The sequence below is a fragment of the Humulus lupulus genome, chromosome 9 (assembly GCF_963169125.1).
Source record: "Humulus lupulus chromosome 9, drHumLupu1.1, whole genome shotgun sequence".
NCBI classification, from domain to species: domain Eukaryota; kingdom Viridiplantae; phylum Streptophyta; class Magnoliopsida; order Rosales; family Cannabaceae; genus Humulus; species Humulus lupulus.
This window is the reverse complement of record NC_084801.1, coordinates 131,850,180-131,922,268: the sequence shown is the minus strand read 5'-3', so window position 1 is coordinate 131,922,268 and position 72,089 is coordinate 131,850,180. Positions and strand designations below refer to the sequence as shown.

The 72,089-nt window shown below is 38.4% G+C and overlaps 2 protein-coding genes and 1 pseudogene across 2 annotated transcripts; 1 reads left to right on the top strand and 2 right to left on the bottom strand.

Annotated features, from left to right (window-relative positions):
- Nucleotides 1-36,901: 36,901 nt before the first annotated feature.
- LOC133802521 (uroporphyrinogen decarboxylase 1, chloroplastic) lies at nucleotides 36,902-40,551 on the bottom strand. Its single transcript, XM_062240845.1, has 6 exons — nucleotides 40,446-40,551; nucleotides 40,233-40,366; nucleotides 38,829-39,211; nucleotides 38,407-38,691; nucleotides 37,676-37,911; nucleotides 36,902-37,366 (listed from the first exon to the last, which is right to left on the bottom strand). The coding sequence occupies exons 1-6, from the start codon at nucleotides 40,466-40,468 to the stop codon at nucleotides 37,201-37,203; spliced, it is 1,227 nt and encodes a 408-aa protein (XP_062096829.1). The 5' UTR covers nucleotides 40,469-40,551; the 3' UTR covers nucleotides 36,902-37,200.
- Nucleotides 40,552-49,746: 9,195 nt separating this feature from the next.
- LOC133800055 (secreted RxLR effector protein 161-like) lies at nucleotides 49,747-52,592 on the top strand. Its single transcript, XM_062238033.1, has 2 exons — nucleotides 49,747-50,119; nucleotides 52,282-52,592. Exons 1-2 carry the CDS (start codon nucleotides 49,747-49,749, stop codon nucleotides 52,590-52,592), a joined length of 684 nt encoding a protein of 227 aa, XP_062094017.1.
- A 2,486-nt stretch (nucleotides 52,593-55,078) lies between these two features.
- Nucleotides 55,079-56,531, bottom strand: LOC133800053 (peptide-N4-(N-acetyl-beta-glucosaminyl)asparagine amidase A-like; annotated as a pseudogene).
- Nucleotides 56,532-72,089: the final 15,558 nt, after the last annotated feature.

The window sequence follows — 72,089 nt, the reverse complement described above, 5'->3', positions numbered from 1 at the left end:
CGAGAGGCATAGAAATGGCCTTGTGTCGCCTCCGTTTGCGGCCTACCTAAGGAAAGGCTTCCTAATATGTTTATTTTATCTCAAGGTCAACATCTCTTGTGAGAATATAATTAGTGATGTATTTCAAGTTTGACTAACCCTAAGGCACACTCTTGAGTTCAGTCATTAATTGAAAATAATGGATTACACTTTGAAGGTGTATCTAGGCTTTCGAGCACGACTAGTGCATCTTGAACAAACTAGCGATAGTTCATAAGTCAAAAGAGAAAAATGCATTTCTAAGTTTTCACTTATGAAATTGAGATTTGTCTTAAAATTAATTTGGAGTTAGTTCTGACCTAGCCCAAGGCTGGTCCATTAATTTTTAAATTAATTTATCGTGGATTAGTATATATTTTTTATGTATTTTTATATGTTGCATTCATGCATCATGTTTACTTTTCCAAATAATATATGGTATTTATTATATGTTTTAATTCATTATATTTTATTTATTTATTTCTAGCGACAATGGTTAATTCTCTTAATCCTAATCAAGGACCTCAAAATGTGAATCCTTATGACGGCTACCTAAGTACTTTTCATTTAGACTTCAACAATCTTGATGATTGGTACAGAAACATACATATAGTTATGAGTAAACTAAAAGTGGATGATGCAATCATTAATGTGCCTCCAGATGAGCCATCAACTTTATCTGATTATGATGATCATAAAAAATATGCGAATTGGATGAGATCTGATTATTTTGCTCGTCATTGTATATTGAAGACTATGTCTGATGATGTTAAATCGAGATATGTAAATCTTAATTCTACATACGAGATATGGGAAAAGATCAAAAGAGACTCTATTGATCACTTGAGAAGTTTACAAGAAGAAAGGGTAAATATGATTTACTCGTCTCCTTTTAATATATTTGAATAGTTGATTCAAATTTGTATGACACAAACCATATTATTTATCTTGTTTTCAGGAACGCATTATTCAAGAAAAGAAAGAAATGCGGAAAAAAACAATAAAAGTATTGCAGATTGGTAGAACAAGGAATAACTGGCATGGAATTTAGTTTTTATTTTCAACTTTCGATTTAGTCTATTTCTTTAAATTAGTTCTAGAATTCTTTCTAGAAACTATATTTTATATTCTTTTATTTGATGAGTGAACAAGTTTAATATTTCTTTTAAATAATAAATTCAGTTGTTATTTTGAAATATATTTGTTCTACCTATTTCATCAATGAGTATAAATGATAGTTATGAATTATTCATTATTGTGCAAATCATAGATTTAATAAATAAGGCATATTATTCCAACAACAATTAAGTGAAACATATATGCGAATTATTTTTTAGATTGGTTTATAATTAATTAGACACATAAAACAAATAAAGACAGTCTTTTATTAGAACGTCCTTGTTTATATAGTCTATTAATTAAAGTTAACCAAAAGATCTTTTTCTAATAAAGGCTCAAAAATCACATAATTATTTAGCTAATACATAGAGATGTATGCTGAACCTTTTAATGTGCAAAGCTAAAATAGATAATAAATAGTAAGTCAATATTGATTGACATTTTTTTAAGATATGTTTACTTTTGTTGAATGCAAAGAAAATTTTTAGAAATTTTCATGCAACATTCAAAGCAAAGTCACTTAAAGACTTGTTTGATCTTATCAAAAGGAAGTCAAAACTCAAATTTGGAATTTAATTAGTTTGCATGTGAACTTTGAATTCAAACTCAAGTCACATACAACTAGAATGCTAAGCAACATTAGTATTTTGGAAATGGAATATAATCATATTAGATAAGATTAAATAGATAATGAGTGATCATTATCGTCTTTATTATTTCTATAATTTTGACACTTGTTATACTCTGTACATGTTTGGTTGTACATCATCAAAGACTTAAAAGTTGGGATTCACAAGTGGTTATGTGAATAACTTGAAAGTTTTCCATGAAGTCATTTAGTGAAACAATTTAATAATCATAAAAGACTACAAAAGTGTTTGCATCTCTTAAATGCTACTTAATGAAGCATGAATATTATAATCATTATTTTTCTAGTTAACTTGTACTAGAAATAAGGACTATAAGTCAAGTAAGCAAGTTACTAATAATTAACAATGATAAAATCAAAGAATATCACAAATTTTGTAAAGCTTTATTGTAGTGGGAGCATTAGTTAGTAACTACTCTGTTACAAACATAAAGTTTAGTTGGTTGTGTATAACACAATCTAACTATATTTCATTTCACATACTAGTATGTAATGAAAGGTTTTAACAGAAAACAATGGTTAAAACACCATGAATCTAGAAATGGAATTTGGAATTCCTATGACATTTGGATTCTTGAACATCCAACTAAAGTTCATTAAACTTTAGTTTGCAACAGGATATTCAAGATGAAGAGGAGAACAGAGGAAAGTACAGACTTTTCAAAGTAAGGTTAATAGCCAAATGCTATAAACAGAAAGAAGAAATTTATTACTCAAATAAATACCTTCTACTGTAACCAAGCTTAAATCTGTTTAGATACTCTTATCCATTGCTTTATGCAGGGATTATGGGATTTAATAAAATGGATGTCTACGTAGTCTTTTCTGAATGGCTAACATGACAAAACCATTTGAAGATCTCGGCCAAAAAAATTCTATTGTGATTCTTATTCTTCATGTTGATAACATTCTGAACATTATTGGGAATGATATAGATAAATTATCAATAGAAAATAAATGGTTAGTTGAAAATTTCTAAATATTAGATTTGGAAAATCCAAACATGTTCTATACATTCAAATCTATAGAGATTGAAAAAACAATCTTTTGGCACTGTCTCAAGTGACTTATATAGATAAGAAGCTTAAATACTGTAGTTTAAAAAATCCAAGAAATGATTTTTGCCTTCCTCGTCAGGAGGATGTATTATTTAAATAATAATGTCTATTTATTCTTATACAAGAAAAGAATAACATGAGACACTATTCCTACAACTCAGTGATTGACTGTTTAACGTATCGAATGTTATGTCTTCAAATTAACATTTGTTAAACGGTGGGAATAGTCAGCATTTGTCAATCCAATGATGGATTGAGTCATTGAATAATTATAAGGACTTAAATTTTTGAGTATCTTGAATATAATGGAGATTATATGTTTGTGTATTTAGGCAGTGACCTAAAATCCCAAAGGATGAGCTAATTTTTAAACTAGATAGAAATCTTCAAAGATTGATATCAGAATCAGTTTCTATAACTGTGGAGGAAACACATTAATCTGGAAATGTGTTGGACATTTCAGAATTGTATGTTTCACCGTAGAAGTCGAAATGTAACAGCTACTGCGCAGTTAAATAGGCTATTTGATTTAGTTGAGTTCTTTGCCATTCTAGAAAGGGTTTCGGACTTGAATAAACTACTAGTATCTCATTGCGAAAACAATGAAGATATAAATATTCTAGAAAAACTAGAAATCATGAGAGGGAAAGCACATGAAATGAAGTATCATTTAATTCGAGACAATTTTACATAATTGATGTAATGATCTTGAAGATAGCTTCAAAACAATTTCTTACAAAAATATTTACAAAGATTTTGTTAGACAAGTTCGTTTAGGAAAATGTGAGTGACACATTGAGAGAGATGCCTCAATTTGCTTGAAGGCAAGTGGGAGATTGTTGGGAATAGTGCCTTTAAAGCAATTGTAGTTGACAAGTTGAGGCTCTTTCAACCATAGAAGCTAGAGGAATCAAACAAGTGCTAGCTTTATGCCAAGGTTATCAAGGATTTGTGAACCGTCAAAAGAAAGCACCATGTCAAGAAAACAACATTCTTGACAGAACAAGCTAGTGCAGTAATTGATTGCAAGACACCACCTAAGTGTTGGGAATAGTGCCCTTAAAGCAATTGTAGCTGACAAATGTTTCAAATGAAATAAATAATTGAATTGAATTATTATATATATAGACTATGTCCGATATTATGTTGATAATATTAAGTAAATATCAGAAAATTCCAAAGTTCATCTATGTGGTCTTAATCTCATATTGGTATGAGAGGATCAAGATTGAGATAATGAACTTAAAACAATTCGTAGTAAAACAAAGTTATGAATCTTTAGATTAATTACTGCTACTAGTGTTATTAATACAAGTGACCTAGATCCGGGTAACTAGTGTAGTAAGACACTTTAGTGAAGGTACTTTAGTGATTTGTTAATAGTTGTTTAAACATCATTTCGTAGTATTAATCAAGCACATAAAATGATGATCATACACACAATGATCTTAATCCTGAGATTACTATGAACTCTTATACATGTCATATGATCCTTTGATTCATGCATTAAGGTTTGTCAGAATGATCAGATAGATATGGAATATAGTTTAATAGATATGGAATATATACCTTCTTATATATTGAATAATGGTTCCCTATTGGGTTGACTTTTGGAACTAAAAAGGTTATGAGCGCTCACGTCACAAACTTGTTGTGACACAACCTTCACTAGTAAAGTCAATGGTACTCAAGGAACAAGATATTGCTAAAAGGTTAAAACGGTAATTTTATTCCCTTTTAATTATGAACCATTAATAGAGGATTAACGCTGTATGTAATGATTATATCAATGGAGATTTTATTCTTAATAAAGTACTCACTAAACATATGTTTATTGTTGACGCGGTTTTTCGCCAACGAGAAATTAAGAAGTAAAAAGGGCAGAAGTAATAAACCGTAATGAAATAACAAGAACTCACTCAAAAGCACCGAAATGTTACGTGGTTCATTGGTTAAAATCCACCTAGTCCACGAGTCAATGTTATTACTGTTTCTCTCTCTATTTTGGAAGAGTTTCGGTAATCCCGAATAATGGTCCCCCTTCTTGTCCAATATTCCCAGTATTTATAGGGGAATTCCATGGACAGATTTGGGTAACCGTGTAAACAAACCGCGTAATTACATATATGGTATATAATTAATACAGATTATTCCCAGCCCATGGGAAGTGGCTATTTAATAATCCATCTGTTATTTAATTGAAACAACTTTTATAAACAAGCCTTACATTGATAGTGAGTAGCTACCATAGCTTCAATTGAAAGCATGGCCTCGCTTCCAAACTTTAGGGAAAAAGGAGTGTGCCTATGGTGTTTCTGTGAGAAGTTCGATAAGCCCAGAGTACTTGTGGGAGTTGTTCGGGCCATAATCCCTTGGATTCCTCTAACCTCTTCTTTAAGCTCTCCTTAAGGTTCTTATTTACAACCTCAACCTACCCATTGACTTGTGGGTATACTACCAACAAGAAACTCTTCGTTATGCCATATTTTTCTCAAAAGTTTGTGAAGAGATCACTATTGAACTGTGTCCCATTGTCTGACACGATCTTCTTAGAGAGTCCAAATCAACAGATGATATTTTTCACCACGAAATCCAAGACCCTCTTTGAGGTGATAATTGCTAGAGGTTCTGCTTCCACCCACTTCGTGAAGCAATCGATCGCTACCACCGCATATCAAACTCCTCCCTTTCCCATGGGTAGGGAACCTATCACGTCAATTCCCCATGCTGCAAATGGCCACGGGGAGGTAATCATTGTTAGCTCGACTGGAGCATCTTGGGAAACTATGGAAAAAAGATGGCATTTGTGACACTTCTGGACATACAAGGTCGAATCTTTGGTTAATGTGGGCCAAAAATAGCCCTGTCTCAGTACCTTCAGCGCTTGGTTTTTCCCTCCAGCATGATCTCCACAAAAACCTTCGTGTATTTCTTGCAAAATGGTTTTTGCTTCCTCGAGCGGAACACATCGTAGGAGAGGCAATGAATGGCCATGCCGATATAAGGTCCCGTCGACTATTACGTACCTTAGAACTTGATAGAGTATTTTTCTCGCGTCTTTCTATCATCGGGTAACTTTCCAGTTGCGAGATACTCCATTATAGGGGTCATCCAAGTTGGTCTTACATCAATCATTCTGACCTCTGTTGCTTCTCCTGTTACACTTGGGCTATCCAAGAATTCCACTGGCACTACATTTAATGTTTCAGGCTCTTTTGTGGTAGCAAGTCGTGCCAAAGTGTCAGCGTTAGAATTCTGCTCGCAGGGTATCTGTTCAATAAAGTTGTACTCAAATTCAGAAAGTTGCCCTTTTACCTTAGCTAGATAGGCTGCCATCTTGATGCCTTGAGCTTGGTATTCTCCCAATACTTGATTCACCACGAGCTGGGAATCACTATAGCACTGGATGGCTTTCGCCTTCAGCTCTCTTGCAACCCTCAACCCTTCCAGCAAGGCCTCATATTCTACTTCGTTATTGGACGCCTCAAATCCGAATCTCAAAGTTGTATGGAACTAGTGCCCTTCTGGTGAGATTAAGATGATCCCAGCTCCTGATCCATTCTCGTTTGATGATCCGTCAATGAAGATTTTCCATAACTCCTGCACCAGCTCCCTCAAGAGCTCTTCTTGAAAACGGTGCATTTTTCCATAAAATCGGCAAGGGCCTGAGTCTTGATTGAGGTCCGTGGCATGTACAATATCTCGAACCGGCTAGGTTTGATGGATTATTTCAAAATACTTCTGACGTTTCAAGTTTTTGCAGAACCTGCCTTAAAGGTTGGCCAGTTAAGACGTTGATAGAATAGGACTAGAAGTATGGTCGGAGCTTTCTGGAAGCCAATATTAGACAAAATGCCAGCTTCTCTTTCAGTGGGTATCGTGAATCAGCTCCGAGAAGTCTCTTGCTCACATAATATACTAGTTTCTGAGCATGGCCTTCTTCTCGAACTAACATGGCACTGACTGCATTCTCTGTCATGGCCAGATAAAGGAACAAAGACTCTCCAGACATTTGTTTAGATAGTACCGGGGGCTCGGCCAGCTGTGTTTTTAGGTCGTGGTATGCCTGTTTGCACTCCTCGGTCCACTCAAATTTCTTGTTTCCTCTAAGCAAGTTGTAGAATGGCAGACACTTGTCAGTGGATTTTTAAATGAAGCGATTCAAAGCCGCCACCCTTCCAGTTAGGCAATGGGAAATAGTCCTTGGGACAAGCTTTGTTTAGGTCAGAGAAGTCAATACAAGTTCTCCACTTCCCATTCGGCTTCAAGACTAGCACGGGATTGGCAACCCAGATCAAATATTTTGCTTCTCGGATAAACCCGCATTTTAGTAACCAATCTACTTCTTCCTCAAGGGCTTCAGCTCGGACCGTTCACAAACATCTCCGTTTTTGGGATTTCGCAGGCACATTCTTGTCCAAATTTAAGGTGTGCATTATTATATCAGGACTGATTCTCACCATATCTTCTTGTGACCAAGCGAAGACATCCAGGTTTTCCTGTAAAAAAAATGGACCAGCTCCTTTCTTTTGTCATCGAGATTCTTTCCAATCTTTACGACTCTTGAAGCTTCCTTGGGATCAATGTTTGCTTCATCAAGCACTTCTATGGCTTTGAGCTCTGATCTATCTTTTCCTACCCGCGGGTCAATGTCGTCGCATTGGGCAACCTCACTATCCTATTTTTGCTGAGGTTCTTCCATCCCATGCGTAACTTCTACTTCCTTGAACTCCTCGTCTCTGTCACTTATGACCATCGTTTGCTGCTCGGGTTGTGATTTTCCCTTCATAGAAACGGTATAGCATTCCCTGGCAATGAGCTGATCACCTTTAACTGTACATATCCCCATAGCTGAGGGGAATTTCATTGCCAGGTGGTGGATAGAGGTTATGGCTTCAAATGCCATCAGCGCAGATCAGCCCAAAATCTCATTGTATGTAGCCGAACAATCGATTACCACAAACTTGAGTAATTTGGAAACAGTTTGTGTCTCTTCTCCCAATGTCACCACCAGTCCGATCGTCCCGATGGCTGCTGACCCTTCTCCCAAAACCCCATACAAAGTCATCGAGGTCGCCTTCAAATCATTTACATATAACCCCATTTTTTCTATGGTTGTCCTGAAAAGTAGATTTACAGAACTCCCGTTGTCCACTAGTGTTCTTCAGACCCTTCGGTTTGTGAGCTGAATGGTTACCACCAGCACATCATTATGTGGGAATTGGACTTGGCTAGCATCCTCTTCCATGAAAATGATTGGTTGTTTTTCCAATCGCTGAAGTTTTGATAACCGTTGCTCCGGGACGAACTCCATCCCGTTATGAGACTTCGGTTCGTTAATGTACCCCTTTTGGGCCCCGCTTCTCGTGCCAGCCAAATGAGGCCCTCCTGCAATAGTGGTTATGTCTACCATAACTATCAGAGGAGGTTCGACCTGACCTGCCTAAGCCCCGGCTTGGCCTATCAGAGCTTTAGGGACTGACTGAGGATTCTGCCCGGCGGGCTAACAAAGGACTACCCAATTTCAGGCGTACTGGGCCAACGGTCCAGCTCTAATGAGAGTTTCAATCTCATCCTTCAACTGCCGATAGTCTTCAGTGTTATGATTGATGTCATTATGGAATCGGAAGAATTTTTAGGGATCTCTCTTCGCCCTTTGGTTCCTCAATGGTTCTGGCTTCTACCATGGAAGGCGATTAGAATTTGCCAGAAAAATGTGCTCCCGAGTGTCCGTTAGGTCGGTATAGGTAGCATAGACAGGCTTGAATTTCTCCCTAGGATTTTTTTTCTTTGTCCCGCTCTGGTCGCCCTCACCATTCCCCTTTCTTTTGTTATTCCCCCTTGGTTATTCTGGGTAATGATTTGAGCCGTAGCTGCAACATATGTTACCACTCCACCAATTTGGACAGGGGTCTAGTTGGTTCCTGCAACAGAAGCTCTCGCCCCATAGATACAAACTTGGAGTGGCGGTTCTGACTGATCGACAAGGTTTGGATCGATTATTCCTGTGGGACTTATGAGACCCACTTTGCCTCATTCCAACATTAACGTTGGTTGCAAGAGGGGGTAACCGAGCCAAGACCTCCGCAATATGCCTGTTTTCCCTAGCGAGATGGCTCCTCAGCTGCATATTTTCCATCTCGGTGGCTATCAGATAGCCTAGATTAGGATTTGGTGGTAACGACGCCGAACTCCTAGTATCGCCCTGACCTGCTAGTTGTTTTCCCGGACGTTGCTGAACATCCGAACCTCCTTCATTGGAAACAGCAGTATGATGGGCCTCTTGGCCACTAGGCCATTCTGCCTCACTGTCGTGCATTGAGTGAGTGACCACCATGATGAAAATTGACTGGAATTTGAGTAGCACTAATGAGCTCTCAATGAAAGCACCAAGCTATTGATGCGGTTTTTCGCCAACGAGAAATTAAGAGGTAAAAAGGGCAAATTAGTGCTTAGTAATAAACCGTAATGAAATAACAAGAACTCACTCAAAGCACCGAACTTTTACGTGGTTCAGTGGTTAAAATCCACCTAGTCCACGAGTCAATATTATTACTATTTCTCTCTCTATTTTGGCAGAGTTTCGATAATCCAGAATAATGGTCCCCCTTCCTGTCCAATATTCTCAGTATTTATAGGGGAATTCCATGGACAGGTTTGGGTAACCGTGTAATTACATATATGGTATATAATTAATATAGATTATTCCCATTTACATTGGGATATGATCAGATAACACAATAAACATGTTCCTGCTATCTTAGGTAATAAATGACATAAATATGATGCAACCTGGTCATTAATGAACGTATAAAGAATCCCCGAGTCTCTTGGGATCCTTTAGTATGTGTTATATTTGGGTCCTCATGAGTTTTATATCTCAAACGAGCTCAAGCTTGATAGCTATCTGACTCCTAGCTCGTAATGGTCCAGGACGCCCAATATCGGATCTGACCACCATGAACCTCGAGCTGCTCAAGTGGTTAATGATTAGATATTCTACTTGATTATCTTTTTTCACGTATATACCTGCCAGCTATACCCGATCTAAGTGAGTAAACTCGTGCTAAAATTAGGGTACAACATTTAAAATTATCAAGAGTTCAATCTCATATTTTTAGTGGAGTAATCATGAGATTAATAAATATGATTATTTAATCAAAGATATTTGATTAATAATATAATATTTATTAGAGCTTGATATTATAGGTTCATAGGTCTCCAGGGTGACTCTATCAACACCATATCAAGGTAAGAGTTGATACAAGGGTAAAATTGTAATTTAGAAATTTGAGAAGAATTTTATTCTTCGGGTCAAATATACAATTATATGATAATTGAGGTTGAATAATTAATTTGGAATTAATTATTAAATTTTGAAAAATATATTTATTTATTTAAATATAGAATTTTGAAATATATATAAAAAATAAATTAATTAATTATTTTATTTGAGTGGGAGAAAATAAAAATTGTAAGTCAAAATAGTTTTGATTTATTGATTTTTAAAAAGATGATGATAATGATGTTCATTAATTTGAATTTTGAATTTAAAATTTAAAATTTAAATTTTGAATTATGGTTGTGAATTTTCCCTTAAAAAGATAACATATTTTGTGGGATTTATTTATTTTAAGTAAATAAATAAATAAAAGCAAATAGGAAAAATAAAATACTCCTTAAAAAGGAATAGTGCTACATGCATGACACAGTCTAGGGTAGAGGTGTAAATGTAGGCCGGCCCGACCCAGCCTGGCCCACATTTTCGTGCCTCCGTTAAATTCGGGTCGGGCCGGGCCTGGCCCATATTATTTTCGTGCCGAGTCAGGCCGGCCCATTTTTTAAAGAGTAGGCCCAGCACGGCCCATGTCGTGCCGTGTTGGGCCCAAGTCGGGCCGACCCACTTTCTATATTCGGGCCCAAATTTGGGCCCACTTTTTGGCCCACTTTATTTTTGCCAAAAAATGTGAGGATGGAGAATTGAACCCTCCGCCTCCTCTTTAACCATCAATGAACTTACCATCAAACCAAATACATTTCTTTGTTTAAATTATAATTTTAGATATTTTTATATACTTTTTAACAATATTTTACACAAAATTATATCAAAGATAATTATTAGAATTTTAATACCTACTAATAAATGCTAAAAAATTTAACTCACAAATCTTAAAATAAATTAATATAATTATAAAAATATAAACATTGAGAAAATAAGACTTCTATTATCATTTTAATTTATTAATAATTTACAAATAAAAATTTATTATGATTATTAATGTCAAAATATCGGGCTTTTTATCGTGTCGTGCTTTCGGGCTAGTTTGTTCGTGCTTTCGTGTCGTGCCTACGGGCTTGTCGTGTCGTGCCGTGCTCAGGCCCATGTTGTGCCGTGCCATGCCGTGCCAATTTTCAATTCGTGTCGTGCATGGCCCAGGCCCATATTTTTTCGTGTCGTGTCGTGCTCGTGCCGTGCTAGAAAGCCCGGCCCGTATTTACAGCTCTAGTCTAGGGACTGTGCCATGAGTGTATATGATACTGATAATGTATCAGTGTTTTTTTATTTTATTTATTTAATTAATGACTAATTTGAAAATAGATTTTTTCAAATTGGTAAGTTAGATATTACCTAAATCAATTCCTATCATTATTATTATTATTATTATTATTATTATTATTATTATTATTAATGTAATATATAATCTATATATATTATATGATAATAAGAAAAAAAGATAGTGGTGATTATGAAGGTTTTTAGAAAGTTATTAGACAAGAAATTCTCATCTTCTTCTCTTATTATTCCAGCATTTCTCAAGTCATAATCCAAGTACTCATGAGTTGAGATAAACTTGTGATTTCTAAATTACAAATTCTTGTTCTCTATGTGCCCACACACATCTTGAGGTGTAGAGAACACTCCGGAAGATTGTGGTATGAGTACTTAAAGCGTTGGATAGGAAGATTGTTATTTATACAAAAAAACTCAAGGATACTTGATAGGCTTAAAGAGGTAAATATTTATATCCTCAAATATTTGTAAACGTGTGCATATAATATATAAGTATGTGTACATATATATATATGTTGCATGATTAATGATATTGCATATTAATGGTTCTTGTATGTATGTATTCTTGAACATATAAATTGTTTATATGAGAGGTGGAAAAAATTTTGTTGTTTACAAACTGGGCCCACCATGCCATTTCGTTGCGCATTCTTATTGTTTTTCCAACACATAGTACCTCCTGGAGTTCATCTGGCTATGCCCCTTTCACTTCTTCTAGGAATTTTTTCAAAGTGTCTTTGAGGGTCTTGTTGGCAGCCTCTACTTATCCATTCGCTTGCAGGTGTGCCACCGCTGAAAATCTCCTCACAATGCCACGACAAAGACAAAAGTTTGTGAAGTGTTCACTATCGAATTAAGTCTCATTGTCGGACACAATATTGTACGACAACCCGTAGCAGCATATGATATTCTTCTCGACCAACTCCAACGCTTGTTTGGAAGTGATGGTAGCCAATAGGTCCGCTTCGTACCATTTGGAAAAGAAGTCTACGGCATCCACTACATACTTTACTCCGCCCCAACCTGTAGGGAGGTACCATATCAGATCAATCCCCCAAACTGCAAAAGGCCATGGGCTCTGCATCTGCTTCAATTCATTCGGAGGGGCTCTCAGAATTTTAGCAAATATTTGGCATTTGTCGTATTTCCTCACGTACTCCGTAGAGTCCTCGTTCATGGTGGGCCAAAAATAACCTTGTCGAAGTATCTTCTTAGAGAGGCTCTGCCCCCCAACGTGATCACCACAGAATCCTTCGTTGACTTCTTGCAAAAAGGTTTGTGCCTCCTCTTTAGTAACACGGCTCAGTGACAACATTGAATGCCCCCTCGATATAGGCGACCGTCTTGTATGATGTAGCAAGGTGCATGGTAAAGTATCTTCCTTGACAAGTTTTGATCCTATGGGAGGACACATTCGCTTAGATATTTGATGATGAGGGTCATCCATGTGTCTTCTTCATCGATTAACATTAGATGTTAGGATCTCCATTATCGTGGTCACCATAGGCAGCATTTCCAAGGGTGCAGTCGCTAATGGAGTGGTCACTAATGGCAGGGTCGTCGGCCTTGGTGTCTCCCGTAGTTAGGCTGATGATGGGTGCCACAAAGAACTCGATTGGAATGATGTTGAGCATCTCTCGCTCTCTCTAACTTTCCTAATGCATCGGTGTTGGAATTTTTCTCTCTAAGGATTTGCTCGATTTTGTAGCAATCGAACTGGGCAAGCATGTCCTTGGCTTTGGCGAGGTAGGCGGTCATGCATGGACTGATGGACCTGGTACTTGCCAAGGATTTGGTTGGCCACCAGTTGTGAGTCGCTTTTGATCATTAGGCACTTAGCTTTTAACTCCTTAGCCATGCACAATCCCACAAATAACGCCTCGTACTCGACTTCATTGTTCGTTGTGGCAAAACCACACCTTAGGACGCAATGGATACAATGGCCTTCTGGGTTACCAAGATTAGGCTTGCCCCAGAATTATGTTCCTTTGAGGTGCCATCCACATACACTTTCCAATAGTCTTCCTTTTTTCGATGGTCTTCATCCATCGCCTCTGATCGCCGACTGCACTCTATGATGAAGTTAATGAGGGCCCATCCCTTTATCACTGTTCTTGGATGATAAGCGATCTTGAATTGTCCCAACTCAATGGCCCACTTCAAAAGGTAACCTAAGGCATTGGGCCATTGTAAGACTTGTCTGAGGGGTTGGTCCATCAACACCTTGATTGGATGGGCTTGGAAGTACAGTCGTAGTTTCTGAGACGCCAACACCAAACAGTAAGCTAGCTTCTCCATTTGGGGGTACTGTGTCTCGGCGTCTATCAGTTGCTTACTAACATAATAGATGGGATTTTTTACTTTACTCTCTTCTCAAACTAACATTGCGCTCAATGCATAGTCAGAGATGACCAAATACAAGTATAAGTCCTCGCCGTTGACGGTTTGGGCAAGATGGGCAGTTGTGCCAAATGTTGTTTTATCACCTGAAAAGCCTGCTCACATTCCTCCATACATTCGAATCTCTTACTTCCCCAAGGAAGATTGAAAAACGGAATGCACTTATTGGTGGACTTTGAAATGAAGCTACTGAAGGCAGCGACTCTCTCGGTCAGGCTTTGTACATATTTTGTTTGCTTAGGGGACTCAATATCAATGAGGGCCTTAATCTTGTCTAGGTTTGCTTCAATTCCTTTGGAATTGATGATGTATCTCAAGAATTTTCCAGATGCGACTCCGAATGAGCACTATGTGTGTTCAGCTTCATGTTGTACCGGCGCAGAATGGCAAACGCCTCTTCTAGATCAGCAACGTGCCCCCTAGCTTTCTTGGAATTTACTAGCATGTCGCCGATGTACACCTCATGTTCCTTCCGATTTGATCCTTTAAAATCTTGTTAACTAATCGTTGGTATGTGACTTTGGCGTTCTTTAGGTTGAATGGCATGACCTTGTAGCAGTATAGGCCCATATTGGTCATGAACGATGTGTGCTCTTGGTCCGAAGGATGCCTCGCTATCTGATTGTACCCGGAGTAAGCGTCGATGAATGACAGCAGCTCATGCCTGGACGTGGCATCAATGAGCTGGTCAACCCGAGGAAGTGGAAAGCGGCCATTGGGGCATGCTTTGTTGAGGTCGCTAAAATCAATGCACACCCTCCAAGTCCCATTCAGTTTGTGCACAAGCATTAGGTTCACAACCCGCATGGGGTAGAAGGCTTCTTGAATGAACATGTTCTCCCCTGACTTCTTTACTTATGCCTTCAGCGCCTTGTACTTTTCAGCGTCCAAGGATCGTCGCTTCTGGCGAACTAGGGGTTCCCTCGGGTCTATATTCAGGATGTGGCTTATGACTGAAGGGCTAATGCCTACCATATCATTGGGGGAACACACAAATACGTCTTGATTTTTCCACAAGAAATTGATCAAGTCTGCCTTCACGTCGCCATTTAGGATCTTCCCAACCCTCACCTTCTGAGTGGGGTTGCCATCCTTTAACTCCACTTCTTCAAGCTCTTCGACCAGTCCAATCAGTCACTCTTTGTCCCTGAAGCAAGGATCCAACTCCTCACCGCTTTGGGACTCGTTTCATAAGGCAATTGGACTTGGGTTTCCATCGGCAGCGACACTGTCTCTGCCATCGCCAATGGCAACCTTGCCAGAGGTGGCCTCGCCAGTCGGGACATCACCTCCCATGACGTCTCCTATCATAGCCTCACCCATCTGGGCCTTGCCTATCCCGGCCTTGTCCATCGAGGCCTCAGCGTTTGGACTTTTCCATGTCCTCGAGATGATCCTCTCATCGAATAACTCTTTGATACCTTGAGTGTATTGGTCATCAAAGATCACATTTGCCCAAGCAACGTTTCCTTTCTTAGTTTTGTTGATCGACATGTTGTAACATTCGTGCGCCTCTTGTTGGTTTCCTTTTACATAGTCGATACGTTCGCTCGTGGGGAACTTGGTTGTGAGGTGCCAAATAGATGTTATTGCTTGCAAATTGATAAGCACGAGATGTCCTAGCACAACATTGTACGCTAATGGGCAGTCGACGACCACGAACGTCGGCATGCAAGTTGCTCTCCGAGGGGGATCACCTAGAGTCACCGAGAGCTTGATGGATCCAATAGGGCCCAAGCCCTCGTCATTGAACCCATGGATTGTCATTGAGCATGGCGTGAGGCCGGGAATGGACAGATTCATTTTATTCAGGCATGACTTGTACAGAATATTGACAAAACTGCCATTGTCAACTAACACCCTCAACACCTTTAGGTTGGCGGTCTGAGCCGCAATGACCATGGGGTCGTTATGTGGGTAGTGGATGTGTCTTGATTCTTCGCTTGTGAAGGAGATGTCTTGGTCTTCCATGCACGATACCTTGCTTGGTCTCCCTTTGTTTGTCATCACATCATCTGTCTTATGGAGCTACTCGCACGCGTACCTCTCCCGGCCCTTTCTATTGTCCCCGAAGAGATGTGTTCCTCCACAAATCATGAAGATGGTAGCTATCACCTTCGGTACCTCGGCTATGTAGGCTGGCGACCGTGGTTGGTTCGATGGTGACCACTGTCTTTGCCTCCCATCGTTTTGACCATAGTTCTGGTTTTGGCCTTGACGGAGATCAACGAAACAAGCCATGTGTCCCTTTGTTACTGGGAACTTTATCTCATCCTTAAGTTAGCGGCATTCATTAGTGTCGTGACCATGGTCCTTGTGGTACAAATAGTACTTGGTCTGATCGTGCCTACTCGGAACCTTCTTTATTGGAATTCGTTTTCTGTATGGGGCCTGGTTCTCGGTCGCTACAAAGATGTCTTCATGCATTTGGGATAGAGTGGTGTAGTTGGTGAAGAGTGGCTTGTACGCGGACTATCTTCCTTCCTTCTTAAGCTTCTTGTAGTCTTGCCATTTCTTATGGGAAACCTGATGACTACTCTCCCTCTTCCCATCATCGTTGTTTGCGTTACCCTTACGATCCTCGCCACTCTTTTGACCATGGTTGCAGTCTTTGTCATGTCCACATTCATCACCGCCTCATCTAGGTTGATGAACTTATCTAGGCGGTCCAAGAAATCATGCATCGAACAGACTGCCTTCTTGGTCAAATTGTTCCATAAAGGGCACTAAACTCTGATGCTCGCCATGATCGTCGTTAGCCTCCCCTCATCGCTAACCATCTTGGCTCGAGTGGCTTCCTCTTGGAACCTCATGATGTATTCTTTCAGAGTCTCATTCTCATCTTACTTCGGATCGGTAAGGTGGTTAGTGCAACGCCCTAAACTCCAGGGACTGTTACGGTGTGCCTTATAAATAGTGCTAAACTCACTAATCGAGTCATTTGGCCAAAATCGTGTAACTAAGTATAATTAGCGGTTTAGGGATTAAAAATTTTGGTTAAGATATAACGTTTCATTAGAACATTTACTATATACATTGGGATCCCAAAAATATAATTTAAAGGTCTATTACAAGAAAACATTTACAACCAGCCGATCTAAGCGGCAAAACAGGGTTTAACCTTAGTTCCTCTTTCAACCCTCGGCCATGGCGGTCGAGCATCCGCATATGTACACATCGTCACCTAAGCTCTCCAACTCAAGGATGTCCAGCTTTCTTTTGCCTTTACCTGCACCACATAGCACCCGTGAGCCAAAGCCCAGCAAGAAAACTTAATATGCTCATGAACAGCAATAACATGTCATCATATCATAAGGCACACGCCTAGCAAATATAGTCTTATTCAAGTAGGCAAATAGGTTCACATAATGATGGGTATCCAGGATAAGGAATCCTACCCTCCTGAGTGGATGACTATCAAGTCAATCCAAATCAGAATAGTGATTTAACACTGGTGGTTCTGGTAACCATACCGGGCTTATAGCCCTAAATAAAAGAGTGACAGTTGTACAAGTCACTAAGGTGGGTTATGTTCCCTTTAGCCATGTGACGATAGGGTCACCGGGGCTTTATAGATAACTGATCATTTCACTAGCTTGAACAAAATAGGTGCTCGATGAACTAGTCACTAATATAATCTATCACATGACCATAGAGTCACAACCATGGGATTCCGCTCCCTAGCCATGTGACAAACAGTCACCTAGGCCTTTGGCCCTGGCTCTGAGTAACTAGTCCTAGGCTAGTCAAGTGCTTATAATTTTCATCGACCTTAGGGTCGGTCCAGAATTAATGCTCCTAGAGTCATTCAACACTGATATCGATTAGATCTAATCTTTTATCGGCCATGCGTTCATGACGCTTATGCCGTTTTCGACTCTTAGGTCAGTGATACGCGACTAGTGCCGACCCTGACTAGTCAATGCCATACACAAGTAAGCAATGCTATCAAACATGTATCATATGTCAAATATCTGAATATAAGGCATTCAGCATGCTTACCTAACAATTACTAGCATAATTAGGATCATGCATAAACACAGAGACTCAAGCTCTGAACAATCTCATATTCAATATTCATGGCATGCCCTATTCACATGTTTCTCGTGCATCACATGCATCACATTTAAACATCCAACATGCATCAAGAATAACCATGCATGTCATATACACAGGGTGAAATTTTCTTACCTCGGGTTTGAGCGAGAAATAATAAAAGAACGACCCTTGAGAACGATCAACCTTTTAGTTCCTTAGCAGTCACCTAGTCATAACCAATTGGAATCCATTAATAAAGTAAATCAATAAGAGGTTCACAATCTAAAACCACGCTTTCGGGATCAATCCCACACTCTCAGGAATCTCAATCTACCCAAACGGGGTAAAGGAACCCATCCCTGAGCCTTAAAAGTCATTCTGAGCCCTTAAATAGGCTTGCTAGAAAATGAACCAGCGTTGCAGCCCTATTAAATGGCGTTGTGGCGCTATTTCAAGTCAGAGAGGCCCAGCTCTCTGCCCTGCCTAGCGTTGCTGCGCCAACTACAGACCGGAATCCTTCTGGTTTCCTTCCTTGCGACTTCTCCTGAAAAACAACCCTTCAACCCAGCCCCAAACATCCAATTCAACCCCTAAACTTCATACATATCACAACATCTTCAAAACCCAATCAATCTTACTCAAAAACTACCACTAATTCTCAACTTATCATCTCAAATGCTCAACTGAAAACATATTAGCAAAAATAGGGTATAACAAGAATTTCATGGCTGAATTTCTTACCTCAAGCTTGATTTAGATCCTCTTCAATGGAAGAATCAAAGTTCTAAGCCTCAAACCTTGATTTCCTAGGTTGGTTCTTCAAGTAAGGTTCAAAAATCGTAAAAGGAATAGAAGAGAAGGAGAGGTACGGGAGAGAGATGAGATAGGATGATGATGCTCTGTTTTTCTTACATTTTCTACAGCCTTTAAATGATACATATCCTTTGCCAAATGACCATATTGCCCCTAGGTCAATAAAATCCCTCTAAAGACTTCCAAGGGTAAAACCTTCCTTTCCCGCCTATCTTGTTAATTATAATTAACACCCTCCAATTCCCGTTATTCTCAATATTCTCAAATGCCAATAATTCATATCCCGTTACCCTTTAATTCCCGGCAACGTTCTAATCACCAAATTACCCCGAGACTCACCCCGAGACCCAAAACTAACCCCGTTATGACTAGACCGATAACTTGCATTCCATGATCGTCTCATGCCGAATGGCTCGAACCAATCCACATATAATGCGGTATTATTTATAATTCACCCACATGCATGAAAATACACAATCACGCCCTCAACGAACCAAATTACCAAATTGCCCTTATAAAAAATGTGAACCCATATGCATGCATTTATCATCATATAATAATATAATCCACATAAACATGCATATAATCATTTAATAATATAATAAATCAATTATGGCCCTCCCGGCCTCCTAATCAATGTCCTAAACCTTATTAGGAAATTTGGGGCATTACAACTATCCCCTCCTTACAGAAAATTCGCCCTCAAAATTTATCTGACTTGCCCGAAATAAGAATTCCTCACAACTGATTCCGGTTAACCTCACTAATTCTGTGACATACCTTAACTCAAGGTATAACTTTAACCTTATTCTTTCTACCTCATATCTAGACTGGCTATTCCTTACAGGATAACTTAGCCACAAATCCCCAGATTCTCATAACTCAACTCATGAGTTTCTTTTAACCCATGTCCTCTGCATGGAAATACATAATACTCTAGATACAACTGACAGTGCCAAAGATAAGGCCGACCCAAAATTAACCTGACCAGTCCTATCCAGGACTCAAACTGTCATAACAATCTAGGGCTTAACTTGCCCCTATCTCCTTTTCCTTTATCAAGGTGATACTTTGAAGGAAGATACAATCCTCTACTTGGAACTCCTTGTTCCTACTTTTCAATTCAGTAACACTTTTCCATTTACTCTGAGAAGTGAGCATCTAAGCTCTAACCTCTAGTAATCTCAATGGTCCCCTGAACTACCTCGGGATCCAAAATCAACACCTCACCCATCTCATTTCAATGAACGGGTGATACACATTCTCAAGCATACCTCATCTCATAAGGTACCTTTCCAATACTAGATAACTCTCTTTCTCTCTCTGATTTACCATCAGTCTGAGAATGATGAACTGTACTGAATCCCATCTATATACTCATCGCCTTCCTTAACCCTTCCATGACCTAGAAGTAATAATAGGGTCTTCATCTGATAAGATAGACCTTGAATTCCATGAAGGCGCACTATCTCTCTCACAAAGAGATCTGAATACTGATCAGCTGAATTACTTGTCCTTACTGATAGAAGTGGCTCACTTTAAATACTGGTCCATAATGACCCAATCCAAATCACGCTGGCCCACTAACCTGGGCAATCCCACCGCAAAACCCATCGCAATGCTTTCTTATTTCCATTATAAAATACTCAAAGGCTACAATGGCCCCACTGATTTCTGATACCCTGTCTTGACCTGGTAACAGGTTAAGAACTTTACCACGCATTCCATTATGTCGCTCTCCATCTCAGGCCATCAATATAAAGCTTTCAAACTTTGATACACTGTCATGATGCCTGAATGAAGAGAATAAAAGAGTAACATGAGATTCATCTAGAATCTTCCAATTAATCCTAATGTCCATCGGATCCCAAGTCTGATCCTTATACCATAATAAATTCATATCTGACACTGCAAAACCCTTAGTTAATCCAGCTAAGACATTCTCGTCAATTTTCCTATCTGTGGTTCACTTAATTGTTTTTTTTTTAATCCTTCTGAGATAGCCATCTCAAGCATAAATCTGGCCACCTGACCCACCAGAAACTCTACTCTAGTTCTGGTCAGATCCTTTAACCAACATGTTGAATAAGCCATCACTTTTCTTGTCACTGAGGTGACATAACAACCTGCAAACTGATTCTGATCTGCAAGAAGACTCAGAACTCTTTCCCAAGGTACATGTGATATCCTTACCACCCAAGGAAACTCTTGCCTTCCGAGGCGTTCCTTGACCTTGGCAAATCTTCGCAGAGAATACATCACGATACCATCATCCAAGACGATCACAAATCCCATTCAAATAAACCTTTGAATGCCCTGTCCATCTAATTCATCAAGATAACTCAACATTAGTCAAACTCTCAAATCATAACTCAGCACTCCCAGTGCCCTTATCTGTTATAAAACAATCTTCTGATTAATATTCTCCCTGCTCTCTAACTGGTACTAACCAGATCAAAAATCCACTTTTAAGAATTCCATCTTACTCAATATCTAAGCCTCGAGTTCTTACAACCCAGCTGAACCATTCAATACAGTGCCCAAAAACCTGAATCCATTCCTGGCACCAATCAAATCATCATTCTATCTCTTCATATAAAGGCAACCCTGGAAAATCCCCTGGAAATACACCCAGAAACTCACAGACTACTCCAGTCTGTTTTGACCCCACTGGCACAATCTAAGTGGTATCCATAATAGTAGCTAAGAGTTCCATACATCTCTCTGCCATAAAACTCTAGCTCTCAATGTAGATGTCATAAGCATACAGAATCCATACACTGTGCCAACTATCTCAAGGCTTCCCACTCTCAAACCCAAGAGTTACCATCCTTTCCTTACAATTTAGCATTGCCCCACACTTGGCTAACCAATCCAAATCCAGGATCATCTCAAAATCAATCATAACCAACCTTATCATATCAACCAATGAGTCATTTCCACAATAATTCACCTCATCTCTTGAATCACCAATACAATAGCACTTTCCCATCATAACATAACCATGCAATCTTCATAACAGCTCTATTCTTCTCTAGAAGCATCAAACAAAGAAACAGCATGGCACCAAAACTAATCAACATAACTCAAAAATCAGAACTAGAAAACTGACCTGCCACCCCTGAGGAACTAGTCTCAGTCTCAAATTCAAACTGCATCAGAACGAACACTCGAGCTGGAGTCGAGCTTTCCATCCCCTTTTGCTCATCCTCTCTTAGCCTTGGGCAATTTTTCATGATATGCCCAACCATATCACATGCAAAACATGCCTTTGCTCGGCATTCTCCCAGATGACGCCTCTTGCACCGAGTGCATATTGGATAAGTCTTCCAGCTTTTCTTCTTGCTTACTCCAATAAGTGGAGATACCACTATCTGAGCTCCATGCTCCCTAGCACTCTTCTTCTCATCTCTTATGCTCTCAACAGCAAAAGCCTTCTCTACCACCTGAGCATAGGTAGAGACTTCATGCACTGGGGCAACTCCAATTCCCTGAGCTATTCCAAGATTCAATCCCTGAACAAACTTTTCCTTCCGAGCTACATCTGTGGGTACCATGTCAACAGCGAACTTGGCCAACCCATCGAATCTGTTAACATACTCAGTTACTGTTGCCTTTCCCTGAACGAGATTCAAAAACTCATTCATCTTAGCAGTCTTGGCTACATCACAATAATATCTTTCATTGAACAGCTGCCTAAACTTTTTCCAGTCCATCACAACTGTATCTTGTGTCTGGGATACAACTTCCCACCACGTCCGGGCATCATCCCGCAATACAAATGTTGCACAAGCCACCCTATCGTGACCCACCAGCCCCATACTGTCAAGAATGGAACTGATCATGCCCATCCATTGCTCAGCTCCGAATGGATCTAGGCCTCCCTCGAACACTGGGGGTAATACTCCTGAAATCTTCCACAGAGAAATTCCCATCTGTTCCCAACCCTAGGCTGAGCCAAAGATGGTGCCACTCCTGGCACAACAAAGGAAGAGGTGCTCTCCAACAGATTCTGCTGTTGCTTCAAACACCTAATCTCTTCCTCATGCCTCTACAATCTTGATTGCAAATCTGTGAACATCTGCTGAAAATTCATAGGAGCAGATGAAGAACTGAAACCCTAGCTGTAATTCCCAGCCTCTGCATAACCACCACCAGGCCTCATTATCTGCCTTGAATATAAACCTGCTGATTGAATCTGTAGTCAATAACTTGACCCATTAATCATGATGAGCATATCAAGAGCTTTCCCCACGGAAACAATCTTACCACACTACAATCACAAACCACTGCAGTGCTAAAAACATGCCCATAGCATTCATACATCAATCATAATCCCTGCTCTTCCAACATTCATACCATGCCTCCAACTCCAGCATGCAAATAGCACAATTATATATGTTCATAGAGCAAGTAATCATATGATCATATTCATATATATATTCCCGGAGCACATAATAATATAGTCAAGAGCCAGGCTCTATCAGAATCTCATGCTCCCTAATACAATGTACAGGTAAAGCATTTACATTCTATTTAAGTAGTTAAGCACATAACTACAGAAATAGTTACCATTCCCTGAGTGAAGCTATCTTTAGTGACGACTGTACATGCCCAGCTTGTATTCAAGAACCATAAACATTGGCTCGCTCTGATACCAAGTGGCAACGCCCTAAACTCCAGGGACTGTTACAGTGTGCCTTATAAACAGTGCTAAACTCGCTAATCGAGTCATTTGGCCAAAATCGTGTAACTAAGTATGATTAGCGGTTTAGGGATTAAAAATTTCGGTTAAGATATAACGTTTCATTAGAACTTTTACTATATACATTGGGATCCTAAAAATATAATTTAAAGGTTGATAACTCTACAAAATAGAGTTATTTTACCACTTTTTATGTGTTAATTGTTGCTTAATTCTTGAGTTTTTAATTGATTTATTAAATTTTAAAGTAATTTTGAATTTATTGGGTTTATTTTGATTTTATATATTTTGGTGTGTTTTTATAGTTATTTTGTTGTAAAATGTTGTAGTCAATTGTTTGAATTATTGTTGTTTAATTTGAGGTAAAAAAATGTTGTATTATTGAAATTAAATGTTAAATATAAATTAAGTTATAATTAATATTTTCAAATAATTAAATTGATTTATTTTATAATTGAAAATATTTTATTATGATTTATTTTATATTTATTTTGTAGGGAATTTATGGCATTGAAAAGAAAGAAAAATGAAGGAAATGTGGTATTTACAAGAATTAAAGTTGAAAGAAATAAGGGCAATATGGCATTTCTGAAAAGCTTCTGGCCCAAGGCCCACACGCCAGGCCCAACCTTCAGCTCATGGCCCGCCTCTCCCACCAGCCAGGCCCGTAGTCACCAGCCACGTTCAGCAACAAGCTGCTCCCTGCAAGGATTTCCCATCTCCTCAGCCCCACGGTTTCACACTCCAGCCAGCAGCTCTCTTCAATGCCCCTCACACCTGCCTCATTCAGCTTCCTTCCTTCAGCCAATGCCCCAACGCCCACAGGCCCACCAGCCCCTTTCACAGCTGCCAACACAGCCACCAAAATCCACAAAGCAATTTTTCTTGAGCCCATAAAAATGCCACAATGTACCATTGTCCCCTTTGTTCAAAAATGTCATTTTTTACCCCACTTTCTACACATTTTACCCAAAAATATCATTATTACACCCTATAATTTACCCATATTTGCCATATTATAATTAATTCAATTAATTTAATCAATTTAATTAATTTAATTAATTTAAATTGATTAATTTAATACTCATTTTTTGCTATAAATAAGGGATTTGGGGTGCATATTTTAAGAGGGGGTTACCATACCACAAATTCTACACATTTCAAAACCTCTCTATTATCTTCATCTTCTTCATCTTTTCAACCTCTTCTACACTTCATATTTTTCTCTCTTCTTTTCACTATTTTCTCTCTACCATTTTCATCTTTTGAAGAGCATGTCAAGTATGTTATTTTGTAATTTTTATTTCAATCTAGTTATGAGCGCTTAATCTTTTTCAAGATTATTAAGATGATGATGAAGCAAAATGTAACTAGATAGTATTTTTTATTGTATGTTGATTTCCCATTTGTGCAACATTGTTTATGGATTTTTCTATCAAAGATATGCATTTTTCATGTATTATTGATTGTTAAAGCATATTACACTTAGTTCTTCATTATGCAAAAATATGATATTCTTTGATTAAATGTTTTTCATTAAATTTTTCACATCTAATTCTTAGAGCATAAGTATCATATTTTGCCTAAACATAATCTCTTTGATTTTTGTAGTTTCATTAGGTTGTAACACAACTAATGCTTAGAAATTATATCTTATATAAGTGAAGAAAAATCCTACCTTTTTTAAAGTAACTTGTGCTTGAATAGAAAATGTATTTTGAAAAAAAATATAGTGTGATTTATTTCAACTATATCTAAACTTGGGAATCAATATACTTATAAATATTATTGAACTTGCATTTTGTGGATTCTAACATCTTAATAATCTTATTTTACATATCTCATTTTAAAACCATTTTTCTATTTAATCTTCCCTGAGTGAAGCTATCTTTAGTGACGAGTGTACATGCCCGGCTTGTCTTCAGGAACCATAAACCTTGGCTCGCTCTGATACCAAGTTGCAACGCCCTAAACTCCAGGGACTGTTACGGTGTGCCTTATAAACAGTGCTAAACTCGCTAATCGAGTCATTTGGCCAAAATCGTGTAACTAAGTATGATTAGCGGTTTAGGGATTAAAAATTTCGGTTAAGATATAACGTTTCATTAGAACTTTTACTATATACATTGGGATCCCAAAAATATAATTTAAAGGTCTATGACAAGAAAATATTTACAACCAGTCGATCTAAGCGGCAAAATAGGGTTTAACCCTAGTTCCTCTTTCAACCCTCGGGCGTGGCGGTCGATCAGCCGCATATGTACACATCATCACCTAAGCTCTCCAACTCAATGATGGTCCAGCTTTCTTTTTCCTTTACCTGCACCACATAGCACCCGTGAGCCGAAACCCAGCAAGAAAACTTAATATGCTCATGAACAGTAATAACATGTCATCAAATCATAAGGCACACGCCTAGCAAATATAGCCCTATTCAAGCAGGCAAATAGGTTCACGTAATGATGTGTATCCAGGATAAGGGATCCTACCATCTTGAGTGGATGACTATCAATTCAATCCAAATCAGAGTAGTGATTTAACACTGGTGGTTCCGGTAACCATACCGGGCACGATAGGGTCACCGGGGCTTTATAGATAACTGGTCATTTCACTAGCTTGAACAAAATAGGTGCTCGATGAACTAGTCACCAATATAACCTATCGCATGACCATAGAGTCACAACCATGGGATTCCGCTCCTTAGCCATGTGACAAACAGTCACCTAGGCCTTTGGCCCTGGCTCTGAGTAACTAGTCCTAGACTAGTCAAGCGCTTATAATTTTCATCGACCTTAGGGTCGGTCCAGCATTAATGCTCCTAGAGTCATTCAACACTGATATCTATTAGATCTAATCTTTTATCGGCCCTGCATTCATGACGCTTATGCCGTTTTTGGCTCTTAGGTCAATGATACGCGACCAATGCCGACCCTGACTAGTCAGTACCATACACAAGTAAGTAATGTTATCAACCATGTATCATATGTCAAATATCTGATATTAGGGAATTCAACATGCTTACTTAACAATTGCTAGCATAATTAGGATCATGCATAAACACAGAGACTCAAGCTCTGAACAATCTCATATTCAATATTCATGGCATGCCCTATTCACATGTTTCTCGTTAATCACATTTAAACATCCAACATGCATCAAGAACCAGCGTTGCAGCCTTATTAAATGGCGCTGAGGCGCTATTTCAAGTCAGAGAGGCCCACCTCTCTGCCCTGCCTAGCGCTGTTGCGCCAACTACAGACCAGAATCCTTCTGGTTTCCTTCCTTGCGACTTCTCCTGAAAAACAACCCTTCAAACCAGCCCCAAACATCCAATTCAACCCCTAAACTTCATACATATCACAACATCTTCAAAACCCAATCAATCTTACTCAAAAACTTCCATTAATTCTCAACTTATCATCTCAAATTCTCAACTTAAAACTTATTACCAAAAACAGGGTATAACAAGAATTTCATGGCTGAATTTCTTACCTCAAGCTTGATTTAGATCCTCTTCAATGGAAGAATCAAAGTTCTAAGCCTCAAACCTTGATTTCCTAGGTTGGTTCTTCAAGTAAGGTTCAAAAATCATAAAAGGAATAGAAGAGAAGGAGAGGTACGGGAGAGAGATGAGATAGGATGATGATGCTCTGCTTTTCTTACATTTTCTACAGCCTTTAAATGATACATATCCTTTGCCAAATGACCATATTGCCCCTAGGTCAATAAAATCCCTCTAAAGACTTCCAAGGGTAAAACCTTCCTTTCCCGCCTATCTTGTTAATTATAATTAACACCCTCCAATTCCCGTTATTCTCAATATTCTCAAATGCCAATAATTCATATCCCGTTACCCTTTAATTCCCGGCAACGTTCTAATCACCAAATTACCCCGAGACTCACCCCGAGACCCAAAACTAACCCCGTTATGACTAGACCGATAACTTGCATTCCATGATCGTCTCATGCCGAATGGCTTGAACCAATCCACATATAATGTGGTATTATTTATAATTCACCCACATGCATGAAAATACACAATCACGTCCTCAATGGGCCAAATTACCAAAATGCCCTTATAAGATAATGTGAACCCATATGCATGCATTTATCATCATATAATAATATAATCCACATAAACATGCATATAATAATGTAATAATATAATAAATCAAGTATGGCCCTCCCAGCCTCCTAATCAAGGTCCTAAACCTTATTAGAAAATTTGGGGCATTACAGTTAGCCTCGTGAGGGTGGACGCATGCGACATAGAATTGTTGGTAAAAGTCTTGAGTGAGTTATTCCCAAGAGACAATGGACCTAGGATGATACTTCCAAAACAATTGCTTTACAGCTCCGACCAACGTGGTCGGGAAAACTATGCATCGTGTATTGATCGACACCTTGTGAATCTCCATCTGAATCTCGAAGTTGTTGATGTGCTCCAAAGGATCCCCCTTGCCATCATAGGTCGCCAGCAATGGCATCCTAAAGTTTTTAGGCATTTGTGTGTTGGAAATGATGGGGGAGAAGGGACTCGCCTTTCTTGGGATCAAAGTGGGTTCGCCATTCTTGGTCCCGCCCATTTCCCTGATCACCTTCCTTGGCTCCTCGATCTGGGAAAGAATTGGGTCGTTAGCAACCGAAGCTTCCTGATCATTAGTGACTGGTCGTCGCTTATGGTGATCTCCTTGTTCTTCCCTTCGAGTATTAAGATGGTCACGTAAGTCACATTGGCTCTCCACATTCTGACCTTGGGCGTCACCTCTCCGGTTGTTCAGGTGTTACGTAGGTCAAGATCATTCCTGGGTCTTACTCTTTCTCCAAGACGCGTGAAAAACACTATCAGTATAGGTGATGTTGTCTCCCTCGTCTCACTCACGTGGTTGGCGACGCCTCACTGCCATGCATTACTGACCTCCCTGGTTTGGAGGCTAAGAGGGTCATTCTGCCCAGGACCGAGATCTCTTGGGATTTTTCGTGTTCCTGGAGTAAGGAGTAGTTGATTGCTCCACCCCTTCTCTCCTCCTGGAATGCGGTCGTCTTGAAGGAGCTTGGTGAAACCTCACTGCCATGCGTATTTTCTTCTTGAACGTGATGGTCGCCTCTCTCTGGCGCTGCTCCATGTCCCAACGTTGGGCAACCATCTCGCTACTGCAGCGGTGTTCATAGCGTGAAATAGTGCCATCTCTTCTCTCAGGGTGGCGATGTGACGGTCAGAATCCCGTGATCCACAAGGGGAAACACCGGGTAAAAGCTGTGCAATCCCACATCGTCTGGGGAAGGTCAAGAATGTGTAGGTATAGGACTACACAATTGAAGAGGGCTTAAATGGATTGATGGGTACTACCTATGCCAACAAGATGCATCTTCTTTTCGATAGCCCATCACTACCCTTCTATATTCAACCATAACACGCATATCCTTGCATCACCGAGTGCTAATCAATTCTTACCCTGTCTTCTGAACTTCTGATCTGACACTATCCATTTAGTCTAACTTCAAGTTTTACTGTTCCTCTAATCTCTGGTGTAGCTATTTGCGAAGATACTCACGTAGTAGATGACGCGCATGCCAGTCTTGTTGTGCTTCCTGTTCTTCAAACGCTCTTCAGTAGCTTCTTTGTGACTTCAAATCAAATTTCTTCATACCTGACCCCTCTTCTTCTTGTGGCACTATCCTGAATACCCTTGGCGAGACCAAACTGACACTTCATGGAGCCTTACTTGTAACTCTGCTTCCTCAGTACTAACATTATCATCGTAGTATTCATTCGCTTTCCACTTCTGACTGAAGCGTAGTCCAACATACCGCCCTTAAACCTGAAGGAGACCTGTCCATACCATTCTTATACTTTATGCTTGAAGAACTCACCTGTGTTGCCGACGCTTGAAACAGTTAAGAACCTTTGTTATCAATTCATCACACCCTACTCGGTACAAGTAGTAATTCCTTAAATGTCTCTTTCCTTGATCTCCAGCTGGTAATAACCAGATCGTAGATCAATTCCCAGAAACATTGTCCCGTCTTGTACCGAGCATGTAAAACTCTTCATCCTTAACAGACGATACAGACAATTCCCACAATATGATGCTTTGTTTGATCTGAGGTCAAACTTCTCCAGCTGCTCCAGTAATTCTTTCTATCAAACCATTACTATTTTCCAAAATGTTCCTAATACTGAACCTACCTATAGCCTGACCTTGAAGCACATCCAATCTTTCCCTGTATACCCATTTGAATTCTCTACTGGTCAGCTTAATTTCCATTCAGTCCAATTGAAGTACTCCAAATGATATCCCCTACAATCCATGGTTGTCTCTTAACAGATTCACTCTCACTTTGACTCATATCGAGGCTTCCATATGACGAGCTCTATTGCTCTCACCACAAACCTCTCGATTACTTGTATCCCAATTCCTCTGCCAGAAGTTTCCAATTCCTCCCCAACAAATACTAATATCTTCCACCTCTCGCACAGTACCCTTGAGGCATATTCTCTATATCAGAATCTCTTTGGGACACTCTCAACACTGAACTCTTCTAGCTCGTTACATAACTAGAAACGTAAACCATCCAGCTAACCAATCATCTTCGAGGAACTAGCCTCGAACTTCGAATGTAACAAGGCATTCTAGTCTTCTGTTCCCTAACCATGGGTAATCCATCCGAACATATCAAATCATTCGTGTATAAGTCGTGCCCTCTCCTGACATCCTTCCAGGTGGCGTCCTTTGCCTCAGGTGCATACCAAACAACCTCACTGGTTCCTGTCACCATCCTGACGACTACCTTCACAATCTGACCCTTCCTTATCAAAACTAAGTGCCATAGCACTGCTTGGGGTTCTTTTACCTTGATAACCGAGAATTTATCCTTACTGCTTTCTACCACTAGAAGTATCGTCTTTTACATCTCTTGCCCTACAACATTCATGCTCCATACCTCATTCCCCAGACCTCAATTAACATGGCCCTCTCTGAAGTGAAAATACCGATGAAGATCTCTTATGTTGGAGCGGCCCAACACCCTGGATCATTCCAAAGTTTAGTCCTTATATGGGTCATCCTTTCTAACTACACCCATCTATATCAATTTCCAAATCGAATTACCCAACTCACAGAATTCACTGACATACACTATCGTTACCTTATCATTCCAGATTAAGCTTGAAAGCCTAATAGTCTCCGCAACTCAGACTATGCTTTTATAACCTCTTTTATCAAATCACCATCTGAGTTCCTTCCAACCCATCATGCAAATATCTCGGTCTGAATACTATTTCCTGGCATCCTTCTGCCACAAGTACTTAGCGCAACTCTTTATTTATGACCTCTCATCTTCATATACCCAATGGATGGAATTAGCTTTGCCCATCCACTAACCAATTCTTAGGCAAACCCAAACTTGCCTCCTCAAACCAGAGGATAACGCCTTTTAGGCCTTCCATTTAATACTTTTTATTTGTCTGTACCCTTATATCAAGCCAACACCGGCAACCTTACTGTCAAAATATACAAAGCAGCTCCTTCACCAAAAAGTCTGCTACTCTACCACCTAGCCTCAACTGTTAAACCCCACAGCTTACTCATATACTAGTGACATCAGCTGTGACTTTCAGGGACGGATGGAGGTTTCCAACTCCAACTATCATCTGCAACCCCCTGTGATACAATGCCAAATCTACTTAACCATTCTGGACGCTAACAATTTGAATTCATCTGCCACTGCTAACTGAACTTCTCAGCCCTGAGGTTCATACTCCGAACCAAACCACAACCAGGTCCAAATAATCACAACAATCATGCACACATAAAACATAATAACCACTATCCACAATTCTACGCATTTATCTACCACATTTTATTACAACCAAGTATACTCATACTTTATCATGCTTCCTATAAGCCAATAAACAAGTATAACATATAAATTCAATCCAGGCAGTTAACTATATACAATCAATATGCAAACCATTATCCGAATATTCATTCACATGCAACAGCAATGCTGATCAGCACGCCTCAATCTCATCACACAATAGTCAAGGGCCAGGCCCTATCAGTTCTCATGCTCCCTATAGTCATACAGCATAATACATTCATATTTCAGTCAAAACTTAAACATATAGTCTCATATATTCAACTACAGAACCCTAAGTCGAGCTTGTCTTTAGCGGCGAGTGTACATGTCCAGCCTATCTCCAGGAACCCTTAAACCTAGGACGCTCTGATACCAAGTTATAACACCATGGATAACCAAGACCGTTACACTATGTGTTTGAAATAGTGTGAGACTTGCTAATCAAGCTGTTTAGATAAAAACGTGAATCTAATGACACAAACAGGTTAGGTTTAAAAGATATTGGTTGTAAACGAAATAATTTTCATTAAAATAAGTGTTTGGTACATGGGATCCCAAATCAGGGTTTAAATAATGTAACTACAGAATTTCCAAACTTTGTAAACAATCAAGCCACTCTAATGGAAAAATACATGTTTTCGGTTCTCGTTCCTATACAATCCCCGACCGTGGTGGTTGAGCAGCTGACAATGTACACCTCGCCCCCAGAGCTCTCCAACCCATGGCCAACTCGTCTTACCCTAGCCTTTACCTGCACCACGTAGCATCCGTGAGCCAAGGCCCAACAAGAAAACATAACATCTAAAACACAATCAATATTAATAACCAACTATTTCACAAGACATAACCAGGTACTCAATAGTACACAACATTCATCTATTCAACGATAACAGTTAACAAACTAACAATCTGTCATTCAAATAACCAGCATATCATTTTCGTCATAATAATAACAATCAAATCACATGATAATTAGGGCCGACAACTTAGGCCACACCCCCTGTTTATCCCACTGACTCCGGCCCGCTTAAAGCGAGCTCAGTGCATATTAAGTTGTCCTCAGCTACCAGTGGCCGAGCCGCGCCCTGTGCGCAAGTGTAAACTCCGGCGCTCTTAGGCCGCTCGTTTACTATTTACATGGCATGATACCATCCATTCACAATTCACATGGCATAATACCATCCTCTTAAAGAGCATACAAGACAGGGAACCCTTAGTCCCAATATAAATCCACAACCAGGTGCAGTTTTCTTACCTTTAATCTCTAAGCGCTTTAACTAGTAAAGACGACCCCCGAGCACGATCCTGCCCCGAGCTTAAGCACAAACCTAGTCACATCCATAATAAAGGATTCCATCAATAGTTGTAAAAGGCTGCCGGATAAGGTTCTAATCTCCGGAACATCGAATTCCACCAAACACGGTAGTGGAATCGATCCCGAGCACCCTAGGTTAAATTCTCATGTTTAAAATCCCAAGGACACAAATTTCCTTAAGGGCCGCGGCTCAAGCCTCCTCATTTCGCGGCATGGCCCCAAACAGAGCCCAACCTTGCTCAGAAATATACACGGGCCACGGCCCTACATGCCCCATGCCGCGACCCGCCCTCCTTCTCCAGCACTATCAGCTTCGAAGGGCACGGCTCACCAAGAACTATGCCGCGGCCCGAGCCCTTCGAACCCATAAAAACCACCATTTTCAACTCTCAAACCTCACTCAAAACCTCTCATAATCATCCCAATAACATAATCCAATTACCCCAACATTCTAACATGATTTTAACCACATAACCCAACAGAAACCTAGTCTAGAACTCATCAAAACCACATCTCCATCTTTGAAACCCAACAACTCAAGAACTCCAAAACCAATTAGAAAAACCCAGAATTCAAATACTATATCACAAATTATAGCTTACGTTCATTGAAGAATCCATCCTCCAAACACTCACTAAGCTATCTCCCAAGCTTTCTGCCCAAATTCAACCTTTAATGCAAAAACCCATAAACACTTAAAACTCAGCTATATACACAGAATTTGACCACCAGAAACAAAACTCAGAGCATACATTAACTCTTGATTAGATCCTTTAGCTAACCCTGAGCTAATCCCCAAAGTCTCAACTCAATTTCTCTGAATTTCCAGCCAATCTCCTCTTGCTTATGTGGTCCCTTTGAGAGAGAAAGAGAGAGAAGAAGAAGGTCGGTTCTAACCTTTGTTCCACCGAGTTCTACACTTTACTTAATCTATCATTAACTAGTTAAACCAATCCCATGGCTCGAGGTACCAAAACGTCCCCGAGGGCAAAATGGTAAAATTCCCCAGTATTTCCACCTAAGCTTCCTAACCTCAAATATATATCCAATTATTTATTTTCATAACCCAGATAACCACCTAATATTCCAAATACCCCTTGACTCACCCTGAGTCGAGTATCGGGTCCCGTCGTGACTTTCCTGCTACCTGCTCCCTAGGATCGCCTCGTGCCAAAAGCTGCACACACACATAAGCACACACACACACACACACACACACACACACACACACACACACATATATATATATATCCACATAATAATGTGGTCTCAACAATTTATCACACACAATCACGTTTATGCCCTAACGGGCCAAAATTACAATTATGCCCTTACCATCCAAACAGGGCCCGCATGCTTATCGAGTACCCATAAACATGCTTTCTTACCATTAATTCTCATAACTTCCAATTATGCCCTCCCGGCACACTAATCAAAGTCCTTAAGCCTTATTAGTAATTTTTGGTCGTTACATGGCAGTACTAAATTTTGGGTATAATTGAGAATATAAAGGAGGGAGAGGAAAGTAATAATCTTTTTAAGTTATTTGGTAGGAGGGATGGAGTAGTAAAATGATAGATGGATATTTATTTATAAAATTATTATATCATTCTTATAATTTTTTTAATAATACTTTAAGAGTGTATTTATAATTTTCAACAATTGAAGATGGAGATAAATTCTTCCATTAATGGAAGGATTCTAAATTGGAGGCTCTCATGTCCACCACTAAATCTTTCTTGCCAAACAAGATGATTTATCATCTCCCATTATGTCTTTCCTTCCTCTCTTCTCCATGCACTCACTTCTCCCTCCTACCAAACATAGTGGGAAGAGAGAGAAATTTTGTTATCAGATTTGCATATTTACTCCCAATTAAATTTTAAGAAATATTTTGTTAATTAGAAAAAAAAAACTTTTTGAATTATCTACATTTACATTTTGAGATTTTTTTTCGTTCTTGTCACTTTATTATATATCTAATTTTTTACAGCTTGTTTAAAATTAAAATATTAAATTTTTTTAATTTGATTTATTCTTTTAATATATTAAAGAAAGTGATGTTTTGAAAATTATACATGTAAGAACTAACTAAACTATAATCATCTTATAATAACTAGTAAAAAAAATAATTATATGTATATATAGGTGTAATAACTAAAAATATTAAAGAATAAAAATATAAAAAGTTTATTCAATATATAACATAATAAATTAAAACTCTCTCTATCCTTCCAATTATCCTTTAACTATAAAACATAAATGGGCATCGAGCAGTATTTTTAAATTTTTTTGTGAAGATTGTGTGTAATGAATATTTTTCACGTTATATGTACAACATGCTCCTTATATAGACACATGAGCACGTCTTGACCCCAGTTTTTTTTATGATTGTGTTCATTGTATAACAAATAATTAAAATGCCGAAAAAAAAAATTTCAAACAATTTGTTATACGCATAATTTTATTTATATATTTATTATTATTACACACTTTTCATGACTTTTTTTTATAAAAAGTCTAATTTATGTATGAAGAAATTTATGTTTTGTGTAAGGGTTATTTTGGTCGATTACCCATTATTTTTTAAAATTAACTTTTAGATCTCGTGTTTTGTCAAAAGGTGAAAAATATGAATCAATAGATCGATTATTTGAACACTATTTTGACAGATTATAACATTTTGGACAATGTGTTCAAAAGGTTAAAAAAAATGTATTAAAAGTAAATTATATATATAATCTGTTTTATGCAAGGGTTCATACCATTTGGAACCTTCTATTATAGGTGTTTACTCGTTTGAGCCCTTTATTTTTTAAAAATTAACTTTTGGACCTCGTATTTTGTCAAAACGTTAAAAAATAAGAATATATACATAGATTAGTTGAACCATATGTATTTTGGTCGATTACTTATTTAGACCCTTTATTTTTAAAATGGTAAAATAAATTATTAAAAATTTATAGAACAAAGAGTTAGTATTATTTCTTTGGAGCTCTCATTTATATAAATACTAGGTGCAAACAATGTGCAATGCAAATTTGCTTAGTTTCATTTTAAAAAATTATTAAATATATTAATTAAGCTTTTATGATTGTCATATAAATTTTAAATAAATAAACAATATTATATATAAAATAATGACATAAACATATTAAAAGAAAAATGACATCTAAACATTGTTTATGATTTTTTCAAAAAAAATATGATAACATTTTAGATTATAAACTACACTATTTAATCTATAAAATATTTATGATACTATTCAAATCACACAATAATATTATTGGAGAATAAACTTGTTTATTCTTTATAAAAAAATAAATATTATTCTTATTTCTTCATAAATATAAATAATATAAATTTTAATAAAAATTAAAATTATGTATTATTATAATAATAATGAAGTTAAATAAAAACGGACACACTTTTTAAATAGAATAGAAATAAGATACCAAATAAAGGGATAGATAGTTCTCTTTTTCCAACTTATCAAACAACGTAACCCATTCTCACTCTCCTCCCTATCTCCCTTTACATAATTAAAAATAATTGCATATTTTACATTTTTTTTATACAGATTATGTACCATTTTTTATACCCATTGGCTTCTTATTATTTTAATTAAAAATCATTTACTCTTATACTTGCAAATTTTTATATAAATATGACTTTAGCTTCTTCTTTTGCTGCCGATACTACTTCTAATAAGTTGTTATTACAAAGTAACAAAAATAATAAGAAACATCCAAAAAGTAGCCAAAGTAATAATTCTTCTTTGCTACTACTTTTGTTTTTAGTAAATTATTTTCAATTCTAAAAGTTAACCAAAACATCATGTCACTAAAAAGTAAGTAAATAATCTTCTTCTATTGCTTCTGCTACTCATCAAATATTTTTAATTCTGAAAGTTACCAAAAATGACACAATAATGCGATACATTTTAAATAGTAATCAAAACAATATTTGACTTGAGAGTGATTAAAAAAAGTTTAACGTAATGTAAAACAAAATGATAAACGATTTTATATAGAACCAAATCAATAAGTTATCAAAATAATAAGTCACGTTTTATTTTGTAATCAATAAGTAATCAAAATAGAACAAACGGTAACAAAATATTTACCATAATAGTATATTATTTTCTTCATAAGAGCAGGTAATTTTGAATATTAAATCATTTAAAAAAATACTCCATACGTATACCTACAATAGCATAATTTTTTATATTAATAAAAAAATTACATGTATGCTAACATAAATATTAAACTATTTCTAAAGGATTCTTGGTTCTTCTGATAACCAATTCGAGAGAAAATAAAAAAGTAATAGCTACTCTATAACTACAAACTTTGGACAATAAGCAAAAATTCATTAATTAATCTAAAGTATCACTAGTTACACTTAAGGAAGAACAGAATTTTCGCTCAATCAAATAGAACTGAAATGAATTAGCATAATTAAATTAGCTTACCTCACTTTTAACCTCCCTAAAAAGCTCAGGGCTTCAGTCAAATTCTTAACCGAACACGAGCTAAATCAAAAGCTAGCATGAATGCCGCTGCAATAAGGTGATAACTCTCAACCAAAAAGCCAAATTCTTAAAGCAAAAATGCATGCCTAGGAATGCTTGACCACACTATTCTATGCTTAAGCTACCAGGTTGGGTTCCTCCACAGCTTGATTTTGAGGTGTATCATACTTCAAGGTCCTAGCAACATCAAAGAAATGCTTAACAGCTTCTTCGGGTGTCCCAACAAGGACACCATGTCCTAGATTGAGTATGTGCCCCTGTGGCCCTGCACATCTTACAACCCTGACAAAAAAATACTCTTGAGAATGAGGACAATAGAAGACATGAGAAGTTTAAGGAACAAACCAGAACTGAACTATTATTACTCGGTCAAGCCTTATCAATTAATTAATATGTTAAAACCATGCCAGTATGTAAATCTATGATGCATTGTTATTCACTTGTTCTCATGACCAAGTAAATATAAACAAGCCTTTTTATTGCTAACAAAGTTTAGAGAAAATTTCAAGTTTTTTCAATGTTACTCCAAAGTGTGGTCTCTATCTGCCTACAAGATATGAAAGTTGGATTAGAGAATTTTCTATTGCAAACCTTTGGATTTCTTCAGTAAGGGTTGGAAGAGGAGAAAACAAGCAAGCAGGGTCGACATTTCCTTGTACACAGATCCCGCTACCCAATCGTCTCCTTCCATCTGCCATGTCCACTGTCCAGTCCAGCCCAATGACATCAACATCAGTTCCTTTCATACGTTCAAGAAGACCTCCATTTCCATTAATGTATAAAACAAGTGGGGTATCGGGGCATTTGCTTCTTGTTAATCTAACGATCTGCAAGAATTTTATGAAATGAACAAAAGAAGAAGAAATAATTAGGATAGCATGATTATTATTTCCACAGACATAAGTTAATCATCAGTAACAGAAACCTTTTTTAAGGAAGACCATAATCTAAAAGAATCTGATACAACTCAGTCAGTTCTTAAGAAAGACATGCCAGTACTGTTCCTATCTTGTTATGTTGCAAGAAGAATAAAAATACATTGAACACACCAATATTCAAATCATACAAGTAATATTGACCAAAAGTATTCAAAACTGATAATTAGAAGTCTATGGTGATAAGTGATGTTTCAAAAATGAATAAATAAAACTAAATAGGGAAAGTAAGAAAGAAGGAATACTACAATGGTTAACAGAGAGTCCAAGAACATGAAAATTTTGAAGTTCCTTAGGTATCTAAGTAATATATTACAGTTCCATAAGACAATTAATATTGCTAAACAGTAAGATAACTAAAGACTGGAATCAAAACGACCACTTTACCTCTTCTATATAGGGTTTTGACCATTTCTCCCACATCTCAGGCGTCAGTTGTCCACCCCAGGAATCGAATATTTGTATGCAATGAGCCCCAGACTCCACTTGAAAGACAATGTAATCTGATATTGCCTGTGTCAAATGAGACAAAAGAGCCCTCAATACATGTGGTGCTGTATGGCACATTTTCTTTATGGTTGTATATGTGCGAGTGGTACCCCCTTCAACTATATATGTGGCTATTGTCCAAGGTGCTCCAACAAAGCCTAAAACAGCAGCATGATTACCAACCTATATAAATACGAAAGAGAAAAGAAAGAGATGTTAAAAAAAATTGGAATGAATAATACTATTGTAAAATATAGAACCAACTTAAAACTTGTATGGCTGGTTTCTTACTAAAGCACGCATATAACATAAAAAATTACCTCATTACGTAATATTTTCAGGGATTCCCGAACGAAAGAAAGTTTTTCCAAGTCAATGGGATGTAAAGATTTCAAACCCTCTTCAGAAGTAATTGGTAATTGGATAACAGGACCCCTGACATCTTCTATATCAAATGGGACACCAAATGCAGGTAGCGGGGTAAGTATGTCAGAGAAAATAATCACTCCATCAGGACGGAAAGCCTCCCAGGGCTGCAAAGAAATTTCCACAACGAGATCAGTTGTCTCTGATCTCTCTCTGAAGGATGGGTATTTCTCCGCAAGCTTTCTATAAATAGCCATATACCTTCCTGCCTGTCGCATCATCCATGCTGGAGGCCGACTTACAGGTTCTCCTCTTGCAGCCTTAACCAAGAGTGGATCTGATAATAGATAACAAACAAAATGAGACTAAAAAATAACATGCGCTTAGATGCAACTGGCAAATTTAATTATATGATATCATAACAAGACTCTCGTCACAGCTCAGTAGGGGCATCCCAAAAGCTAATGTGAATCAACTATCCCATTTTTATCTCCGACTTAGAAAATGTAGCATAAAAAAACTACGAACAAGATCAAGTATTGATAGTAATTTAATCTGTCACCAGTCTTACAAAATGGAAAAGAAGTCTACATAAACCACTCAATCACCCTATAATCAAATATTCAGAGACAAGTTTGTAATTCACAATTCAAACCAAAGTTTTTGGAACCTGTAAGTAGTAATTGTTTTATTTTCTTATATCAACCATTAATTAAAATGATACACAATATTTTTATCCCTTTTTTAAAATTATACACGATATTTTTATCCCTTTTTAAAAACATAATAATAAAAAAATAAATAAAAAAGGCCCGGAAAGTTCAATTATTCTAGCCATCTTTTGATCTCAAAAATCTTTACCCACTTCTCCAACCAAATTAACTTGTACCAAGCCTCAAAATCCAAATAGACAAGAAAACATTTCAGGGAAAAACCTCCATGGACAAGATTACACATTCTTCTGAGTCTTGCACTCTTACTATTTGGCTTTCCCACAACATCAAATATGCCCAAGTGACTCTCCAACTTTGTTTCAACTTTTCCTAAGATGGTCTCAATCATATCCTCTCAAGTTCCACACATTTATAGTTTCAATGCAATCATTCAAAACTACACGAGTACCATAATTATCTTTGATTAAAAATACTAAAAATTGGTATTAGCATTTATAATTCCAACATTCACATACCACTAAAAAAATCCCATTTAGATTATCACCTAACTATGCCTTGCATACAACTCAAACTGAAATCTTTGTCACCAATATGGAGAATAACCACAACCCAACCATATAAGGAACAAAAATATATAACATACATAATTATACATATAGAGAAAGAAATGTTTGGAGAAGAAACCTGAAGATGATGAAGAGCAGGATACCGAGAATTTCTTGGTCTGAGAAGAAACTAAAAACCCTCTGAGATTAGTAGAAGTTAGATGAAGCTGTGAAAACAAGGTCGAAGATTTCCATCCTAGAGAATTACAAGCACTGCAAAAACCAAATCGAAGAGTCAAAACCCACAAATTAAAATCAACGAAAGAAGCCCAGAGAGAGAGAGAGAACTAGCCTGGCTGGAGAGGAGAAGCTCATTTTTGGATGATATTTTTCTCAGGAGAGGGACAACTGTCGAGGCTTTCTTCTTTCCTTTATCCGTTTTATATTTTTCTTTTTACATTTTACATTTTATTATATAATTGAAAGATTTATTTCTTTTAAAAAAAATAACAATAAATAAAAATAAAATTGTATAAATATTTAATGTTTAATACGTTAAATATCTAATTTTTTATTTTTAAAGTAAAAATATCTAATGTTCAATATAAATTTAAAGATAAATACATATTTATTTTCTTTGCGGCAAAAATAACCAAAGTTGTTAAAACATTGATTTTTTAAGTATCTCATCTATTAGTGTTGTTAAACATGTTGATAAAACATACATTTGTCACTCTAAAGTTGGTCAATTTCATAATATATATTTTTTTTAAATATATTTTAAATTAGAAAAATTAATTAAAAATATATTTTAAATTAATTAAAATTAAAAATACATATTTTGAGGACAAAAATACTAAAATTACGGAATAATATATATATGGTGAGTCAACACTTAACAAAACAAAGGAGATACTAAAAAAAGAAATGTTTTAGTAATTTTTGGTATTTTTGCCACAAAACAAATTAGATATTTATCTTTAACATATATTGAACATTGAATATTTTTGCCGTAAAAATAAAAAATTAGATTTTTAACAGGAACAAGTGTAAAACATTAGATATTTATGTCGCAAATACCCTATAAATAAATAAATAAGTAGTTTTTAAATTTTGACATTGAATATTATATATTTTTTTAAATATTATAAAAATATTTAGATTTAATCCATTTATGATAATGTTAAAGATGATGAGATTTAGAAAGAAATAACCCATACAAAAAGTCATGAATAAAGAATTAACATTAATATATCTTAATAAAAAAAATTGTGAAAATGATCTCTTTTTTTAAATGATTTTGCACTCTAATCTAATTTTGATAATTTTTTGTAAAATAATATTGGACTAAAAATTTGACATGTTATCTAAATTATTCGACTGGTTGTCTAAAATTTTTGACCGTCTGTCTAAATTTTTCGATAAGTTGTCTAATTTTTTTTACCAATTGTCTGAATTATCAGAGATTATTTACATTCAGAGATCATTTTGCAAAGAATTATCAAAACTAATCTAAAATGCAAAATAATTTTAAAAAAAATATGTCATTTTGTTAAGAGACCCATAAAAATTATAATTGTATTATCAAGAAAAAAATTATAAAGCAATATATTACTAGGATACTTTTTTTAGTTTGTTAAAAAAAAATTATCATTTTAACCCGTACGTTAACTATTATATTAATGTTTAGTTCTTAAAAATGCTAAAGTTTACCCTATGTTAAGTAATTTAGTTAAACAAAATGTATTTTGGTGAAAATATTTTTTTATAGATGAAGATACCCTTATTTTAACTATCTTAATATGATTAAAATCTTTTTAAATAATTATTTTTAATTTGTAAAAATTAATTATTAAAAAAATTAAAACAAATAGAAGAAAAAAAAATATTTTCTAGTATTCCACATATATATAAATGTGAGGATACTAACAAATTTATAAGAATAAAGTTATTCATGATTAATTGGTTTTGAATTAGAATTTTATTGATTTTAACATGTGAGCTAAAAATTAAAAATAATAATAATAGCTAGAGATCCGCTCAATAATTAATTTTTTAAACAACTTGACATGAAAACTTCAATAATAGTACAATAAAAGTATTAATAATTTATTTCATTTATAAATTAATGTGGACCTATATTGAAATATGTTATTTATATTATAATTTATTGTAACTCATTCACATGTAAACTCAACTAAATTATTCTTATTGACATCTATTTATACAATCTATTGCCACTCATTGACATATATTTCATTTTTTATAGATGTACCAGTCAACAAGGAGAGCTAAGGAAAACATTGGAGATCTTGAGATGTTAGTGAAGAGAAGAATATCAATTTGAGAGTGATATTGAAGACAGCTGTGGCTGCTGATATATGCCCATTCCCTAGTTTTTTTTTTCCTGCTATGGTTTTCTTTGTATCTTCCCCGAACAAAATATCTCAACTAAATTTGTTAATTCCATTTTTTGCATATTTAATTTGACAAAAATATTTTGTATATTCTTATTATATTCGGTTGTATCTAAATATATATTATTGATATATATTTTATTTGTTTTAAATAATAAAGGTATAATTGATGACAAACTTTTCCATATTAAGAAAGTTTGCCAAAAATAGTATGGCTTTATTATTATATAAACAAATCTATTTTAGCTGTATTTTTCCAATCGATTACCTCATTATATCTGACCATATAATTGAATTTTATTGCATGATCAGGTTATAAAAGGGAAGTCTTGATTCCTATATCAAATGATGGATTGTTACCATATATAGCTCACGATTTTGTAGCTACAGAATCTGGAAATCCTGTCAAATTGAATAATTCTTTTAGGAAAGTTTCCTTGTGGGCTTAGGTCGATTTAGACCGTGTATTAGTTTCCCAATATGAGTATAATGACTATAAATACTCATATTGGTTGCTAGGTTTTAGTTACCTCTTTTTGTATTTCATTCTTATTTGTAAAAGAGAGTCTTTGTTTTGTAGAGGTGAGGGAGTTCGACTCCACCTTTGTTTTTCAGTGTCCTTGTAAGTGTTTTGAGTCTTCAAACATTTCTACAAAGGAGGAGAACAAAGTGCAATCCTTCGGGAGAAGGTGGTTCAAGACTTGCTTCGGGAGGAAGCAAGCACACTTCAAGCAAATCGAAGGGAGTTCGTATTCTTGAAGGTTCAGCAAAGTTCATTTGTCAAGGTGGAATACATCAAGCTTGCGGTATATAATAAGAGGGAGTTTATTTATGCATAAGTCAAAAACTTTGTATCTTTTAGATCTTACTAATGAATCTTATCTCTGGGCGTGGCCCCGTGGACTAGTAGCAATTTGCAAGGATTGCTGATACCACGTAAAAAAACCTTGTGTGTTTTTATTTTCTGCACTTTAGTTCTTTTTTGGTTTTCTAGTTTGTAGTTACAGAACCCTAGTCTGTAGCTACAGAATATTTGTTTCAGTACCAACTTAATTATTCCGCATTTAATTAATTGATTAATTAAATAATAAGTTGGTAATTATAAAATACGAAATTTCAATTGGTATCAGAGCAAGTCACTAAACTCTTAGTGAGATCTTGAGGTTATATTATTATGTTTAATTTGTTTTGTGTGAGATGTCGTTCTTTGCAGAAGAAAACTCCATCACTCGGCCACCTCTATTAAATGATACTAATTATCCATACTAGAAGGTCAGGATGAGGGCATTCATCAAGTCATAAGATGAGAGGGCTTGGAGATCTATACTCTCGGGTTGGACTCCACCAATTGAAAAAGATGATAAAGGTAATTCAAAGGTAAAATCTGAACTTGAGTGGTCTATTGAAGATGAAAAATTATCTGGTTATAATAATAAAGCTTTGCATGCAATTTTTAATGGTGTTGGTGAAGGCTTTATAAAATTGATATCATCTTGTGAATCTGCAAAGGAGGCGTGGAAAATCCTTCAAACTCAGTTTGAAGGTACTGCTGATGTAAAGAGATCACATTTTACCATGTTGCAAACTAGATTTGATGAATTAAGAATGTTGGAAACTTCAACTTTATCTTAGTTTTATGAAAAGTTGTCTGATATTGCTAATGAGTTTTTTTTCTATAACGCCCTGGGTAGCCAAGACTGTTACACTGTGTGTTTATAAAATTATAAGACTTGCTAATCAAGTCAGTTAGTTGAAAACGTGTCACTAAGACCATTAGTGAACTAGGGTTAAAAGGGTTTTGGTCATAAAAGATACATCTCATATAAATAAACATTTTATACATGGGATCCCAAAAGAAATAACGTTCGAAGGACAATTTACAAAATTTTCCAGAGTATATACATCAACTGGCCACTCTAAGGGCAAAACAGACATTTAAGGTCATCCTGTTCCCGTCCCTTCCTCAACCGTGGCGGCTGAGCAGCTAATCATGTACATTCCGCCTCTAAAGCTCTCCAAATCAGGGCTGATCAAGCTTACTCTTTCTTTTACCTGCACCACATAGCACCCGTGAGCCAAGGCCCTGCAAGAAAACCATAATATCATAGCATAAACAATGACAATAACCAAATAATTCTTTAAGCATGATCATATATTCAGCAGACCATGACATTCACAAGATCAGTAAACATAACCAGCAAATCCACAAACTAATACTAAGATATTCAGCATATCATATTCGTCAATTAACAACAACAACCAAATCATACAATAACCAGTGTTGACACCTTAGGTCGCACCCTCTGTTTACACCACTGACTCTGGTCCGCTTAAACCGAGCTCAGTGAATATTAAGCTGTCCTCAGCTACCAGTGGCTGAGTCGCGCCCTGTGCGCCATTATAAACTTCGACACTCTTAGGCCATTTGTTTTACATCTTCATACCACCTTACATAATGCATACAAGAATAGGGAGCCCTTAGTCCCATCATAAACTCACAAGCGGGTGCGGTTTTCTTACCTTTAATTCCAAGTGTTCTGATTATGAGAGATAACCCTTGAGCACGATCTGTTTCCTGAGCCCTAGCTTACACCTAGTCACAACCAAGATAAGGGATTCCATTAATAATAATTGTATAAAGGTTTTCAGACCAAGTTCTAGTCTCTGGAACATCGAATTCCACCAAACACGGTAGTGGAATTGATCCCAAGCACCCGAGGTTAAGTTCCCGTGCCTAAAACCTCCTTAAGGCCAAAAATGCCCTTAAGAGTCGTGGCCCTAAGCTCTCTATGCCACGGCCCACCCCTATCCAAAGGCCCAGCCTCACCAAATAACAGACACGGGCCGCGGCCCAACACTCTCCATGCCGCGGCCCGCCCTTCATCCTCAGCTCCCATCTGCTCTAGAGGGTCGCAGCACACCAAGAACTGAGCCGCGGCCCGACCCTTTCGAACCCAGAAAACTCACCATTTTTAACAATCAAACCTCACTTAATTCAACAAAATCCATCCCAATGACACGAATTAAGTTCCACAAACACTCTAACATATTCCCAACAGTAAAACCCAACAAAAACCTAACTTAGAAACTCATCAAAACTACACTTCAATCTTTGAAACCCAAAAGCTTATAAACCTCTTAGAACAGACAGAAATTCCTAGAATTCAAATGCTTAACTATAATTAAAAGCTTACCTTCACTGAAGAACAAGTCCACCAAGTAGCTGCAGAGCTAATTCCCAAATCCTTAGCCTCAAACCAATCTTCAATATCAAGAACCCAAAAACACTTAGAACCCAGCCAAAACTGCAAAATTTAGTCAGCTAAACAATAATTAAATGCTTACCTAAATTCCTTTCTGTCCCTCCAAATTGCTACTGAGATATCCCCCAAGATTCCAGCTCAAATCCCTGAGTTTCCAGCCAAATCTCCCTTGGTTTCAATGGTTTCCTTGAGAGAGAGAGAGTTGAGTGAGCTGAGAGGAGAGAAAAGGGTTGGTTTAGGTGTTTCTAGCTATTTCCTTGTTTACTTTTGTCTTACTTAAGTTACTTAAGTTAATCCCAAAGCTCGGGGTACCAAAAATGTCCCCGAGGGCAAAATGGTAAATTTCCCCAGTATTCCCTCCTAAGCTTCCTAACATCAAATATATCTCCAATTATTTACTTCCATAACCCGATAACCCAAATAACTGTCTAATATCCAAAATACCCTTTGACTTTCCCCGAGTCAAGTATTGGGTCCCGTTGTGACTTTCCCACTAACTGGCTCCCTAGGATCGCCTCAAGTCGCATGCTGCAAATATTTCCACATAATAATGTGGTCTTCATAATTATAACATATAATCACATTTATGCCCTCAATGGGCTAAAATTACAAATATACCCTTTAAGATAAACAAGGCCTACATGCATACTAATACTCTTAGACATGCATTTCATATATCCATAGAATCATATAAGCATGCTTATCATGAAATCATGCATTGAATCATTTAATTCACACATAAACCAATTATGCCCTCCCGACATACTAATCAAGTCCCTTAAGCCTTATTAGTGATTTTTGGGTCGTTACATTTTCCTTGGGAGAAAAACTAGATGAATCTGTGTTGGTTCGAAAAATAGTTCGTGCGCTTCCAGACAGGTTTAACACAAAATTGCTAGCAATGGAGGAGGCTAAGGATTTTGGCAAAATGAAGGTTGAGGAGCTTATGGGTTCATTAAGAACATTTGAGCTAAATCAACAAATAAAGAAAAAGGGAAAGTCGAATCCTTCAATTGAAAAAAGCAAAGGTATTGCATTTAAAGTTTCTGAAAAATATGTTTATGATGATGAGGAAGATGATGAAATGGCATTGTTAACAAGAAATTTTCAAAAGTTCATGAAAAAGGTTGGAAATAAAAAGAATTTTTCAAAAACTCCAAAAGGTAACACCTCTTCTAAACCTTTTGTTTCTAACAATAAAAAGGGTATTCAATGTCGGGAATGTGAAGGATATGGTCATATTCAATCTGAATGTGCCAACACATTGAAAAATAATAGAAAAGGTTTTAATGTTACTTGGAGTGATGATGATTCTGAAAGTAGTGAAGAGGATAATAAGAAAGTTGCTTTAACTAGTGTTTTGTCAAGTGCTTTTCAGGAAAGAGGAAATTTTTTGTGTTTAAACAATACCTTGACTGATGTTGATAAAAAGTAAATTGACTCGGATTCAGACGAGTCAGAACTCAATGAGGAATCATTGGCTGAATCATACAAGGTAATGTATGGTAAGTAGTTACATGCTTATACTAAAAATCGTTCCTTGGTTAAAATGGATAATGAATTGTCTCACAACATCAAGGATCTTGAAGAAAAGAATAAATGTAGTGAATTTGAGTTGTGTTCAAAAAATTCTAAAATTGTATTTTTGACAAAAGAACTTGACAAATTGAAAAGAAATGTTAAAATGTTAAATCCAGGTTCTAACATTTTTTAAGAGGTTCAGAATTCAGGTCAACTGAGTCATGCTAGATTGGGTTTTGTTGAAACTCAATCGAAAATGAATACTAAATTTGTTAAATCTAAAAATATGTCTTCTGGATATTTTGATTCAACTTTGTAGGGTTCTGTTTTTACATCTGAACGTTTGGTTTCTACAGAAATGAAGAAATCAGGTAAACCTGAAAATTCTTTTGGGAAAAAGAAACGTTTCATTCCCTCTTGTCATTTTTATGGAGTAAAAGGTCACATTCGACCTAGATGTCTTACTTTGCATAACATGTTTAGTTCTAAATTTTTTTTTGGAAATTTTAAAGTGTTTTAAAAACAAAAATGGGTTGTCAAAAATAAATGTCTTGCTGGTATCTCTTGTTTTAAAATTGCTACTTCTCAAATGTGGTATTTTGACAGTGGTTGTTCCAGGCACATGACATGTGATAAAGACTTTCTTGTCAACATTAGACCAATGCAATGTGGAGAAGTTACTTTTGGTAATGGTCTAGCTGGAAATGTCATAGGGATGGGAACTCTTAATTTTGAAGGTGTACCCAAGCTTAAGAATGTAATGTTGGTTGAAGGACTAAGAGCTAATCTTCTTAGCGTTAGTCAAATTTGTGATCAGGGTTACACTGTTAATTTTGATAGTAATCGTTGCTATGTTATTAATGACCAAGATGAAATTATTTTGCAAAGGTTTAGATCTAATGATAATTGTTACACTCTCACTACCTATGCTACTTGTCATTCTGCCATAGATAACTCTACTGATTTATGGCATGAACAGCTTGGACACATTCATTTCAAAATTTTGAAAAAACTATCAAATGCGGGAATTGTTCAAGGATTACCCAAACTGGGTAAAGAATCTGTGGAAAAATGCGAACCATGTCAACTTGGTAAGCAACTGAAAATTTCTCACAAAAGTATTCCTGATGTGAATACTTCCAAAGTTCTTGAACTTCTTCATATGGATCTAATGGGTCAAATTCAGGTTGAAAGTTTGAATGGTAAGAGATACATTTTTGTGTGTGTTGATGATTTCTCTCGGTTTTCATGGGTAGATTTTTTTAGAGAAAAATTTGATACATTTGATGCTTTTAAATCTCTTTGTTTGAAATTGTGTGTGGAAAAGATTGTAATATTGGAAAGATTGTTCGGATTAGGAGTGATCATGGAAAACAATTTGAAAATACTGTTTATGATGAGTTTTGTAAATCTAAAGGTATTTTTCATGAATTTTCTGCTCCTAAAACTTCTCAACAAAATGGAGTCGTTGAGAGAAAGAACCGAACTCTGACAAAGATGGCTAGGGTAATGTTAAACAGCAAGAAACTTACCAAGCGTCTATGGGCTGAAGCAATTAACACTGTTTGCTACACCATCAACAGGGTGTTTTTGCGACCAGGTACTCAAAGACTCCTTATGAGATTTGGAAAGGTAAGAAACCAAATGTGAGTCATTTTCATGTTTTTGGCAGTGCTTGTTATATTTTGAGGGTTCGTTATCATACTGGTAAATTTGATGCAAAAAGTGATGTTGGTGTGTTTATAGGATATTCTATTAACAGTAGGGCTTATCGTGTTTATAATATGAGAACCCAAACTTTGATGGATTCTGCTAATGTTGTTGTTGATGATCTAAGAGATTTCTCTGAGTTTTCCACAGAAGAACAGATTGAAGGTTTACTGGAAAAGTCTCATAAACTGGCAAACGATTTGGCTGCAATCACAGAATCTTCGTATGAGGCTACACCTCTGATTTTCCAGAATCTTCAATGGAGAAAGAAGTTGAGCAACCCGAAGGATTTGAGGATCCTCATTTTCCTGGTCATGTATATAGGTTAGACAAGGCATTATATGGTTTGAAACAAGCCCCTCATGCTTGGTATGAACGTCTAACTGAGTTTTTAATCTCTCATGTTTATAGAAGAGGAAATGTAGATAAAACATTCTTTATCAAAAATATTAAATTTGATGTTATTGTTGCTCAAATATATGTTGATGATATTGTGTTTGGATCTACTTCTAACTCTAAAGTGCATGTATTTGTCCAAAAAATGCAACAGGAATTTGAAATGAGCATGGTAGGTGAACTCACCTATTTTTTGGTTCTTCAGGTGAAACAATATGATGATGGCACATTTGTTTCACAAAGTAAGTATGCAAAAAACTTGGTGAAGAAGTTTGGGCTTGAAAACGCCAAACATACTAATACTCCTATGAGCATAACTTAGAAATTATCCAAAGATGAACGAGGAATGAAGGTAGATCCTACTTTGTATCGAAGCATGATTGGTAGTTTACTTTATCTTACTGCTAGTCATCCTGATATATGTTATAGTGTTGGTGTTTGTGCTCGTTATCAGGGAAATCCCATGGAATCTCATATTTCTGCTGTGAAAAGAATCATTCGCTATGTCAATAGCACTGTTGATTTTGGGATTTGGTTTTCAAAAGACACTAACTCTAATTTGGTGTGCTTTAGTGATGCTGATTGGGCAGGAAATGCAGATGATAGAAAAAGTAATAGTGGTGGATGTTTCTATCTTGGAAACAATCTCGTTTCATGGCACAGTAAGAAGCAAAACTGTATCTCTCTGTCAACTGCAGAGGCTGAATACATTACTGCGGGTAGCTGCTGTACCCAATTGTTATGGATGAAACAAATGATGGAAGATTATGGGTTTGATTTGAAAACTTTAACCATTTTCTGTGATAACACGAGTGCTATAAATATTTCAAAAAATCATGTTCAACACTCTCGCACTAAGCACATAGACATTCGTCATCATTTTATTAGAGAGCTTGTAGAAAATAAAATTCTTATCTTAGAATATGTTGAAACAAGCAAACAAATAGCAGATATTTTTACTAAAGCTCTTAATTCGGTCTGCTTTATTTCTCTAAGGAAATCCTTAGGGGTTTGTACCATTTAATTTTGTGTTCTTTATGGTTCTTGATATTTTTCTTTGACTTGATGTATATAATGTTGTTGTTTTTGTTTTTGTTCCAGAAGAAAGTTTCAAACTCAAGAGAATTGCTGATTACTATTTTTATTGCTAATTTTTTGGTGCAATGTTTTCATACAGGTTTAATTCAGGAAAAGATTTTCACTCCTCCTAGAAATATTTTGGTCATTCAATCAGTGTTATGTGTGTGCTACCATTTAAAAAAAATAAAAAAATAAAAAAATGCGTGTTCAAACTCTATTGGAAGAATAGAGCTACCTATCTCAATGTGTGAAATCTGTCACTGAGTAAGTTGGTACTATGTAATTAGGAGTTATGTAGAGGATATGCTACCATTGAAAATAGCTACCATTGAGGTAGTGTGACAGCGTCTCCTTTGGTTACAAATACTCAGAAAAAATCTATTTGACAAATTGGGCAATGTTCCCTGCTTACACTTTCACACACAAATTCTTGACACATTTTTTTTTGAAAAAAAACAATTGCATTAAAATAAAAAAAAATGGTTTTAAAAAAAAGTTGTTATACTGATTGAATTTCTTAAAATATTTTTGGTGACTGAGTAAATTCCTTTCCTACGTAACTTGCATGGTCTTATTACAATACGAAATTAGCTTGGTAAAATAATATATGTGCATTCTTTCGAGTTTGATTTTTTCATCAGGAACAAAGGCAAAGCAAACATGGTGTTTCATATTGTTGGCAAAAATATCAAGGTTTGATTTTTTTTTTAAAACTAAAAAATAAATAATTTGTGACCGATTTTCATGTTGAGCTTAAATAAAAATATTTGTTTCTTTGTCTTGTTTTAATTCTATTATCAAAAAATTTTGCTCTAAAGTGTTGGTTGTTTGTCTTGTGTTTATCGGTGTTTTGTCTTTATTTGTTTTCTTTTTCGTTTTTTTCTCATAAAAAAATATATGCATAAATTGAAAAAAATCATTAAAAATGGGGGGCATTATTTTTCGGCTGATCATTTATTTTTAATTATTTTTTCATTTTATCTGATTTGGGGTGTCCTATTTTCATGGGATTGGTCTCTTTTTGGAAACTATTGATTTAATTACAAAATTATAATGTATGCTCCCTTTTATTCTTTTCGGGTAAGTCAAAGGTAAGGAAATGTTATTTTTTATTTTATGATATTGTGGGAGTTATTGCATTAATTGAAAATCTAGTTTAGGTAACTTCCCACTTCCCCTTTCTATTCCTTCTCTTTATATTTACCCTAACCCATGATCTAATCCTCTCACTCACACTCTCTTCAGTTTTTTCCCCCTCTTAATTTTCTCTCTGCATGTGTGAGTTCCTCTCTAGGGTTTTCAAAGTTTCAAGCTTTCATTGGCAAAAACCAAGAATGCCCGAGGTGGTTCGAAGAGGCATGTTCGTGGTTCCCCGTCTGTTCCAGCTTCTCCTTCGACTGCTTCAGCGACCGCAGCTCCAGCGTAGGTTCCTGCTCCTGCAAAACATTATGGGAAATAAAAAACACAGGCAAGCTCCGAATTCCCCACCTGTGATAGCTTCTCCAATCGCCTCGACCACCCCTGGTCTCAGTGGTCATGATGAAATTCTTTCATTTGAAAAATCTTTGTCCAAGTCCTTTTCTTCTCAAAAGGGTGGTTCCTCAAGAACAATCTCTGAAAGGGCCATTGTTCCTGTGCCAATGGTGAGTTCTCAAACACATTCTTGGACCTCCACTTAGAAGCAAACTGAGGTGCTTCATTCCCATGGTGTTCCCAAAGTCAAGGAAATTGGTTCTTCTTCTCGGGTGAAAAATTTCAAAAATCACCCTCCCTTCTACATCTTCTTCATAATCTGATTCAGAAGAAGAAACTGAGAATTTGGAACAAGAATTAGAGGCTGAATCTGATCCTAGTGCAGAATTTCATGAAAAAGAACAATCTTTGGGAGATTCTGGTTCTGAAAGTGCTGCATCAGAAAATGAACCTGTTGTTACAGAACCTGTTGTTACTATTTTGAAACCTACTGCTCAAGAGAAAAGCAAAGGAAAGCGTCCCATAGCTGCTCTAAAGTCTGCTCCTCCTCTGAAAAGGAAAAGACCATCTGGTATCTCTCTTGAAAATTCAAACCTCATTCACATTATTTTTGCTATAATGATCATGCGAGAGATATGAAAGTTTATGAGGCAAGAAACTTTATTGTTGATAAGAATTATAATGTGGTTTCTCATAAGCCGTTTGGAGTTGTTAGTTTGTTAAAAGAAATGCAGTGGATGAACACTTTTATTGGTTTTACTGACTATGTAGATCGAGTTGTGAAGGAATTCTATGCCAACACCACTGATGAGTACCTAGATGAAAACTCCTTCATGTTTGGCAAAGTGTATGTGCGTGGTTACTGGTATTCCTTTGCAGTGAATGATGTGGCTGAAGTTCTTCAATTACCAATCGGGGTGGAGCCATTTGATGTCATGAAGTATTTTCTGAACTCACTAGAGACAAGGATGTCGAGCTCACCGATGCTATGCACATCTCTCAACTCACTTATCAACATGCAGTGCTTATGAGGTTTGCCTTGTCCAATTGGTTTCCTTGCTCCAATTTGGTAAATGTTTCTAATGACCTTGCCATTCTATTATACAAAATATCTACTGGTGCTCAAGTTGGTTTGGCTGATCTTATTTGGGAACAAATTATGTCTTTTAGAAAGGGTAAAAAACCCAAACTTAACCTTGTGTTTCCCAATTTGATTTATAAGATCTTATCTGCTCAAAGGGAATTGATTCTTGACAATAAATCAATTGAGCCTCCCACTGTTGGTCAGACATTCAAAATCTAAAAAAAAAACCCTCTCAAGGAAAGTCTTCCAAGAAATCGGGTCGTTCTGCTTCTCCTGGAGTACCAGATGCTTCAACTTCTGCACTTGCAGAACTGGCAGAAATCAATACTCGTTTGGCTAGGATGGAGAGTAGTCAAGGACAGCTTCTAAGGAAGATGGACAACATCATGAAGTACTTTCAAAGTGGCTAGGATGGCTGGTTGAATGAATGTTTATGTTGAACTTTCATGTCATTTTTTATTCTCTTTTGTGGTTTTTGGCTCCTTTGATAGACAAAAAGGGGGAGTAGTATTATTTTTTGGATTACAACTCTGGACCCTATTTTCAGGGGGAGTTGTTTTTTTGTGGTTTCGTTGAACTTTTTCTGTTTAAAACGTTATCATATTTTTTGTTATTTGTGTTAGTAAGCTTTCATGCAGGGGGAGTATTTTTATACTCTCATTTTTTGTTCTAACACTTTGTTTTGCAGATTCATCCTTGTTTGTTTTCTTCAAAATATTTTGTCAATCAAAGTGCTAAAGGGAGAGATTGTTAATTCCATTTTTGGCATATTTAATTTGACAAAAATATTTTGTATTTTCTTATTATATTCGGCTGTATCTAAATATATATTATTGATATGTATTTTAAATAATAAAGGTATAATTGATGACAAACTTTTCTATATTAGGAAAGTTTGCCAAAAATAGTGTGGCTTTATTATTATAAAAATAAATCTTTTTGAGCTGTCTTTTTCCAGTCGATTACCTCATTATATCTTACCATATAATTGAGTTTTATTGCATGATCGGGTTATAAAAGGGAAGTCTTGATTCCTACATCAAAGGATGGATTGTTACCATATATAACTCACGATTCTGTAGCTACAGAATCAGGAAATCCTGTTAAATTGAAGAATTCTTTTAGGAAAGTTTCCTTGTGGGCTTTGGTCGGTTTAGACTGTGTATTAGTTGCCCAATATGAGTATAATGACTATAAATACTCATATTGGCTGCTAGGTTTTAGTTACCTCTTTTTGTATTTCATTCTTATTCGTAAAATAGAGTCTTTGTTTTATAGAGGTACGGGAGTTCGACTCTACCTTTGTTTTTCAGTGTCCTTGTAAGTGTTTTGAGTCTTCAAACAGTTCTACAAAGGAGGAGAACAAAGTGCAAACCTTCGGGAGAAGGTTCTTCAAGCCTTCGGGAGAAGGTGGTTCAAGTCTTGCTTTGGGAGGAAGCAAGCACACTTCAAGCAAATCGAAGGGAGTTCGTATTCTTGAAGATTCAGCAAGGTTTATTTGTCAAGGTGGAATACATCAAGATTGCGGCATATAATAAGAGGGAGTCTATTTATGCATAAGTCAAAAACTTTGTATTTTTGAGATTTTACTAATGAATCTTATTTCTGGGTGTGGCCCCGTGGACTAGTAGCAATCTGCAAGGATTGATGATACCATGTTAAAAAACCTTGTGTGTTTTGTGGTTTGTAGTTATAGAACCCTGGTCTGTAGCTACAGAACATCTGTTTCAGTGCCAACTTAATTATTCCGCATTTTATTAATTGATTAGTTAAATAATAAGTTGGTAATTATAAAAGTACGGAATTTCAAAATATTTTCAATTTTAACAATAGTATGAATTATAAGTCTTGAGTCAAAGGAATGAGAATAAAGAGTAACAAGAGTTCTTGAAAATGGTAGACTAATCCGTTTCTAATGATACAACCAATGACACTACTCTAGTTCTTTTCTTTTCTTTTCTTTTTCCAAAAGAACTGATATTTCATGATTGAGCTCATTTCACGTCTACTTGAAAGATAAACCATAATGGTTAATGGTGTGAAACAACTTAGTTAAATCCAATAATGATATCCAAATATAATGTATTTTAAGAATGTACTTACACTTTTATTTGGAGAACCCAATTGTAGGATCCTCAAGAAGATCTTAAAAACAACACACTTAGAAGAAGAAGAAGAAGAAGAAAAAGAAAAATAAAAAGAAAAAGAAAAAGAAAGGGATTTGATTTATCCAAGATACCAAGCATTCTAATTAATCTCCCTTAGGCTTAGAATTCTCAAGTAAACCAGACCCAGAGAAACCCTTCTAGAATGAATAGGCCATAGTCTATGAAACTATGTCGTTTTGCTGCATTTGTTCAGATTGAGAATTGGCTTGAACAGAATCATTGAAATGTATCATTTGTCTCACAATCTACACATTTGCACTGTTTCTCATCACCATTGAGTTGTGGTAAGAGAAGCCATGAATGGAATCAGGAGTGATGTTCCCATAAGAGGACTTAACCCATGCAGTTGACTTAATAGATCAGCTTGCACTTGTCAGAAAGGTTCCATCCAAACTAGAAAAATTAGACACCAAGCTAACAACAAGGGGGAAGCTAACATGTTTCAAAAGATACCCTTGAGTTTTCTCACTCTGTTTATCCAACCAAAGATGCAAATTTGCATCAATGTAGTAATGTACCAAACATTCAAGGCATTAGTGACATTAAAACCAATCTTATGAGTCTTTCCATCCAAAATCTCACCAAGGAAAGGTGTGACTTCAATGTTTTGAGAAGGTAAACGGAATGAACCAATGGCAGTAACAGGTCTCCACAAGAGGGGGTTAACTCCACCAGTAAAAATCATAGTAAATGGCCAAATGGAACCAACAACCACACCATCAAGACTAACTAAAACCTCCATAAAAGGTCTGTTTCCAAGAATATTAGTAAGATTATTTGCATCAATGTACTCATTTAAAACATTTGAATCCCAAGATTCATCATTTTCATGAAACGAAACATAAACTTCAAGCACATCCCTATACACATTTTGAGGAATTTTCAACTCCTTGAATGCGAAATCAGTTGAAGTCTTAATTTCAAACCACAACCCATCATTTAATGCAAATTTCTCGAGATGGGTAGTACCAAATATGCCCAGGAATCATACCCAGGTACCAAATTTCCACCATTTCTTTCAAAATTCTCCTCAGTCGGATAAAAATGAAAGGCCACATTCACATGATAAATCCTAGTATATGTAGCATCAATAAGATTACTAAGATAAACAGCAAGCGTTTGATTCTTCAATAGCAAGGAATAGTACCTCGTCATATCTTTCTCGACTCTCCATACAATCCCAGTAGCTTTGGGCTTCATCGTACAGCTTCGAAGAAGCTTGACCCCACCAATCCAAACCCCGAAAATCTGATCGAACTGCCTTCCTTTACAAGTGAGACTCCATTGGAGAATAATCTTTGAGAAGTTAGGGTGTGTTAGAGAAAATTAGTAATACCAGTGATTAGTTTGTTTTAGAGTTTGTTAAAGCTGTTACTACAGCCTGTACATTATGTTAGTAGTTACTTAGCTCTCTAGCTATTTATCGCTTGTATAAATACTCTGTAATATTATTCAATCATTCCATACAATTGTCTTGATTCTTTGAGCATTGATATGGTATCAGAGCTTTTCTCTTTCTAACATGGTGAATTCTTTAAGCATTGATATGGTATCCTTCTTTTTAGCCTTTTTCACGTGGTGCACAACCTGGAGCAAGTCGTGGTCAACAAGGAAATTTTAGAGGTGGTCCCTCTCATGGCCGTGGTCAGTTTTCAGCATGGGGACAAAAACCACAGCGCCAATTGTGCCATAAAATTGGCCACACGGTAAAGCAATGCTTCTACCATTTTGACAAGTCTTTCAATGGCCCCGAATCACTTCATTCCTTCTCTGGTAGTGTTGCCCTTGCTGAGATGCAAGCTCTTTATGCTACTCCAGAAACTCTCAATGACTCTTCTTGGTATCTAGCATCATCAACTCACTCTACTTCCACTACTGTTAGTGCGTCTAGCCAAAATAATGTACCAAATCAAGCTTGTTTTACTCATGACTTGTCTGTTTTCTCTTTGGCACAATAGGCTTGGTCATCCAAGTGCTAAAAATGTCAAAATAGCCATGTCTTCTTGTAATATCAAACTCAATAATAAAATTCATTCATACCTATGTTCAGCTTGTTGTCTTGGTACACTTCACAAGTTGTCATTTCCTAATTCATCTACTGTATATTCTGAGCCATTACAGTTGTTACACTCCAATTTATGGGGACCTGCCCCTATTAGTTCTGCTAGTGGATATAAATACTACATTAGTTTCATTGATGCCTTTTCAAGGCACACTTGGATCTACATGCTAAGAACCAAATCTGAAGCCTTACAAATCTTTGACAGTTTCAAAACACAAGTTGAGCTTCAACTTGGGTATAAGATTAAGGCTATTCAAACTGATTGGGGGTGTGAACACTGAGCTTTTACAAGTTTACTTACCTCTTTGGGTATTATTCACAAACTCACTTGCCCTTACACCCATGAGCAGAATGGGGTAGCTGAAAGGAAGCATAGGCATATCGTGGAGAGTGGTTTAACACTTCTTGCTAAGGCATCCCTACCACTAAAATATTGGGTTGAATTCTTTAGGACTGTTGTCTTTCTTATTAACCGAATGCCTACACCCCAACTTCAAAATCTTTCTCCACTTGAACTGTTATTTCATACTAAACCAAATTATGCTATGCTTAAGGTTTATGGGTGCTTATGTTATCAAAATCATAGACCATATAATCGAATCAAGCTGCAATATAGGTCTGTCCTTTGTTTATTTATTGGCTATAGCTTGTCTCATAAAGGCTATAAATGTTTGGCAAAAGATGGGAGAGTGTCTATTTCTAGAGATGCTCGTTTTGATGAGTTCACTTTTCCTTTCTCTCTAGCTGCATCCCAACCTCCTTTGTTTACTGCTTCTCCTTCCATATTTGCTTCAGCTCAACCTACTGTTGTCACTTCAGCACCCTCTCCACAGCAGTTATTCCTTCACCAATTCCTTCTCATTCTTCCAATGCCATTACCAACCATTCTGAGTCTATTTCCACTGTATCTACTCCCTCATTTCCTTTATCACAGCCAAGTACACCTCCTGAGTCTATTCCTTCACTAACTATTCCCCTCACCACTGGCCAAGGTGACTTGAATACTAATGCAATTTCTGCTCCTGTTATTACTGACATTTCTAATGCAGCAGGGAACTCTCATCCAATGCAAACCAGAGCCAAGTCTAGTATTAGAAAACCAAAAGTTCTTATGGCTTCTATTGAACCAAATTCTGTGAAAGATGCCTTGAAAGATGACAATTGGTCAGCTACAATCAGAGCCAAATTTGAAGCATTTCAACTCAATCATACCTGACCCTTGGTAAATTTTCCCCCTATTCGTACACATATAGGGTGTAAATGAGTGTTTAGGGTGAAAGAAAATGTTGATGGTTCAATCTCTAAGTTCAAATCCCATTTTGTCGCCAAGGGGTTTCACCGACAAGCTGGTTTTGACTACACAGAAACATTCAGTCCTGTTGTGAAACTGGTTGCTATTCGAGGGGTACTCACTATTGTAGTCTCCAAAGGCTGGAAAATTCGCCAACTAGATGTCAATAATGTGTTTCTTAATGGGGATTTGCAAGAAGACATTTATATGACTCAACCGTCGGGCTTTGTGGATACTAACTCACCAATCAATGTGTGCAAACTTCATAAAGCATTGTACGGTCTGAAACAAGCCCCTAGAGCTTGGTTTGAGAAACTTTCTACTACACTACTAAGGTTTGGTTTCATTTCTACTAATGTTGATCATTCCTTGTTTGTTCGGATTACTTCCTCTAGTTGCACCTATATATTGGTCTATGTTGATGATATATTGGTGATAGGAAGAAATGATCAGCTAGTATCCACTCTTGTCACTGATTTGAGCAATACTTTTTCTCTAAAAGATATTGGCTTAGTTGATTATTTTCTTGGTATCAAGGTGCTACATGATGCTGGTTGTTTGATGTTGTCCCAGCAAAAATACTTGCAAGATTTGTTGAGTAAGGCACAAATGCAGGGAGTTAAGACTCAAAGCCCACCAATGAACAGTGGTCTTAGGCTTTCTAACTATGGCAGTGATCTGGTTCTTGATGTCACTTTGTACAAATCTATAGTTGGGGTTTTGCAACATGCCACCATTACAAGACCTGAAATTACCTATAGTGTCAGCAAAGTATCTCAGTTTATGCACTCTCCTTTGCAATCTCATTGGGTAGTTGTTAAGCGCATCCTTCGATACTTAGCTGGCACCTTAGACTATGATTTACTCATTACCAAAGCAACTCATCTGAACTTAGAAGCCTATTGTGATGTCGATTGGGCTTTGGATCCGGATGATCGCCATTCCACTACTGGATTTTGTGTGTATCTCATTGACAACTTAGTTGCTTGGGATTCTAATAAGCAAACTACGATTTCCCGCTCTTCTAATGAGGCAAAATTACGTAGTCTTGCTACTGTGGTGACTGAAATTTCTTGGCTTCAGTCCGTACTCTTAGAGTTATAGGTCCAAAGTTCTAGAGTGCCTTCTATTTGGTGTGATAATCCCAGCTCTATTATGATGGCTGCCAATCTGGTTTTACACGCACACACAAAGCACATAGAGATTGATCTCTATTTTGTGCGGGACAAGGTGTTGCAACAGGAGACCATCGTTCAGCATGTCCCCGTTGAAGGTCAATTGGCTGACTATCTCACCAAACCAATTTCAAGCTCTCATTTTCCTTTTCTTAGGGACAAACTAAGTGTTGTCTCCTCAACCACACTTAGTTTGAGGGGGGCTGTTAGAGACAATTAGTTATACCAATGATTAGTTTGTTTTAGAGTTTGTTAAAGCTGTTACTACAGCCTGTACATTCTGTTAGTAGTTAGTTAGCTCTCTAGCTATTTATCTCTTGTATAAATACTCTGTAATATTATTCAATCAAACAATGAAATCATTCCATACAATTGTCTTGAATCTTTGAGAATTGATAGGGTGAGAAGAACAATGGGAAGGAGGCTTGTATGTGGCTAAGACAGGAGATTTTCCATAAGTGAAGGCGAAGTCATGGCGGAGAACGACATGGGAACAGGGTGTCGTTTGGGGGAGTTTGATGGGTTTTGTTACTTGGAAGTTACGAGTGGGTGGAGTAGTGTCGTTTGGTGAAAGAGTGGAGAAATCTGAGATCAAAGTGGGTGTTCTGAAGGAGTTGAGTTTGTGAAGATTGGCAGCGGTGGAAAACAGAGGTTGGTGGAGAAGAAGGACGAGGAGATAGAATGGTGAAGAAGAAGAAGAAGAAGAAGAATGGGCCATGACAATGAATTTTTTTTGCTTAATATTTATTTATTACAACCAACGACATATATATATAATTGATAGAAACAACGATATTTAACAAAAATGAAATAGTTCTTGAAAAACGACAATGCATATGTAAAACGACAGTGTTTATAGAATCGACAATAATTTTAAAACGACAATATTAACAAAAACGATAGATTTACAGAAAACTACAATAATTATAAAAAAACCACAATTTTATAGAACAACACAGTAATTATAAAAAGGGATATCTGCGGCAATAATGCCTATGCGGCAATAATGCCTATGTATTTAAGTTTGTTGCAGTTAAATGTTTATGTAAAATTTTTGGTGACAATAATGCCTACCATTAATGTTTTGGTGCAGTCGTTGGTCCTCAAGCCGTTAGGGGTATACCAGGGTACACGTAGTACAACCCGATTGAGTTAAATTATTAAATTTTAAAAAAATATTAACAAAACCCAAAATCTTTTTTGTTTAATATCTTAATAACATTTATATAACTAATCTAAAACAAAAACAATTAATATTATGAGATTAATAACATCTAACCTGAAAAATTGATTTGTAACCCTCACAGCCACAAAACGATCCCCAGAAAAGACGATTGAACACCCACACCAAGAGAAGGCGACCTCACCTCGACGCTTTCCCCCTGACCTCATCCCGACGCTCTCCCCCGATGGTATCTCATTTCAACCCACTGGAAGAGAACTTGTAATTTCTTTTAATTGGGAGTTAGGGCATCTTTTGCAGTAGGTTAATGGAGATTGAAAAAAATTGTCATTGTCAACCACCAAGGCCAGTGGTAGAAAGAACGGTTTGGGCAAACAAAAATCCTGGCCGAAGATTCAGAACATGCGACAAGTATCGGGTAAGATTGGTCTCCATTTGTTTTTGTAATCTGATTCATTGAATAAAGGATTATGGGTATTGACTAGAAACTTTGGATGTTTGGGTCAACTCAGATTCATGGTGGGTGTAATTTCATTGAATGGATGGACCCTCCCATGTGCCAACGAGCAAAGGTGATCATCCCTAGACTACTAAGAAAAATTGGTGACCTTGAAACTGAAATCACATCCCTAAATATGAAAACCGACATTGGTAGTCATCGACAATGCAGCCTGCGCATTGATTTTTTATGAATTTTGTTGTAAAATGAAGCCTTGAATCAATGTAATCTATTTTGATGGTCAACTTGATTGCTCAAAATTAAGTATTCAAATTCAGCAAGCTTTTTGAATTCAGTATTCTAGTTTATACATTTTGTGAAATAGATATGATCAACAACTAGTTACATTTATTACCATTATATGACTTGTACAAAAATATAGGCCTAAAAAGCCAAATGTATCTGATCTGTACATGAGCAATATCATGGCCAGCATGACTCTGTCATGACTCAAAAAACAAATATGATCAACAAGTCTATATGATATGTGCAAAATGTGATATGTACATGACTCTAAAATGGTCAACATAACACTTTCATGACTAAAAAAACAGCCATCAACCACAAGATCCAAATACCAACTTTGCATACCACATAACAAACACCAAAATACAAGATTAGGCCACTAATTCAAAATAAAATCAAAAGATGAAACTCCTTCCAATCAGACAGTATCGGGTTGAGCATTCTTTGGGCCACTAGTTCCTCCTTTAGCATATTGTTTCAGCCTTCTTGCCTTCCTTTTAAGTGTGGCTTCAGTTGGTTTCTACAATGGTGGACGACCTCACTTTTTGACCACATGATTCTAAAATAGGTTGAACAAACAAATATTTAGCTCCAAATTCACAAAACAATGATAAAATAACTAATCCTAAATCATTCTTGAATCAATGATAAAACTTATCTAGGAAGACAAGAAAGCATAAAGTTTATACCTCAACCACCTTAGCAAATTTGCATGTTTCTCTCATGTGCCCTGTTTTCAAACAATTGCTGCATGTTTTGACTTGTCTAGTTCTTCGAGCTTTCTTTGAACCAGGTGGAGGTTCATCTATCTCCCTTATCCTAGCTTTCTTAAGTCTTCCAGGCAACTTTGTCTCAAGTGGTGGATCAATTGGGTTGAGTCCTGTCTGAGGCCACATATCTGGACTATGCATAGGATGCACACTCTGTTCATATGCTTTTTGCAACGATTCTTTTTTATAGAATACGTGGACATAATCAAAGACATTACCTCCCATGAACCAGATAGTAGCTAGTGCATGGCCACAAGGAAGCATAGATAGTTGAAACCTCCTACATGTACATGCTGAATTACAAATCGACAACCAAGGCACTACCATTGCTGCATTGAACCTGAAACTCAAACTTGTTAGACCTAGTAACCAGACAATGCTTTTGCAACCTCCTTTTGCTTCTCAAGTATCTTCAAAATTCTCTTCCCCACAGGTTGAATCATCTTCTGCAACTCAGCTTTTTTGTTATAAAACTGAGACATCAACCAAAATCTAATTTTCTCTAGTGAAGTTATAATTGGCTTGTCGTGAGCATCAAGTATGGTTGCATTAAAACTCTTGTTGGGGGAGAGTGAGATAACACCAGCACAAAAAAAAAATCTACACAAAATTTGGATTGACAGAGTCTTAAAAGGCTTATACACATTGAGAAACGCTGTCCTAATACTCTGTTTCCCAGCTACCATTGATGCTTGAGGCCTTCTCTTGAGGAAATGAGGATTGAGATTGAACAAGCCTTCAACTCTCTAAGTCAAACACTTTCTTGGAGAGCTTTTGGAGAAAACTAGAGATTCTTGGAGCTAGAGAGAGAATGAGGGTAGAGAGTGATCAAATCTCTCAAATCACTGTTTTTTACCCATATATACAGTAGGCACCGTCATTTGGTCTAACAAATAGAATTATACTTGCAAACACGTCATAAAGAGCATTTACAATTTTTCACATAATACAGCAGGTGACGCGTCGCCTGCTAGGGTTTCTAGAAACCCTAGCCAACAGGAGATGTGTCACCTCCTGGGTGGCGACGTATCGCCACCCCCTCTGACTTTGGACACTTCCAAAGGTCCAAAAAATGCTCCAAATGCCACCAAACTTTTTGGGAACCCTTAGATACTTTTATGTATCACTTTGGACCCAAATTTTGCATTTTATAAGTGCCTACAATTTGAAACTCAAATTCACATCTACACTATGTGAATTCTACTCAGTGTTTATACCTTGCTTGTATTTTAACGCTTTATCATTTGTATTTAACTAATCATAACAACTCTCACACAAATTATTCACCAAAATGTCACATTTTGGGTACTCTGAAATATGTGACTTGCTCTATTATGTGGGGTTCTTCCCTGCTAGCCAATTGTAAGCACCATCTGAGACATCCTTGACTTCTTGCATTGCTCGTGCAAACTCAGCTTGTGTTGTAGTATTAGCTGCTGCCCACAAAAGCTGCTTAAGTAAAAGCCCAGGATATTCCTTTTTAAAGTTAGCATGAAGATGTCTAACACAATACCTCACCTCACACCCACTAAAGATGGCTCCTACTGCATTTTCTAATCCTTTTTTATGATCACTCATCATTGTCACCTTGGTAGGACTCAAATTCCCGAGATCATCCTTCAATAACTCCAAGAACCAAGTCCAAACCACAGTGTTTTCCTTTTCAGCAACACAGTAGGCAATGGGAAACATGGAGTTATTACCGTCAATGCCTATTGCAGCCAATAAAATTCCCTTGCAATATCCTTTCAAAAAGCAGCCATCAAGACCAATTAGAGGTCTAGAACCCCCCCAACCAGCCATCTCTACATGCCTTAAGACAAATATAAACACAATGAAATGTCCTTCTCCCATTAACCAAATCAGTTTTCAACTTCACAGTAGAGCTAGGATTGGTAGCCAATAACCTTTTATAGTAATCATCAAGAATGGCGTATTGTTCCTTGATAGACCCTTCCAACATCTTCCTTGCTTTTGTCTTGGCTCTGTAAAATGTCCAGCTAGACACATGTGAGTAGTTGGTCTTTGCAGTGATCTCCCTAAATGCAGTGTATTCCATACTCAGATTTAGCCTAAATTGCTCCAAAAAGTGCTTTGCAAGCCAAGTTGAGGTCAGCTTTCTATTGTCAAAAACAATGCCACAACTATGCTTGTCAACAAGTATTTTGACCCTCATTGTCTTGCCATCTATCTTGTAAACTAATGAAGCAAACAACATCCATTCACAGTTTGCACCCTAGCACTTAACTCTAACTCTATTTGAATCATTGGCAATAAACACATATTCTCAATCACCTTCAATAAAGTACTCCCTTATTGCATTCCTTAAAAATTGTAATAGTGGCAAATTCCATGCCAAGAACAAATTGGAAGTTTTGCATTTTGGTTTTCGGGTTGAATTCTTTGGAATTTTTACCAGCATCAAACTCATCATCCGACTTCAATTCGTGTAACTCCTCCTATAACGACCCAAAATCACTAATAAGGCTTAAGGGCCTTGATTAGCGTGCCAGGAGGCCATAATTGGTATATGTGGCATGCATGATTAATATGATTATATGACTATGTGACACACATGTTTGTGAGTATTAGATATGCATGTGGGCCCTTTATAGCTTATAAGGGCATATTTGTAATTTTGGCCCGTTGTGGGCATAAATGTGATTATATGTGATAAATTGTTGAGACCACATTATTATGTGGATATATTTGCAGCATATGGCTCGAGACGGTCCTAGTGAGTGGATTGGTGAAATAGTCACAGCGGGGATTGTTATCCCCATTTCCTGTCAGGCGCCCGGATCTGCGTTTCAGGCCCACGAGCTGGCCAAATGAGTTTAGGCCCAGCCCAGGCCCGTTTGGCAAGAAGTATAATAGATATCAACGACCCAATTCTGGGTGAGGCCCGAAGGGCATCCGAGGAGTATTGTCCAGGATGGTCATCCGGGAAGTGGTATGTTTGGCTTCCGGATAACAGTCGGGATCAACGTGGGTGATCCCGAAGCCTGGTAAACGGTCCGGGCTTCTGGTAAATGGTCCGAGCCCATAGTAAACGGTACGGGACCTCGACAAATGGAGAGGGACATGGGTAAACGAACCCGGGTCGGTTCTCCAAGGTTGGCAGGATAAAGCATCCAACCCTGACTTCGTCATAGGAAGCGTGGGAGTTGTCCCCTCGTTTCCCCCGCAGAAAAGGCCACCTCAGGATTGTACGCCATTGGTGAGGACCTGCGCAACCACTGATCTGACCAATCTTGTCCCCTAAATCTGCCTCGTAACTTGAAATGCCCAGACCAAAGCTCCAATTTGTCGCATGATAGATATGGTTTGGGCTGGCCCAGTGGGTTCAGATTAATATTTTTCTTTTATGTTTTAATCCTTTGTATTGGGCTTCCGATAGAGGAGCCAGCAGTATTTATACCTTTATTGGGCCTGGGTCAGCCCGGCCCAAGCCCAAGCCTAGTGCACCTGTGAACCTATAAATACGTGCAACAGAGCACTGAAGAAGGGATCTCCTTTTGGTGTGTATACAGTTACTCTGCTGAAACTTGTAGAAAACTCCATTGTAAGAAGCTCTCTAAGATCTAATACAATAGTCTCGTGGACTAAGGCTCATTAACGCCCCAACCACGTAAAAATTTGGCTTACGACTTCTAAACCCTTTCTCTCCAGTCTCTCTTAACTTTTATTATTGTAGTTTCCGAAAAACTCGGTAAACATTTTCATTGAGAGCCTGAGAAAGCTAGTGTTGACATAAAACCTTTACAACAATGGTGAACAAAAGAGACACCACTTTTGACCCTACTAACCCAGAACAGGGCAGTGGAGAGCCACTGCCCACCCAACCTCTTCCTGAAAGTCCGCCTGAGGACATTCCCCATCAGATGTCCCAGCCTGACGAGTCGCAGAACTATGAAGGTGGAGCGGAGTAGGAGGAGGACTACTATGAGGAAAAGGAGGAGAATGAGGGGGGATACCACGACGAAGCTGAGGATCCCGAGATCCCAGAAGGAGTGGACCCCAACCAGAAGGATCCGGAGGTGACTAGGCTGAGGAAGCAGGTCCTGGACCAAGAATCTAGGATTGCTGAGCAGGCAAAGGCTTCTCGGCGGATGCAAGAGTCCCTCCAAGCCTTGCAGGCTTTCATAGCCGCCTAGGGTCTAGCATCCAATCCCCCAGCTGGCCCGCCTCCGGGAGCACAACCACCCGCTCCGCAGGTTAGAACCGGAGCCCCTGAGGACGCGGTGCCGACACCTCCTCCGGGACAGGCTTATGAGCAAGGCCCAGGAAACCCAGACCGAGAGAAAAAGAATGTCGGGCAAGAACCCAGAGGAAAAACCCTTCCATCCAGAGAACCGGGACCTGTCCCCGGCTGCTCCCTAGAAAAGAGAAGGTGCGCCCCGTCCCAGGACTGGGCCACCCGACCAATCCGCAAGGGATGCGGCCACAGGGTACAAGGCCCTGGTATGCCCCAGGGCAAGTCGGATGGGAGAGGTCTTTACATCCCAACACTTCAGTGAACAAAAGTCACAGAGAGAGCCCGCGTAATGACGAGCACCATGCCCTCAGCTCCGGGGACGATACGTCCTGGGTAAACCTACGCGATGGGCTGAATGCCCGGAAGGAACGGGCCCGCAAGGAAAAGATCCGCCCCCGAGATGGCGACCTTAGGAACAACATCAACGACAGGAGGAATGAGAGGGTTCCCCTAGAAGATGGCATGGCCAGGCAACTCATGGAGCAGTTGGCCGCCTTGAAAAAGGTCACAGACCGCTTGGTCCGCAAGCAGGAAGGAGCGGACACCAATTTTGATGAGGAGGACAAAGAGCCCTGTGCGAGGCACATTCTAGGTGCCCTGCTCCCCAAGGGATTCAAGATGCTGAGTCTGACTGTCTACACCGGGAACACTGACCCCCGGGATCATCTGTTCTTGTATAACCGACTAATGACCGTGGCCCATGTTAGTGACGACGGCAAGTGACTCTACTCTAGGCGGCCCCGTAGAAGAATGGTGGAAGAGACTCAAGCCAGAATCCATCCAATCCTGGTCAGGACTACAGTCGGAGTTTCGCAAACAGTTTGTGGCCGCCATGAGAATGGACATGCAAATCAGTGCCCTTGCCAACATTAAACAGCTCCCCGCGGAGACACTGAGAGCCTACATCTAGCGTTTCACCGAAGAGGCCTCCAAGACCAAGGTGGACGATGGGCAACGCCTGGTGGTGCTACAGTCCGGGATCCGGGCCGGGTCCCCCCTCTGGGATGATATGCAGCGTAGCAAGGTGGCTACCCTAGAGGAGTTTATAAGGAGGGCACAAGGATTCATCAATTGGGAAGAGGCCCAAATTCAGGCGTTCGGATGGCAGCCGGCACCTCAGTCCAATGGCCAGACGTTTCTGGGATACGGGGTGCAGTTTCCGGCGCAACAATACGTCGCTCCCCCGCTTGCCCCAGGATCAGCGGCCGCGCCCGGGATGACCTTCACCACACCCATGGTGTATGGTCCTGCCTCTTTAGGATATGTTCCGGTCCAGTCCTCCCCTTTTTCTGGATATGGAGCCGCACCGGTCGAGTACAGCGCTACCCCCGTCGGAGCCCAGCCGTCCCAAGCAGGGGGAACTGAGGCGAGCGTAAACCCCTCCCGGGGGAAAAGATCAGGCAAGGGCTGAAACTGGTCTGAGCCAGCTAAGAAAGGCAAGAGGGGCTATGAGCCCCAATATTCGGAGTACACCAACTTGGCAGACACCAGGGAGAACATCTTTCTGACCACAGAAAGGGTGGTTCATTACCGGAAGCCTACCCCCATGTTTAAAGGAGGAAGGAATCCAAGAGATATCAACAAACGGTGCGCTTACCATAAGGATGTGGGCCACACGACTAAAGAGTGCCGACAGCTCAAGGACGAGATCGAGAATTTGATCAAGTTGGGGCATCTCCACCAGTGGGTCAGGATGCCCGTGGGAGTCTTAGGCCTGTCAGCAGTCCCAGGACAATCCACGGTCCTGGGTGCACCTGGAGCACATCCCCCTTAGGGAGGATATGCAAAGGGTCTGGCAGCACAGGCCCCTCACGGGATCCCTGCTGTGCAAGCACCCGGACCTAGAATGCCTTATCCATTCGGGACGGCACCCCCCCGAGTGGATGGCCATGTGGCCACCATCTTGGGCGGGCCTCATCTGGGAGGGCCGTCCAGGAATGATCAGAAATGCTACATTAGTGAGCTCTACCATGATCAAGAGGTTTGCGCTCTGGTCCAGGCCCCGCCTCAGCGCCCGAGGCTGATGAACCTCCCTATCACCTTCACGGAAGACGACGCCCATAAAGTCCACTTCCCGCATCATGACCCTCTGGTCATAGACGCCCAGATCACCAATAAACTGGTGTCCCGGGTGCTGGTGGACGACGGAAGCTCCGTCAACATTCTGTTCAAGCCCGCCTTTGCCGCGATTGGCTTGACTGAAGCAAATTTGGCATCATGCCCAACCCAGATCTACGGCTTCAATGGGGACGCGATACTCCCCATGGAAAAAATCCAGTTGCTCGTAACGTTGGGGAGTGAGTTGCAGCACTCATTCAAGTTATGCACGTTCGTAGTAGTGGACTGCCCCACTGCTTACAATGTCATTTTCGATCAGCCCGCATTGGTCGAGTTCAGGGCTATCACCTCCATCCGTCATCTTTGCATGAAGTTCCCTTGCAATAACGGAGGGGTAGGAACAGTCCGGGGAGATCAGAAGAGCGCCCAAAAATGTTATCACGTGTTCGCCCGACCAATCTACATGGTCCGGGAGGAACCCTTTGAGGGAATCGTCAGCTCGGTTCTACCTCCTCCAGCTAGAAGAATTGTTCGGGAGGACGAGCTAAACCCGAGGATAGGGGACATCCGCGTCCTAGAGCCCATGGACGAGATTGAGGAGGTGTGCATTAGTGACACCGACCCGACCAGGGTAATCCAAGTCGGGAAAAATCTTCCAGCAGAGGTCCGGGCCGCCATCGTCGCCCGGGTAAAGGAGAACCAGGATATCCTAGCCTGGTCTCATTTGGATATGACGGGGGGGTCGACTGTAACATCATCTACCATGCCTTGAACATCGAAAAAGATGCGACCTCGGTCCGGCAAAAACGAAGGCCCTTGGGATAGGAGAGGGCCAGGGCCCTCAAGCTGGAGGTCGAAAAGCTGTCGTCGATCAACTTCATCCGCGATGCTATATACCCCGTATGGCTAGCCAACCCGGTTCTGGTACCAAAACCGAACAGGACTTGGAGAACATGCATCGATTTCACAGATCTCAACAAGGCTTGCCCTAAAGATTGTTTCCCGCTTTCCCGGATCGATCAGATGGTGGATGCGACGTCTGGGTACGAGATCTTGAGTTTCATGGATGCTTACTCCGGCTACAATCAGATCTCTATGCATGTAGCATACCAAGAGCATACCAATTTCCAAACCGACAAAGGGATATACTGCTACATCGTCATGACTTTTAGGCTCAAAAACACCGGAGCCACCTATCAGAGGCGCGTTAACCGAATGTTCCGGGCCCAGCTGGGGCGGAACATGGAAGTCTACATTGACAACATGCTGGTCAAATCCAGAACCTCCGAGAAACATTCTGACAACCTGGTCGAAGCCTTCGCGGTCATCCGAAATTATGGGATGAAGATGAATCCCAAGAAATGCACTTTCGGTGTGGCTTCCGGGAAGTTCCTGGGTTTCATAGTGAGTTTCTGGGGAATAGAAGCAAATCCGGACAAGATCAAGGCACTGGTTGAAATGCCCTCTCCCTGGAAACATAAAGACGTGCAGAGTCTAACCGGGTGGGTAGCCGCCTTAAGCCGTTTTGTCTCAAAGGCAACAGACAAGTCCGTCCCGTTCTTCAATGTTCTTTGAGGAAGCCAACGTTTCGAATGGTCAGTCGAGTGTGAGGAAGCTTTTCAGATGTTGAAAGAGCACCTGGCCCAAGCACCGATATTGGCAAAACCGGTGGACGGGGAGCCTCTATACCTCTATTTGGCCGTGACCGAACACGCGATCAGTGCCGCACTAGTGCGGGAGGACGAGAAAACCCAACTCCCGGTGTACTACGTGAGCAAGAGATTAGTGGGGGCGGAGTCGAGGTATCCGTTGATTGAAAAGTTGACATTTTGTCTACTGGTGGCGTCCCAGAAACTCCAGCCTTACTTCCAAACCCACGCCATAAAAGTTCTGACCAACCACCCTTTGCGACAGATGTTACAAAAACCCGAGTCTTCAGGAAGACTCTTGAAGTGGGCTATGGAACTGAGTCAATTTGATATAGCTTACATTCCTAGAGTCTCATTCAAGGGGCAATCCCTAGCCGACTTCATCGTGGAATGCTCCGGAATCACCGAAGGGTACGATCCCGTGGAGCCTGCGGCGCCCGTGTGGAAGGTGTTCATGGACGGAGCCTCGAATGAAAATGGAGCGGGGGCCAGAATAATCCAAGTGTCACCGCAAGGGCACCAGTTGCAAAACACCCTGCACTTCCACTTTAAGGCATCGAACAACGAGGCTAAGCACGAGGCCATGCTGGCTGGGCTGCGTCTGGCCCGAGAAGTAGGGGACACGAACCTGGAGATCTATAGCGATTCCCAGCTGGTTGTCAGGCAAGTCTCGGGAGAATACCAAACCAAAGGGGAAAAGATGGCGGGTTACATGGCTCAGGCAAGAGAAATGCTGCAAACGTTCAAGAAGCACTCCATCCGCCAGATCCCTAGGGAACAAAATGTGTCCGTAGACACACTGGCGAAATTGGCCACCGATGCCGAGGCGGAGCTGTCTGAGCTGGTCCCCATCAACCATCTCCCCACCCCAAGCATTCAAGTCTCCGCGATCAACGCCATTGACCACTCCACATCCTGAATGGGACCCCTTATCCATTACCTGACAACAGGCGGGTTGCCAGCGGACAGGGCCGCAGCCAGGAAGCTTCAGTATCAGGTCCATAGATACGTCATAATGGACGGAAAGCTCTACTACAGAGGGTTATCCATGCCATACCTCAGATGCGTATCCGGGACCAAACTGAGCAGAATCATGCATGAAGTGCACGGAGGCTTCTGCAGAGACCATATGGCCGGACTCAGTCTGTCCAAAAAGATCCTGCGCCAAGGATATTTCTAGCCAACCATGAAGAAAGACTGTATCGATTACGTCCGTAAGTGCGAGCAGTGCCAAAGGTACGCTAAGGTCCCGCAAGCCCCTCCAACAGAAATAACTCTGACCTGGCCTTTCACAGTGTGGGGAATCAATCTGGTAGGATCGCTCCTGGCCGGGAAGGGAGGGGTGAAGTACGCCATCGTGGCTATCGACTACTATACCAAGTGGGCTGAAGCGGAACCCATGAGTACAATCACCTCGAAGAAGGCCCTGGATTTCATCATCAACAACAATGTGTGTCGATATGGGCTCCCCTACAAGATTGTATCCGACAACGGAAAGCAGTTCGACAACATCCACTTCACGAATTTCTGTGAAAGGCATGGTATCGTCAAAAGCTTCTCTGCAGTCGCCAGTCCTCAAGCGAACGGGCAAGCAGAGGGCGTCAACAAAATCTTGAAAGGAACATTAAAGAAAAATCTCCTAGCCTGCAGGGGAAAGTGGCCCGAAGAGTTGCCCCGCGTGTTATGGGCTTAT

Coding starts and splice junctions, on each gene's coding strand:
- LOC133802521 (XM_062240845.1), bottom strand. CDS start 40,468: ATGAGCTTCTCCTCTCCAGCCAG. Junction 40,367..40,445: donor AGCTTCTCCTCTCCAGCCAG/GCTAGTTCTCTC, acceptor TGGTTTTTGCAG/TGCTTGTAATTCTCTAGGAT. Junction 37,367..37,675: donor CTTACTGAAGAAATCCAAAG/GTTTGCAATAGA, acceptor TTTTTTTGTCAG/GGTTGTAAGATGTGCAGGGC.
- LOC133800055 (XM_062238033.1), top strand. CDS start 49,747: ATGAAGGTAGATCCTACTTTGTATCGAAGCATGATTGGTAGTTTACTT. Junction 50,120..52,281: donor GGCTGAATACATTACTGCGG/GTAGCTGCTGTA, acceptor AATCTGATTCAG/AAGAAGAAACTGAGAATTTG.